The sequence below is a fragment of the Natator depressus genome, chromosome 11, assembly GCF_965152275.1.
Source record: "Natator depressus isolate rNatDep1 chromosome 11, rNatDep2.hap1, whole genome shotgun sequence".
Lineage (NCBI taxonomy): Eukaryota > Metazoa > Chordata > Testudines > Cheloniidae > Natator > Natator depressus.
In genome coordinates this window covers 51368876-51429823 of record NC_134244.1, presented here as the reverse complement: position 1 = coordinate 51429823, position 60948 = coordinate 51368876, and the positions used below count along the sequence as shown (strand labels likewise).

General features: G+C 45.6%; 1 long non-coding RNA gene across 1 annotated transcript; it reads left to right on the top strand.

The window, feature by feature from the left end:
• The first annotated feature begins 1473 nt into the window (after window positions 1-1473).
• LOC141995612 (uncharacterized) lies at window positions 1474-58978 on the top strand. Its single transcript, XR_012641373.1, has 3 exons — window positions 1474-1655; window positions 33255-33384; window positions 58922-58978. It is a non-coding gene; the product is annotated as an uncharacterized LOC141995612 (long non-coding RNA).
• The last annotated feature ends 1970 nt before the right edge of the window (window positions 58979-60948 follow it).

Below are 60948 nucleotides of genomic sequence, written 5' to 3'. Positions count from 1 at the left end.
AAGGGAAGGTTGGTAGGGGAAAGGACCGCAACAGTTAAATTAGGCATTTGCATTTATGTATTATTTAAAAAGAAAAGGAGTACTTGTGGCACCTTAGAGACTAACCAATTTATTTGAGCATGAGCTTTCGTGAGCTACAGCTCACTTCATCGGATGCGTATGCTGTAGCTCACGAAAGCTGATGCTCAAATAAATTGGTTAGTCTCTAAGGTGCCACAAGTACTCCTTTTCTTTTTGCGAATACAGACTAACACGGCTATTACTCTGAAACCTGTATTATTTTAAAAATTTAAATGGAACATTTTACTCTCCAACCCAGGGGTTATAATTTATTGGGGGTTCTTGTGAAATCAAAAGCCAGGAGAGTAAACCTGGAAATAGAAATACAGTCCCTACATTCATCTACCTATTTCTTCATTCCATATTTTAAACAATTTAATTATTCACACCAGCTCAGTAACAGCTGGGGGCCAGATCCTCAGCAAAAGTAAATCGGTTTGTCTCCATATACTTCCCTTTATTAATCTGACTGGATGATTGAGATTTCAAAGGAGCTATATCAATTTACACCAGTTGACGCTCTGACTCTGAATATCTAAGCTATGTAAACATAGGCTTCTATTTGTTTTCTTGGCTTCAAGGTTGATGAACAATTGCACACATACCAACTCCTCTACTTCACTCCCACGCCTGATAATTAAAAATAAAATCCACATTTATATGGGTTAATGAAAAAGATAAACATTTTTCAATCTCACTTCAAATGTAAAAGAAAAATGAAACAAAAAGACAGACAAATTTCACAAGCAGAGAACTGTAATTTTGACAAACAACAACAACAAAATGTTTTCTTTGTAAAACATTGACTTTTCTGCCAAGGTCAAACGTACACAACTCTTGATTTTTCCAACAGGGCAGAATTTCATCATTTTCTTGCGGAAGGCTGTTGAGCCACTGGTGAAAAATGGTTAAAATTTCACACAGGATCAAATCTGTGACTACTTCTGGCATCAGAAGTTTTATCTTCTTATTACTCCTTTTTATCAAGCAGCCCAGTTTCAGGTGTTTCCAAGACAGCCTTTCATTCTGCCAACATTCAGAAAAGAGCAGGTTTGTATTAAACAACTTTAGACATAGTTAATACATCATTTCCTATGGGTATTTCTGCTGGAATTCAATCCAACACACCAACATTTAAAATGGCTTCCACACCTTCCCACTCCAAATGCACTTTAGCTAAAGGCGCACTGGTTTTACAGCTTCCCAATGCCAGGAGCTCTACACTTTCTCCCTGCAGCCTGTCAGTCTTCCTGACCATGCTCTCGCTAACCAGAGAGATCTGGGCACCAATGTCTCTACACTCTAGGCATTCTTTGCCATTCACTGTGACTTTAATAAACTCAGCAGCAACCTCCAAAGGGCCGGACCTTACAAAGATTATCAGGAATGTTTCAGGCGCCTCTGTGGGTCCTGTGTTTACAACAGCTGCATTAATCTGGGCTGTGGCTGGATGGTTGTAGGCTTAGATTCCCTTTGTTTAGGGCAATTGTCCCTCAGGTGCTTGGTGGAATTACATGTGAAATACTTTCTGGGTCCGTTCTCCTACGACATAGGTCTGCAAATGTGATTTCCAGGAGGGCATCGGTTCTGTGGAGGTGAGTGCCTGGGCTCAACCTTCCCACTTTCCTCCCTCTGCCCTTCACTTGGAGGTTTGTGCTCACTGGAAACTCTGTCTTGTGCATAGGAATCAGCCAGATCAGCAGCCTCTTGCACAGACATTAGCGATTTATCTCAAAGAGCAGCTCTGATTTCATCAGAGCATACATACACTTAGAAAATGCTCTTATGCAAAAAGTTCAAATAACTGGTCGTAATTCTCTGCCCCTTTTCCTTCTGCCCATTTCCTCATCAAATCATACATATATTCTCTACAACTCATATTAACATCCTTTTTGAGTTTCTAAATCTAACCTTGTACACTTCAAGGGTGATCTGAAACCTTTGCAATACAGCCTTTTCAAATTCATTGTATTTCAAACCTGTTCAATTGGCATTTCATTAAATACAATCAATGCTTTATCCAAAAGCCTTTTCACCAGCGTGGGGAATTTCTTGTCTTCTGGGACCTTATGCAACACACAGAATCTTTCAAAAGTTGTAAGGTATTCCTCAATTCAATCTGATTTTTTGTATGCAGGACATAGCTTGTCCCATCAGGCTATTCCTGAGGAAGAGAGAGTACTTGTGGGTTGTGTCCATATTTATCCATCATATCCAGGTTATACAGTCTCTCTCTCTCTCCCCCTTTCTTGGGCTTCTTTCTCTTTTTATTTCCATGGTTCACTGGTGTGCTTCCTCCTATTGTTGCTTTTCTGCCTCCCTCTCCTCATCTCTCAGGTCAGCTTTATTGGCTCTCTGGTCTGCTTCTCTTATTTGGTTTTGTTTATCTTGCTATTTGGCTTCCCATTTTTGGTGATCATGAGCTGCTTTTGCAGCTTCGCATTCTTTCTCCTTCTGATCGGCCTCCAATCTGTCTAGTTCTAACTTTGTGGTTATTTTGCTGCTGCTCATTTTAAAATGCCTTTTGTTCTAGTTCCTTGCCCAAAATAAACAAACAAATAACAATTAATCTGTAAACTTTCTTTGACTCCATTCAGCCTTCTCACTTGAAAAATCGCTTAAAAATCTAGTAAATCAGTGGTTTGAGTCAGACATGCCAAACCCACGAAAAAAATTGCAGAAATTGGGCTTGTTTTTGGTTTAATTGGCTTGTGAGTTTCTTGTTGGCTAGTTTTTGGCTTGTTGCAGCTTGTTACTTCTTTTTTTTGATCTGCTCTGAGCAAGCAGAGACAAGGGGCAAGCAGGGGAAAGAGGGGGAAGAGAGTCAGGGGTGCACAGCAGGCCCACCACAGTCCCAGACTGTGGGGGGGGGATCTAGTCACATAGAGTGCTGGGGTTCTTAGGGATTGGCTTGCTTTGGCCTTGTTTTGAAATGGTATTAGCTTGATTTTTGGTTTATTGTGAAAGTCGGGGTGCTTATTTACCACATGAAAGTTGGCAACTGTGGTTTGAGTGTGAGCCAAATAGCAAGTAGTAAACAGTAAATCCTGTTGGACTATGCCAGTGTGACTCTTTGGGAGTTCACCACTGCCTGCCCTGTAACCCAGAGTGCTTCTACGCTGTGCAGCTTTGGCTCAGAGCCCTGATGCAAGTAGCTTTCATCAGCATAATGGCCTCATCCTAGGTTCCCCCAGCCTGGTTACTCCTTGCAGGATGACACCAACAGCTCTTCCAGTCCTGAGTCTCCCCAAAACCATCTCCCTCTGCAGTTTCCAGTCCCTCTCACAGAAGTTATCAAGTTTTCTGCTGCCAAAGAGACAGAGCATACACCAGCCTGTTAGTTTAGCTGAACACTTCACCCTTCCACTTAAGACACAGCACTACTCCTGGGGGAATTCTGGGCCAAAAAATTAAAAATTCTGCAAAATTCTGCATATTTTATTTTTCAGAATAACACTATAGATTCACGTCAGTTTTAATTAGTTTGGTAATTTATTTCAAAATATCTGTCAGCAACTATATCTGTAACAATGCAGACACACAAAAAATTCCCCCAGGTGTAGAGAGTTAAAGAAACCCCTACAACAACCCAGTTCCTGTTCCTCTGCCCTCTCCCCGCCAGAGCCCAGCTGTGGAGTCAGACACCCACACCCCCTTCCCCAGAGCCCAACTGCATGGTGCTCCCAAGCCCAGACACCCCTACCTCCCAGAGCCCAGCTGCTGGGTCCCCGGCAGCCCAAACACCCACACCCCCTACCTGCTAGAGCTCAGGGATTCAGAGGGACAAACAGCCTGATGCTTGGTCCTGGGCTTGTGTGGAGTTTCCTGCTTGCCACCTCCTTCCTTCAGGGCATGCCAGGAGTTGCAACTGCCCAGAATCCTCCAGCTCTGTCCCCCTTCTCTTCACAGTGTCTTCTATTTTGGAGCTGGGCTCTGCCAAATCTAGTGGCAGCCAGCAGCTTAGCAGCCCATTTCTGTGGTGGGAAAAGGAAATTCTGCACAGAACATTAATTTCTGTGCAAACTCTGCATTGCGCAGAATTCCCCCAAGAGTAACAGCACTGAGATGGTTTTGCAGTCAAACAAGAATAAGTTTATTAACAAAGAACAGAGTATAAGAGATAATAAGAAAGAATAGAAGACATAGATATGGCTACAAGTAAAACAAAAACAATTACACTTTCTAGTGACTAAAACTTAACTTCAGCAAGTTACGATCTTTATCTAAGCAATTTTCTCACCTACAGTCAGTTCCAGCTACTCTTGGTTTTCAGGCTAGGAGGATTCATTTTTCATGAACTCAAAGGGTGTTGCTCTCCCTTTATCCCCTAGTGATGCATACCAAATGGCTTTCTGCTTCTGCTTATATTTCCCAAAGTCTACTGTCTCTGTTTCAAAAGCCAGGAAGACTTCCTGGGAAGTGCAGACTCCATCCCCTGTCATGATAGTTAAATGGTCTTCCCTCCAGCCTCAGCCCTGCTCATTTAGCTTGATGGCTTTGTTTCCCTTGTATGTAGATGTACTTTTCATTGTCCTGAGGTGTTACCTGGCTCAGTTTACACTAGAGACACAGAAAAACAGGTGAAACAACATTCCTTTGACTAAGACAGGTTGGGGTTGTGCATTGCTTGCAAAACACCTTTTGAGAACATAGTTCCAGCAACACGTCTAAAACTGTTTATACATCATCTTTATATACAGCATACAATAATATTACTGACCAGTGTGTTACTGGCTAGCAGATGATACCTTACATAGCACCTTTTGGATACAGATGATGGCAACAGTGTGTTGGGACAATGAGTGTTAGGCCTGAAGTGAGTTACGGTATGATGTGCCCTCTGCCAGTTGGTATTGAGTGACTCCCTGGGTTGCAGATGAGTAAATAATATCATCTTCATTTTAAATAAGGGGAAACTGAGCCACAGAGTGGTTAAGTGACTTGGCTAAGATCCCACAGGCATTCATAGCTGAACTGAGAGTAGAACCCAAGTCTTCTGGCTCCCTGCCCATGCCCATTCACTAGTCCACACTGACTTTAATGGATGAGACTTATTTTTGCTTTATTCATTTATGACAAGCATTAGGAAACTACTGAGTTTGAACAAGTTCCCTTCACAGAACAGGAACAGCAAAATAAGCTGTTGCCCAACCAATGTTTTATCTAATTTTAGTTTTCACTCCCAATCTTTTTAAATGTCCAGTCAGCACTGAAGAGTCCGCCTGTTTTTCCCCACATTCTTATCTCCTCCCTCACTTAGCTCATGGATCTTCTCCAAAAAAATTTGATATGTAAGAAATATTAGTTCAGTATTATGGCTATCAGTGCCCTGTAAATAATCAAGTCCTATGACCAGTGATGATGGTTCCAGCAGCAGTAAAGAAAATATTCAGAGTAAGCACTTGAGGGAGGACAGCAAGGGGTTCCGCAGCAAGTAAGATGCTGAGTACAAGAGACCACACAGAGTGTGCACTGAGAGTTGGTCCGACACAGGATAAAAAAATCTGGTATTTTTTGCCCTGTCACCAACCCAGCAAAATGGCAAAATTCATTATATTTTTCTCTATTCACTACTAGTATTATCTTCTTGTTTTAAACCTATTCAGAAAGCCTTCACTGATTTCCAGTGCTGCCCTCTTGTGACACATTGTCAGTATGGCTTGAAGTTCTAATCATACTTGGCCAACTTTTACTACAACTTTTGGAGCCAACTACACTGATTTAGAGTGACAACTAACGAGGAACATACTAGTAGAAATAATGGAAGGCTATAAGCATTGTATATGATTTGGGTAGTATCCCTTTAAATAATCTGGGAGCCCTCTAATGAGCCTCTACGTGACCTCTTCTATGGCAGAAGCCACTAGAACCTAACACAGCAGCAGTGTATAGAAGTAGCTGTGTTTTCTATGTTTTATACAGATAGCAACATGGTTATTTGGAATCTAATTGTGTCACATACTTTCCACATATTCTTAATGTTGTGTAAAGAGCAAAGACAACACACACCCAGAAGGAAGAGAAATTGTTTATTATATAATTCTTATCATGTAATTTAGTACAGAGTTATTTAGCAAAACAGCTAAGATCTCTGAGACAGAACGGATGAAATTAGGAAATAGAAAACTTAATCTGAATAGAAGGGAGACTGGAAAAGGGCAAATATAGTGCCCATCTATAAAAAGGGAAATAAGGACAACCTGGGGAATTACAGACCAGTTATCTTAACTTTTGTACCTGGAAAGATAATGGAGCAAATAATTAAGCAATCAATTTGCAAACATCTAGAAGATAATAAGGTCATAAGTAACAGTCAGCATGGATTTGTCAAGAACAAATCATGTCAAAAGCAGTTGATAGCTTTCTTTGACAGGGTCACAAGCTTTGTGGATAGCAGGAAAGCAATAGACGTGGTATATCTTGACTTTAGTAAAGCTTTTGATACGGTCTCGCATGACCTTCTCATAAACAAACTAGGGAAATACAACCTAGACGGAACTAGGTGGGTGCATAACTGGTTGGAAAACCATTCCTAGAGAGCATGGGTGGCAGATATCAAAGGCCAGGGCAGGCTAAGTCTCCCCTGACCCAGGCTGTGGCCTTGCCCATGTTCCACCTCCAGGCCCCTCCTCTCTTCCCTGAAGCCAGTGGAGGCTCAGCTCCAGCCGGTTGCCTGGGGAGCTCAGGGAGGCCCGGTGAGGTACTGCAGCTGGCCTGGGGGTTGGGCCAGAGTCTTGGGCAGGCCTGGTGCTGGGGCTGGCTGGAGTGGGCCAACTGGCAGCTTAGGGTGGCTAGGCCGGGGCTCCTCCATCCGTAGGGGAGGGGGGGAGCCTCACGGCTCGGGCAGAAGGGGCAGGGCCGGCGGGTTACCCTCCCCAAAGGGGGAGTTCATCCACCACCCATGCCGGAGAGTAGTTAACAGTGGTTCACTGTCAAGCTGGAAGGGCATAATGAGTGGGATCCTGCAGGGATCAGTTCTGGGTCCAATTCTGTTCAATATCTTCATCAGTGATTTAGATAATGGCATAGAGAGTACACTTATAAAGTTTGCGGACGATACTGAGCTGGGAGGCATTGCAAGTACTTTGGAGAATAGGATTATAATTCAAAACGATCTCAACAAACTGGAGAAATGGTCTGAAGTAAACAGGATGAAATTCAATAAGGACAAATGCAAAGTATTCCACTTAGGAAGTAACAATCAGTGGCACACATACAAAATGGGAAATGACTGCCTAGGAAGGAGTACTGTGGAAAGGGATCTGGGGGTCACAGTAGACCACAAGCTAAATATGAGCCAACAGTGTAACACTATTGCAAAAAAAGCGAACATCATTCTGGGATGTATGAGCAGGAGTATTGTAAGCAAGACATGAGACGTAATTCTTCCGCTCTACTCCATGCTGCTTAGGCCTCAGCTGGAGTATTGTGTCCAGTTCTGGGCGTCACATTTCAGGAAAGATGTGGACAAATTGGAAAAAGTCCAGAGAAGAGCAACAAAAAATGATTAAAGGTCTAGAAAACATGACCTCTGAGGGAAGATTGAAAAAATTGGGTTTGTTTAGTCTGGAAAAGGAAGACTGAGAAGGGACATGATAACAGTTTTCAAATACATAAGAGGTTGTTACAAGGAGGAGGGAGAAAAATTGTTCTTCTTAACTGCTGAGGATAGGACTAGAAGCAATGGGCTTAAATTGCAGCAAGGGAGGTGTAGGTTGGACATTAGGAAAAACTTCCTAAGTGTCAGAGTAGTTAAGCACTGGAATAAATTGCCTAGGGAGGTTGTGGAATCTCCATCATTGGAGATTTTTAACAGCAGGTTGGACAAACACCTGTCAGGGACATGGTCCTGCCTTGAGTACAGGGGACTGGACTAGATGACCTCTCGAGGTCCCTTCCAGTCCTATGATTCTATGATTCTGTGATTCTTGACAGTGAGGTCCTTCAGAAGATTATTCCATATGCTATGTGAGTGATAGAGGCCTCATCACTTTGCAACATTCAAAATTAGACGGAACAGCAAACCACTTGTACATATATATTCATTACTTTAATGAGAGCCCCTGTGTGCTCAGCACCTTTGAAAGTCAGGCCACTTATTTAGGTGCCTAAATAACAAAGATGCCTAAAGTTAGGCTCCTATATGCTTAAAATCTCACTTTGTACATATTATGAGCTTAATTAGGAGAGTCAGGCCACACTTCTTGTTGTTTAAAGAGTACTAAGATATCCATATAACTTGGTTAATAGAGATATTTAGCAGCAGTGGCCTGACTCTCCCATTCACCAGTGGAAGTAACACCACCTAAGTTACACTGGCATAAAGCTGTGCTAAGTAGAAGAAGAATCAATCTGACTATGCCACATTCTGTTCACGGTGCTGTAAAAATGAAATAATGCCAATGATTTCAATGGTGTTACTCTCCCAATTTACACCAGTGTCAATGAAAGAAGAATTTATCCAAGTACTGACCCAGCATGTAGAACTAAGTTACAGACTGTGACCTACTGGTAAAACATAGAACAACTATTGTAGGGAGTTGAGAAACACGTGATGGAATTTGCTCTTCGCTGTACCAGCCCAGAGAACAGACATGGGAAACAAACTGTGATAGGTGAGCAGAAATCTCTAGCATTATTCCATTTCAAAGGGGCACCAAGGTCTCTCAAAAGAAGGCTGTGTTTGTATTAAAAGTGCTTGCCATATATGGCAGCTGTGTTTCTGCACCTCTATATCAATATCTCTCAGCAAATTCTGTCATGAATTTCTCAGCTCTCTACAACAGCTGTTCTGTGTTTTACCACCAGAAGGTCACAGTCCATAGCTTCGTCCTACATGCTTGGTCATTACTGGGTGAAATTTTGCTTTTATTTTCACTGGTGTAAGTTTGGAGTAACATCACTGAAATTATTCCATTTTGACAATCACTGATGTAAATGGGAGTTACTTTCAACACTTATTCGGGAAGCTGGGAGAGGTTTTTATTTGTCAAATGTGGCAGGATTTTCTAGTGTAGGTCACATTGTAGTAGTCCTAGAGCCTCCTTACACTTCCAACAAAAAGCAATCCATAATGGTGTTATCTCCATCATAAAACTATCTCAGTTAAATTTATAACTGAATTACCATACCATAAAATTCCGGTGACTCTAGTACACTTCACATGAAGAACAGAAATAAGTGTCCCTGTAATAGCAAACAAGAAGAATAAGCAAAATATTTTGTGTTTTTAAATGCTCAGGTATTTACCAAAATGTCTAAATATGACATGTGCTTTTTAACTTTGAAATCCCATTGGTTTCTTTAACAAGCTAGAGTGTTTTTTGTTTGTTTAGTTCATCATGTCGGCTACTGTTTTCCAGCTGCTGATAAAGAAGGAGGTGGGTGTGTACTTTTTTTCAGAGTGGAGAGTGCAAGTGTTGTTTGGAATCTGCCTTTGGAACTTGTTTCATGATTGTTACAAGCAGACGAGATGCACAGGAGAGGTTTTTTCTCAGGCATAACTGTTGCTTTAGTTTTATCCAGGTACTCCTGAACAAGAAATGCTAGTGTTTAATTTTAACTTGGCCCTTCTTATTATCATTAATTTAGTATTGCTGCAATTCTGTAACCCCAAGACATGCCAGAAAGGAAGCCACACTTTCCACTCAATACTTCCCTCAAGAGTTCAGTTATGCTCTGTAAAAAAGGTTCTTTTTGGAGGAAGTTCACCACTAATATTAATAATATGTATAGCACATTATATCTTCAGAGCATGGAATAAACTTTAACTAATTAACTCTCAGAACACCCCTGAGAGGCATGTAATTTAGTACTGTCCCCATTTTATAGAGGCTTAAACACAGACACAGAGTGGTTAACTGATTTGCACAAGGGCATATTGTTAATGCCAGAGTCAGGATTGGATATTGGCAGTTTCTAACTCCAAATCTAATGATCAGTCCACAAGACAATGCTGCTTCCCCTTCAATAATGCTATATTCCCTGCTCAAACTTTGGGTGCTGTGGGTTGTAATACAGGACAAATAACCTTCTTGATAGTTGCCAGCCAGGTGGCAACCATACATTTCAAACAATCCCTGGAAGTGGTGTGAAGGCAAATGAAGGGTAAGGTGAAGTTGGCATATTGACCCTGAACTTCAGTGAACTTCAGGCTCACTATCTGAAATGTCCAGTGATGTTTCAAATATCAGCTTCAGCCTCTGAGGATTCTCCAGCTATTTGTCCCAGACGAAAACAAACACACCCAAACCGCAAAAGAGCACAGTCACTGACTCAGGGGTTTATTGATGAACAGAATTACAGTAAAAAATGTGTCATGCTCCTTCTTGAAGAAGCTGAAGAGCATACAATAGGATTAATGGGAAAAATAACCACGTCTGACAAACAAATACCTCATGATATGTCTTGTGTTTGAAACTAACAGAAAGAACAAAAAAACCCCACAGCTATTGTTAACACAGCTATTAGTGAACAATTACTGCAGAAACTGCATAGAAGAGTTTGATTTTAGAAATAAATATCTTAAACAGAGGGCTTAATGATCCTTTCAAACTTCAAGTGGTGATGATCATTAACAAGTGGACTTTTATTGCAACTCAATTCATTGATCTCCAAAGTACTTTAAGTATCACAATATTCCATAAGCATATATTTATATGTGGATCATCCACTACCGAAATGCATCCACTTCTGTGGTGCAGTGCAACAGCTATTTAACAATAGCCAGCAATATTAAAAATAGTTTAGGATAAGAAGTGAAGAAGAATACTATATCCAATTTGTGCTGTATGTAACCTGTACCTATTGACTTGTCTCGTGTAGGATACCTTTAAATGGAGTGAAATCCCCTGCCTTGCTGCAGAGTCATTTAGTGTATATAGATGTAGTCTGCTAGACAAGAAACTCACATACTGTGTATTCTCTCTTGGAGGTCTTACTTTTGTTCTTTTACTACAAAAGAAAAGGTAATATAAAAAGTGTATCTGTGTATGGTTGCTCTTTGTGTATGGAAAAAACATAACATGCTCGGGAGAATTTAGGAAGGCAGAATGTAATCTCCTGAATTGGTATTTGGCCAGAATACCAGGGTTAACACTCCTACACTTGCACAAAGAGTCATGGAAACTTTATGGACTACAACTGAAAAGGAGTTTGATTTTATGTCTTATCCACCCCCGAAATCCAATTACCACAATAATGTATTGTAAGTGATATTAGAATGATTTCAGCACTTCTCTGAGAGGATGTTTTGTCGTTAGGAACTTATCATTGTGATTTATAGAAAGAAGGGAAATATGGAGTGGCAGCTTTCACAAAGGCAAGTGCTTATCCTGCATTCAAATATACAAAAACTTCAGAGGTGTCTAATCGTGATGTATAGGAGCTAAGGACTGCTAGGCAAATGAACATGAATTTGAGAGAAAGACACTACATACATGTATGATAGCTTGACACTTGAGTAATGATAATCCATTTCTGAAACTGGAATTAAAAAGTAAGGCCTAGGTAGGGCATGCTTTTCAAAAGTGTCTAGTAATTTTGGGTGCCTCATTTTTGGGTGTCCGAGTTGATACCCCTTAAAGTGGCTTGATTCTCAGTGGGTGGATGCTCAGTTCTTTCTGAAAAAATCAGTCCCCTTTAAGGGGTCTCAAATTGGACACCCAAAAATGAGGTACCCAAAATTAGTAGTCACTTTTGCAAATCTTCACTATCTGTATTCAGAAAAAACCCTTGGAAATGAAATTGGTCTGGATTATTTAGCTTCAGAGAGCAATTGACATAAAGTACAATATATTATTATAAAGCAATTCAAATCTAAGAATTAACCTTTCAGACATCTTGAAACTTCAGTTTATGCCTAAGGAACCAGTATTCCATTTTCCCATGAGATTTTTCTTGGTGTTAACTATGGACCAGATTTTGAGAAGCCTTACTCATCCTAGTAGTCCCATTGACTTCAGCGGGTCTATTGAATAAACAAGGACAGCAGCTGTCTTTGCTGTTTTGCCAGGCAGGGCAGAAAAAGGTTTTCGTGCTCCAGCCCCCATGAGCAACCGGGAGTGGGGGAAGGCTGGCCAATCAGCAGAGCAAAAATGGCCACCTGATCAGAGCAGTGCAACAAACAAACAAACTGAGAAGTGCAGCAATATGGCACCCCACAGAAGCGGGCACCCAGGGCCACTGCCGTGCTCACCCACTCCTAAAATTGGCCCTGTGTAAGGGCTACTCATATGAATCAGAGTTTGCAGGATCATGCTCTAACTGAGAATCTAAATCACAGTTTGTGTTCATTAGTTCTTTGGAAGCTCTGAAGGGGAGTGGACAAAATTAGTTTCAATGGCTGATTTAGAACAGGAGAGAAACATATGTCAGATTCATAAGAAACTTGCTGGCTGAGTTTGCAGTTGGCAGCAGACCCTCTGCAGTTTTGGTATATTAGTTCACAGTTAATAAAAGCTAAACACTTTAATGAACAACTGCACTTATTTTCCTCATACCAGAATTGTGAAAATTAAGACACTTCCCTGAATGTACTGAGAAATCAGTTTTATTTATCATTTGAAATCACATTTGGTATTTCTGAGCATAGTGGAAGCTGCTGCCTTCTTGTAAATTAAGGTCATTTGCAAGGCTAGCAATACAGTACAAGAACTCAGTGAGACCCTGGAAATCAATGTCCCATTTGCCTTGCTAATGATTAATAATCATCATGGTCCAAATTCTGCTATCCTTACTCATGCCAGTAATCCCATTGAAGTGTCTTTGGTGACTCCTGCTTACAAGAGCAAAGTGATTAAGATTTAGCTCTGAATTAACTTTTTGGTTTTAATGTATGATTTCCATAAGGATCATAGAGAGCCCCATCCTGCAAGCCTCATGCAGGCAGAACTCCTGATAGTTTCAACAGAATATAAGGGCAACTGTGGATCCCTGTTTTAGAACATAGTGCTGTATTCTACAGTAATTGTCCCAGACCATGCAGTAATACTATTTGAAGCTGTAGCATTTTGGATCTTTGTTGTAGAATACAGTGGAGTGGGGGTTTTGTTTGTTATAGAGTCAGGTGAGGAATCCACAGTTAAACTCCAAAGAAACAAGATCCATTTCCAAGTTAATATCACTCATACTAGTAAAGAGAAACACAGAGGAAGATAAATACCAGATATGTAGACTGCAGTGTTTCTGAGTAGGTTGTTTTTCAATCTTTTTCACAAGGCATCAACTGTTGTTTAACCTTACAGGGAAGCAGAAAAACAGGAATGAATTAGGGCTGAGCTCTGGTTTAGATGTATTCATTTTCCTTAAATCACTTGGGTGTTCCGCCCTATGAAATCATTAACGAACATCTAGCAGCAAGGACAACACAGAACATTGCACATTAAAGTGATTGAAGATAATGTGGGAGTTGTAAATGGTGCAATAAAATTATACATTAAGAAGAGCCCAGGAGAATCGTTAGGAACTAAAATATAGCTGATTATGTGATAGAGATACTGAGCTTGATTGTAGGGCAACATCTCTATTGTGACAAAGTTCCTCCTCTGCCTTGGTGGTCGTGCACTTATTGGCGGATTTTCCCACCTCAGAGGTTCACAATAGCCCTCAGTTTGGCCACATTCGTGGCTCAAATCTGCTGTTCACTCAGTTAGCCTCATCACTGGCCAGCATGGGGAAAGGAAGAAGAACAATCCCCACAGTCTCTGCTGATTCACCTAGTGGATTGGGGAACAGGCCAGAGACCTTCCCCTCTGGTGGAACCCACAGTCCAGTTCAACTCCTCCAGTATCAAGTAGGGAGTTGGGGGGATGGAGGGAACTCGGGCCCGCCCTCTACTCCGGGTTCCAGCCCAGGGGCCTGTGGATTGCAGCTGTCTACAGTGGCTCCTGTAACAGCTGCGTGACAGCTACAACTCCCTGGGCTACTTCCCCATGGCCTCCTCCCAACATCTTCTTTATTCGCACAACAGGACCTTCCTCCTGATGTCTGATAATGCTTGTACTTCTCAGTCTTCCAGTAGCACGCCTTCTCAATCTCAGATTCTTGAGCCTCTTGCTCCCAGCTCCTCACACGCACACCACAAACTGAAGTGAGCTCCTTTTTAAACCCAGGTGCCCTGATTAGCCTGCCTTAATTGATTCTAGCAGCTTCTTGATTGGCTGCAGGTGTTCTAATCAGCCTGTCTTCCTTAATTGTTTCCAGAAAGTTCCTGATTGTTCTGGAACCTTCCCTGTTATCTTACCCAGGAAAAAGGGACCTACTTAACCTGGGGCTAATTTATCTGACTTCGATCACTCTCCTCTAGCCATCTGGCCTGACCCTGTCACACTATTTACGTAATATTTAGATTAAGGATGGACAAACCTGCTCAGATAAAAATGAGAACAGATTAGAATCTCTGTTTCAAACTCAACCCTATTCCAAACATTTTGTGCTTTCAGTTAGGTCCTGATCCAGAGCAGTCAATAGAAATACACCTTCTGACTTGAATGGGCTGTGGTTCAAACCCTAACTAAATCTGTATTTGATATGAACAATCAACATGGATTCACCAAGGACAAGTCATGCCTGACCAATCTGATTGCCTTCTATAAGGAGGGAGTGATGGTGGCCAAGAAAGATGTTCACATACCTAAACACCCAGAGCTGGCAGACAAGAATGTGCCCAACCTCTATGTCATGAAAGCCATGCAGTCACTGAAATCACGTGGCTACGTGAAGGAGCAGTTTGCTTGGAGGAGCACTTTTACTGGTATCTGACCAATGAGGGTATCCAGTATTTGCGTGATTATCTTCATCTACCCCCTGAGATTGTGCCTGCCACCCTGCGCCGTAGCCGCCCTGAATCTGGCAGACCATGGCCCAAAGGTCTGGAAGGTGAACGCCCTGCTTGTCTTACTCGGGGAGAGGCTGACAGAGATACCTACAGACACAGTACCGCTCCACTTGGTGCTGACAAAAAGGCTGAGGCTGGTGCTGGAGCAGCTACTGAATTCCAGTTTGGAGGTTGATTCGGTTGTGGACGTGGTCAGCCTCTTCCATAGAATTCTCTGGTCATGTTTTTGTGTATAATAAAATAGGTGAAAATCTCAAAAAAAAAAAAAGATGAGATAACTGGCTGTGTGGATATGGGGAAAGCGGTGGACGTGCTATAACTTGACTTTACTCAACGGGTAGTGATCAATGGCTCAATGTCTAGTTGGCAGCCGGTATCAAGCAGAGTGCCCCAAGGATCGGTCCTGGGGCTGGTTTTGTTCAACATCTACATTAATGATCTGGATGATGGGATGGATTGCATTCTCAGCAAGTTCGAAGATGACACTAAGCTATGGGGGACAGGTAGATATGCTGGAGGGTAGGGATAGGATCCAGAGTGACCTGGATAAATTGGAGGATTGGGCTAAAAGAAATCTGATGGGGTTCAACAAGGACAAGTGCAGAGTCCTGTACTTAGGACAGAAGAATCCCATGCACTGCTACAAGCTGGGGACTGACTGGTTAAGCGGCAGTTCTGCAGAAAAGGACCTGGGGATTACAGTGGACAAGAAGCTGGATATGAGTCAACAGTGTGCCCTTGTTGCCAAGAAGGCTAACGGCATATTGGGCTGCATTAGTAGGAGCATTGCCAGCAGATCGAGGGAAGTGATTATTCCCCTGTATTTGGGACTGGTGAGGCCACATCTGGAGTATTGCATCCAGTTTTGGGCCCCCCACTACAGAAAGGATGTGGACAAACTGGAGAAAGTACAGTGGAGGGCAACGAAAATGATTAGGGGGCTGGGGCACATGACTTATGAGGAGAGGCTGAAGGAACTGGGGTTATTTAGTCTGCAGAAGAGAAGAGTGAGGGGGGATTTGACAGCAACCTTCAACTACCTGAAGGGGAGGTTCAAAAGAGGATGGAGCTCGGCTGTTCTCAGTGGTGGCAGATGACAGAACAAGGAGCAATATTCTCAAGTTGCGATGAGGGATGTCTAGGTTGGATATTAGGAAAAACTATTTCACTAGGAGAGTGGTGAAACACTGGAATGGGTTACCTAGGGAAGTGGTGGAATCTCCATCCTTAGATGTTTTTAAGGCCCAGCTTGACAAAGCCCTGGCTGGGATGATTTAATTGGGGTTGGTCCTGCTTTGAGCAGGGAGTTGGACTAGATGACCTCCTGAGGTCTCTTCTAACCCTAATCTTCTATGGGTACGTCTACACTATGAAATTAGGTCGAATTTATAGATGTCAATTTTTTAGAAAGCGATTTTATACAGTCGATTGTGTGTGTCCCCACTAAGCGCATTAAGTCGGCAGAGTGTGTCCACAGTACCATGGCTAGCGTCGACTTTCAGAGCATTGCACTGTGGGTAGCTATCCCACAGTTCCCGCAGTCTCTGCCACCCATTGGAATTCTGGGTTAAACTCTCAATGCCTGATGGGGCAAAAACATTGTTGCAGGTGGTTTTGGGTACATGTCGTCAGTTGCCTCTCCCTCCGTGAAAGCAACGGCAGACAATCATTTCACGCCTTTTTTCCATGTGGACGCCATACTGCTTTCAGCTGATGGTGCAATAGGACTACTAACCATTGTCATCGAACCACCGCTTCTGCTGCAACTTTGCTCTCCTGCTCTTGCCTTGATAGCGAATTTGTCCATGTTGGCTGTCATGGGCTCCCACTTCCGCTGCAACTCTGCTCTCATGAATCCACCTCGCAGGTCCTCTCGTTGTTCTCTATAAATATCTATTCTCATGGAATCCGTCGTCAGCCACTGCTTCCGCTGCAACTCTGTTCTCCTGCAGACGCCATACCACAGCAAGCATGGAGCCCGCTCAGATCACCGCAGCAGTTATGAGCATTGTAAACACCTCGTGCATTATCCTGCAGTATGTTCAGAACCAGAACCTGCAAAATCAGGTGAGGAGGCGACGGCAGCGCGGTGACAAGAGTGATGAGGACATGGACACAGACTTCTCTCAAAGTACTGGCCCCGACAATTTGGACATCCTGGTAGCAATGGGGCAGGCTCATGCTGTGGAATGCTGATTCTGGGCCCGGGAAACAAGCACAGACTGGTGGGACCGCAGAGTGTTGCAGGTCTGGGATGAATCCCTTTGGCTGCAAAACCTCTGCATGCATAAGGGCACTTTCATGGAACTTTGTGACTTGCCTTCCCCTGCCCTGAAGCGCAGGAATACCAAGATGAGAGCAGCCCTCACAGTTCACAACCGACTGGTGATAGCCCTCTGGGAACTTGCAATGCCAGACAGCTACCGGTCAGTCGGAAATCAATTTGGAGTGGGCAAATCTACTGTGGGGGCTGCTGTGATCCAAGTAGCCAACGCAATCACTGAGCTGCTGCTTTGAAGGGTAGTGACTCTGGGAAATGTGCAGGTCATCGTGGATGGCTTTGCTGCAATGGGATTCCCTAACTGTGGTGGGGCCATAGACGGAACGCATATCCCTATCTTGGGACCGGACCACCAAGGCAGCAAGTACATAAACCGAAAGGGGTACTTTTCAATGGTGCTGCAAGCACTGGTGGATCACAAGGGACATTTCACCAACATCAGTGTGGGATGGCCGGGAAAAGTACATGATGCTCGCATCTTCAGGAACTCTGGTCTGTTTGAACAGTTGTGGGAAAGGTACTTTCCAGACCAGAAAATAACCGTTGGGGATGTTGAAATGCCTATAGTTATCTTTGGGGACCCAGCCTACCCCTTAATGCCATGGCTCATGAAGCCATACACAGGCACCCTGGACAGTAGTCAAGAGCTGTTCAACTATAGGCTGAGCAAGTGCAGAATGGTGGTAGAATGTGCATTTGGACATTTAAAAGCACGCTGGCGCAGTTTACTGACTCAGTTAGACCTCAGCGAAACCAATATTCCTATTGTTATTACTGCTTGCGGTGTGCTCCACAATATCTGTGAGAGTAAGGGGGAGACGTTTATGGCGGGGTGGGAGGTTGAGGCAAATCACCTGGCCACTGATTACACACAGCCAGACACCAGGACAGTTAGAAGAGCACAGCAGGGCGTGCTGTGCATCAGAGAAGCTTTGAAAACCAGTTTCATGACTGGCCAGGGTACTGTGTGACACTTCTGTTTGTTTCTCCTTGATGAAAACTTGGTTCACTCTACTTCCCTGTAAGCCATCCGACCTCCCCTCCCCCCTTCGATCACCACTTGCAGAGGCAATAAAGTCATTGTTGTTTCAAACTTATGCATTCTTTATTAGTTTGTCACACAAATAGGAAGATAACTGCCAAGGTAGCCCAGGTGGGGTGGTGGAGGAGGGGAGGACAAAGCCACACTGCACTTCAAAACTAACTGAATGCCCGCCTTCTGTTGCTTGGGCAGTCGTCTGGGGTGGAGTGGTTGGGTGCCCGGAGCTGCCACCCCGCCCTCCGCTGCCGCATTCTTAAACATCTGGGCGAAGAGGCTATGGAACTTGGGGAGGAGGGTGGTTGGTTACATAGGGGCTACAGTGGCGGTCTGTGCTCCTGCTGCCTTTCCTGCAGCACAACCATACGCCGGAGCATATCACTTTGATCCTTCAGTAGCCTCCGTATTGCATCCTGCCTCCTCTCATCACGCTGCCGCCACCTATCATCTTGATCCCGCCACCTCTCCTCTTGCTCTTGCCACCTCTCCTCTAGTGCCTCGTGTTCATTTTGTGCTTTCCTGGATTCTGACATTGCTTGCCTCCATGCATTCTGCTGAGCTCTTTCAGTGCAGGAGGACTGCATGAGCTCAGAGAACATTTCATCGTGAGTGCATTTTTTTCACCTTCTTATCTGCGCTAGCCTCTGGAACAGAGATGATAGGGGGAGCGTTGAAACATTTGCAGCTGTGGGAGGAAAAAAAGGGAGAGTAGTATTTAAAAAGACACATTTTAGAGAACAATGGGTAGACTCTTTCACAGTGAACCAAGCTGTTAACATTACATAGCACATGTACTTTCGGTACAAGGTTGTCCCCCCCAATTCTCTGGTATGATCGCTTCACCCCTCCCCCCACTGTGTGGCTAACAGCGGGGATGATTTCTTTTCAGCCACAGGCAAACAGCCCAGCAGGAATGGCCACCTCTGAATGTCCCCTGAATAAAATTCCCCTATTTCAACCAGGTGACCATGAATGATATCACTCTCCTGAGGATAATACAGAGAGATAAAGAACGGATGTTGCTTGAATGCCAGCAAACACTGGGACCATACGCTGCCATGCTTTGTTATGCAATGATTCCAGACTACGTGCTACTGGCCTGGCCTGGTAAAGTGTCCTACCATGGAGGATGGAATAAGGCTGCCCTCCCCAGAAACTTTTGCAAAGGCTTTGGGAGTACCTCCAGGAGAGCTTAATTGAGATGTCCCTGGAGGATTTCCACTCCATCCCCAGGCACGTTAACAGACTTTTCCAATAGTTGTACTGGCTGCGAATGCATCCCAAGTCTTCAGGGCAAATTAATCATTAAACATGCTTGCTTTTAAACCATGTATTATATTTACAAAGGTACACTCACCAGAGGTGCCTTCTCCGCCTTCAAGGTCCGGGAGCCCACCTTGGGAGGGTTGGGAGGGTATTGGCTCCAGGGTGATAAACAGTTCCTGGCTGTCGGGGAGAATGGTTTCATCCTCCTCCTCATCTTCCTCATCCCCAAAATCATCATCCCTGTTGCGTGAGACTCCTCCCTACGTATAGGGGTGGGGTAGTGGTACGGGCACCACCTAGTATTGCATGCAGCTCATCATAGAAGTGGTATGTCTGGGGGTCTGACCCGGAGTGGCTGTTTGCCTCTTTTGATTTTTGGAAGGCTTGCCTGAGCTCCTTAAGTTTCACATGGCACTGCTGTGGGTCTCTGTTCTAGCCTCTGTCCTTCATGCCCTTGGAGATTTTTTCAAATATTTTGGCATTTCATCTTTTGGAACAGAGTTCTGATAGCACGGATTCATCTCCCCATACAGCGATCAGATCCAGTACCTCCCGTTTGGTCCATGCTGGAGCTCTTTTGCGATTCTGGGACTGCATGGTCACCTGTGCCGATGAGCTCTGCATGGTTACCTCTGCTGATGACCTCACCACGCTGGCCAAACAGGAAATTAAATTCAAAAGTTCCCGGTGCTTTCCTGTGTACCTGGCTAGTGCATCTGAGTTGAAAGTGCTGTCCAGAGCAGTCACAATGGAGCACTCTGGGATAGCTCCTGGAGGCCAATACTGTCGAATTGCATCCACAGTACCCCAAATTTGACCCGGCGATGTCGATTTCAGTGCTAATCCCCTCGTCGGGGAGGAGTACAGAAATCGATTTTAAGAGCCCTTTAAGTTGACAAAAATGGCTTCGTCGTGTGGACGGGTGCAGGGTTAAATTGATGTAACACCGCTAAGTTTGACCTAAACTCATAGCCCTGGTCTACACTAGGACTTTAGGTCGAATTTAGCAGCGTTAAATCAATGTAAACCTGCAACCGTCCACATGATGAAGCCCTTTATTTCGACTTAAAGGGCTCTTAAAATCGATTTCCTTACTCCACCCCTGACAAGTGGATTAGCGCTTAAATCGGCCTTGCTGGGTCGAATTTGGGGTACTGTGGACCCAATTCGATGGTATTGGCCTCCGGGAGCTATCCCAGAGTGCTCCATTGTGACCGCTCTGGACAGCACTCTCAACTCAGATGCACTGGCCAGGTAGACAGGAAAAGAACCACGAACTTTTGAATCTCATTTCCTGTTTGGCCAGCGTGGCAAGCTGCAGGTGACCATGCAGAGCTCATCAGCAGAGGTGACCATGATGGAGTCCCAGAATCGCAAAAGAGCTCCAGCATGGACTGAACGGGAGGTACGGGATCTGATCGCTGTATGGGGAGAGGAATCCATGCTATCAGAACTCCGTTCCAGTTTTCGAAATGCCAAAACCTTTGTCAAAATCTCCCAGGGCATGAAGGACAGAGGCCATAACAGGGATCGAAGCAGTGCCGCGTGAAACTTAAGGAGCTGAGGCAAGCCTACCAGAAAACCAGAGAGGTGAACGGCCACTCCGGGTCAGAGCCCCAAACATGCCGCTTCTATGATGAGCTGCATGCCATTTTTGGGGGTTCAGCCACCACTACCCCAGCCGTGTTGTTTGACTCCTTCAATGGAGATGGAGGCAACATGGAAGCAGGTTTTGGGGACGAAGAAGATGATGATGATGATGAGGTTGTAGATAGCTTACAGCAAGCAAGCGGAGAAACCGGTTTTCCTGACAGCCAGGAACTGTTTCTCACCCTGGACCTGGAGCCAGTACCCCCCGAACCAACCCAAGGCTGCCTCCTGGACCCGGCAGGCGGAGAAGGGACCTCCGGCGAGTGTACGTTTTAAAATACTATACATGGTTTAAAAGCAAGCATGTGAAAGGATTACTTTGCCCTGGCATTCGCGGCTCTCCTGGATGTACTCCCAAAGCCTTTGCAAAAGGTTTCTGGGGAGGGCAGCCTTATTCCGTCCACCATGGTAGGACACTTTACCACACCAGGCCAGTAACACGTACTCGGGAATCATTGTACAATAAAGCATTGCAGTGTATGTTTGCTGGCGTTCAAACAACATCCGTTCTTTATCTCTCTGTGTTATCCTCAGGAGAGTGAGATATCATTCATGGTCACCTGGTTGAAATAGGGTGCTTTTCTTCAGGGGACACTCAGAGGAGCCCGTTCCTGCTGGGCTGTTTGCCTGTGGCTGAACAGAAATGTTCCCCGCTGTTAGCCACGGGGAGGGGGTAGGGTTGAGGGGGTAGCCACGTGGTGGGGGGAGGCAAAATGCGACCTTGTAATGAAAGCACATGTGCTATGTATATAATGTTAACAGCAAGGTTTACCCTGAAAGAGTGTAGCCACTGTTTTATAAAATGTGTCTTTTTAAATACCTCTGTCCCTTTTTTTTTCTCCACCAGCTGCATGTGTTTCAATGATCACAGGATCTTCTCCTTCCCAGAGGCTAGAAGATTAGAAAGAAAAAAAAACACACTCGTGATGAAATGTTCTCTGAGCTCATGCTGTCCTCCCACACTTACAGAGCACAGTCGAATGCGTGGAGGCAAATAATGTCAGAGTGCAGGAAAGCACAAAATGACCGAGAGGAGAGGTGGCGGGTTGAAGAGAGTAAGTGGCGGGCTGAAGAGAGTAAGTGGCGGGCTGAAGACAGGGCTGAAGCTCAAATGTGACGGCAGCGTGATGAGAGGAGTCAGGATTCAATGCTGAGGCTGCTGGAGGATCAAACAATATGCTCCAGTGTATGGTTGAGCTGCAGCAAAGGCAGCTGGAGCACAGACTGCCACTACAGCCCCTGTGTATCCAACCGCCGTCCTCCCCAAGTTCCATAGCCTCCACACACAGACGCCCAAGAACGCGGTGAGGGGGGCCACCGGCCAACCAGCCACTCCACCACAGAGGACTGCCCAAAAAAAAAAAAGGCTGGCATTCAATAAATTTTAAGGTTGTAAACTTTTAAAGTGCTGTGTGGCATTTTCCTTCCCTCCTCCACCACCCCTCCTGGGATACCTTGGTAGTCATCCCCCTATTTGTGTGATGAATGAATAAAGAATGCATGAATGTGAAGCAACAATGACTTTATTGCCTCTGCAAGCGGTGATCGAAGGGAGGAGGGGAGGGTGCTTAGCTTACAGGGAAGTAGAGTGAACCAAGGGGCGGGGGGTTTCATCAAGGAGAAACAAACAGAACTTTCACACCATAGCCTGGCCAGTCATGAAACTGGTTTTCAAAGCTTCTCTGATGCGTACCACGCCCTCCTGTGCTCTTCTAACCGCCCTGGTGTCTGGCTGCGCGTAACCAGCAGCCAGACGCTTTGCCTCAACCTCCCACCCCGCCATAAATGTCTCCCCCTTACTCTCACAGATATTGTGGAGCACACAGCAAGCAGTAATAACCGTGGGAATATTGGTTTCGCTGAGGTCTAAGCAAGTCAGTAAACTGCGCCAGCGCGCCTTTAAACGTCCAAATGCACATTCTACCACCATTCTGCACTTGCTCAGCCTGTAGTTGAACAGCTCCTGACTACTGTCCAGGCTGCCTGTGTACGGCTTCATGAGCCATGGCATTAAGGGGTAGGCTGGGTCCCCAAGGATACATATAGGCATTTCAACATCCCCAACAGTTATTTTCTGGTCTGGGAATAAAGTCCCTTCCTGCAGCTTTTGAAACAAACCAGAGTTCCTGAAGATGCGAGCGTCATGTACCTTTCCCGGCCATCCCACGTTGATGTTGGTGAAACGTCCCTTGTGATCCACCAGAGCTTGCAGCACTATTGAAAAGTACCCCTTGCGGTTTATGTACTCGCAGGCTTGGTGCTCCGGTGCCAAGATAGGGATAGACGTTCCGTCTATGGCCCCACCACAGTTAGGGAATCCCATTGCAGCAAAGCCATCCACTATGACCTGCACATTTCCCAGGGTCACTACCCTTGATATCAGCAGATCTTTGATTGCGTGGGCTACTTGCATCACAGCAGCCCCCACAGTAGATTTGCCCACTCCAAATTGATTCCCAACTGACTGGTAGCTGTCTGGCGTTGCAAGCTTCCAGAAGGGCTATCGCCACTCGCTTCTCAACTGTGAGGGCTGCTCTCATCTTGGTATTCCTGCGCTTCAGGGCAGGGGAAAGCAAGTCACAAAGTTCCATGAAAGTGCCCTTACGCATGCGAAAGTTTCGCAGCCACTGGGAATCGTCCCAGACCTGCAACACTATGCGGTCCCACCAGTCTGTGCTTGTTTCCCGAGCCCAGAATTGGCGTTCCACAGCATGAACCTGCCCCATTAACACCATGATGCATGCACTGCCAGGGCCCATGCTTTCAGAGAAATCTTTGTCCATGTCCTGATCACTCACGTGACTGCGCTGACGTCGCCTCCTCGCCCATATCGCTCTGCCAGGTTCTGGTGCTGCATATACTGCTGGATAATGCGTGTGGTGTTTAATGTGCTCCTAATTGCCAAAGTGAGCTGAGCGGCCTCCATGCTTGCCTTGGTATGGCGTCCGCGCAGAAAAAAGGCGCGGAACGATGTCTGCCATTGCTCTGACGGAGGGAGGGGTGACTGACGACATGGCTTACAGGCTTGGCTTACAGGGAATTAAAGGGGGTGGCTTTACATCAAGGAGGATTTCAGGCAGGACTTCACGGAGGGTTCCAATAAGAAATGGTGCACCTAAGTAATTGTTCTTATTGGAACAAGCAGGTTGGTCTAGCCTCTGATTGATACATGGCTAGATTTACCTCACTGCACCTTCTATCTGAGTGACTGCAGTGTGACCTAGAGGAATGAGTCCCCTAGACGGGGGAGGGGGGAAGCAAATGAGTAGAAAACAAATCTGGTCTATTTCTTGTTTTGATACACTCCATATATCTTTTACATCTTTGGCTGGCAGCAGATGGTGCAGAAGGACTGCATGCCATCCACATCTCAGGGCTGCTCAGCAGAAGACGGTGCAGTAGGACTGCTAGCCATCTTCATCTCTTGCCTGCCTGGCAGAAGATGGTACAGTACGACTGCTAGCAATCCGTATCGCCTGCCTGCTCACCATAAGATGGTTCAATAGGACTGACTGCAGGACTAAAGAGAATGACCTGGTCAAGTCACTCCAAATTTAGTCCCTGCGCCCATGTCTGCCCAGGCGCTCCTGGCCGACGTGGCCAGGAGCACCTCGGACATGACGATGACGGCTACCAGTCGTATTGTACCATCTGCTGCCACAAGGCAATGGGTTCCTGCTACTGTGTAGCAATGCAGTACCACGTCTGCCAGCACCCAGGAGACATACGGTGAAGGTTACCTGAGCGGGCTCCATGCTTGCCATGGTATGGCGTCTGCACAGGTAACTCAGACTGGCAGAGTTAGCAGACGTGGTACGGCATTGCTACACAGTAGCAGCAACCCATTGCCTTGTGGCAGCAGATGGTGCAATAGGACTGGTAGCCATCATCGTCATGTCCGAGGTGCTCCTGGCCACGTCGGCCAGGAGCGCCTGGGCAGACATGGGCGCTGGCTAACCTAGTGAGGAGGGCTTTAAACTAGGTTCACTGGGGGAAGGAGACCAAAGCCCTGAGGTCAGTGGGAAAGCGGGATACCGGGAGGAAACACAGGCAGGAACGTCTGTGAGGGGAGGGCTCCTGCCTCATACTGAGAATGAGGGGCGATCAGCAGGTTCTCTCAAGTGCTTATATACGAATGCACAAAGCCTTGGAAACAAGCAGGGAGAACTGGAGGTCCTGGTGATGTCAATGAATTATGACGTGATTGGAATAACAGAGACTTGGTGGGATAACTCACATGACTGGAGTACTGTCATGGATAGTTATAAACTGTTCAGGAAGGACAGGCAGGGCAGAAAAGGTGGGGGAGTAGCACTGTATGTAAGGTAGCAGTATGACTGCTCAGAGCTCCGGTACGAAACTGCAGAAAAACCTGAGTGTCTCTGGATTAAGTTTAGAAGTGTGAGTAACAAGAGTGATGTAGTGGTGGGAGTCTGCTATAGACCACCGGACCAGGGGGATGAGGTGGATGAGGCTTTCTTCCGGCAACTCGCAGAAGCTACTAGATTGCACGCCCTGGTTCTCATGGGTGACTTTAATTTTCCTGATATTTGCTGGGAGAGCAATACAGCGGTGCATAGACAATCCAGGAAGTTTTTGGAAAGCGTAGGGGACAATTTACTGGTGCAAGTGCTAGACGAGCCAACTAGGGGGGGAGCTTTTCTTGACCTGCTGCTCACAAACAGGGAAGAATTAGTGGGGGAAGCAAAAGTGGACGGGAATCTGGGAGGCAGTGACCATGAGTTGGTTGAGTTCAGGATCCTGACACAGGGAAGAAAGGTAAGCAGCAGGATACGGACCCTGGACTTCAGGAAAGCAGACTTCGACTCCCTCAGGGAGCGGATGGGTAGGATCCCCTGGGGGACTAACATGAAGGGGAAAGGAGTCCAGGAGAGCTGGCTGTATTTCAAGGAATCCCTGTTGAGGTTACAGGGACAAACCATCCCGATGAGTCGAAAGAATAGTAAATATGGCAGGCGACCAGCTTGGCTTAACGGTGAAATCCTAGCGGATCTTAAACATAAAAAAGAAGCTTACAAGAAGTGGAAGGTTGGACATATGACCAGGGAAGAGTATAAAAATATTGCTCGGGCATGTAGGAATGAAATCAGGAGGGCCAAATCGCACCTGGAGCTGCAGCTAGCAAGAGATGTCAAGAGTAACGAGAAGGGTTTCTTCAGGTATGTTGGCAACAAGAAGAAAGCCAAGGAAAGTGTGGGCCCCTTACTGAATGAGGGAGGCAACCTAGTGACAGAGGATGTGGAAAAAGCTAATGTGCTCAATGCTTTTTTTGCCTCTGTCTTCACTAACAAGGACAGCTCCCAGACTGCTGCGCTGGGCATCACAACATGGGGAGTAGATGGCCAGCCCTCTGTGGAGAAAGAGGTGGTTAGGGACTATTTAGAAAAGCTGGACGTGCACAAGTCCATGGGGCCGGACGAGTTGCATCCGAGAGTGCTAAAGGAATTGGCGAATGTGATTGCAGAGCCATTGGCCATTATCTTTGAAAACTCGTGGCGAACGGGGGAAGTCCCAGATGACTGGAAAAAGGCTAATGTAGTGCCAATCTTTAAAAAAGGGAAGAAGGAGGATCCTGGGAACTACAGGCCAGTCAGCCTCACCTCAGTCCCCGGAAAAATCATGGAGCAGGTCCTCAAGGAATCAATCCTGAAGCACTTACACGAGAGGAAAGTGATCAGGAACAGTCAGCATGGATTCACCAAGGGTAGGTCATGCCTGACTAATCTAATCGCCTTCTATGATGAGATTACTGATTCTGTGGATGAAGGGAAAGCAGTGGATGTATTGTTTCTTGACTTTAGCAAAGCTTTTGACACGGTCTCCCACAGTATTCTTGTCAGCAAGTTAAAGAAGTATGGGCTGGATGAATGCACTATAAGGTGGGTAGAAAGTTGGCTAGATTGTCGGGCTCAACGGGTAGTGATCAATGGCTCCATGTCTAGTTGGCAGCCGGTGTCAAGTGGAGTGCCCCAGGGGTCGGTCCTGGGGCCGGTTTTGGTCAATATCTTCATAAATGATCTGGAGGATGGTGTGGATTGCACTCTCAGCAAATTTGCGGATGATACTAAACTGGGAGGAGTGGTAGATACGCTGGAGGGCAGGGATAGGATACAGAGGGACCTAGACAAATTGGAGGATTGGGCCAAAAGAAACCTGATGAGGTTCAATAAGGATAAGTGCAGGGTCCTGCACTTAGGACGGAAGAACCCAATGCACAGCTACAGACTAGGGACCGAATGGCTAGGCAGCAGTTCTGCGGAAAAGGACCTCGGGGTTACAGTGGACGAGAAGCTGGATATGAGTCAGCAGTGTGCCCTTGTTGCCAAGAAGGCCAATGGCATTTTGGGATGTATAAGTAGGGGCATAGCGAGCAGATCGAGGGACGTGATCGTTCCCCTCTATTCGACATTGGTGAGGCCTCATCTGGAGTACTGTGTCCAGTTTTGGGCCCCACACTACAAGAAGGACGTGGATAAATTGGAGAGAGTCCAGCGAAGGGCAACAAAAATGATTAGGGGTCTGGAACACATGACTTATGAGGAGAGGCTGAGGGAACTGGGATTGTTTAGTCTGCAGAAGAGAAGAATGAGGGGGGATTTGATAGCTGCTTTCAACTACCTGAGAGGTGGTTCCAGAGAGGATGGTTCTAGACTATTCTCAGTGGTAGAAGAGGACAGGACAAGGAGTAATGGTCTCAAGTTGCAGTGGGGGAGGTTTAGGTTGGATATTAGGAAAAACTTTTTCACTAGGAGGGTGGTGAAACACTGGAATGCGTTACCTAGGGAGGTGGTAGAATCTCCTTCCTTGGAAGTTTTTAAGGTCAGGCTTGACAAAGCCCTGGCTGGGATGATTTGATTGGGGATTGGTCCTGCTTTGAGCAGGGGGTTGGACTAGATGACCTCCTGAGGTCCCTTCCAACGCTGATATTCTATGATTCTATGATAAAGCTAGATTTAGATCATTTGCTAAAATCTAAAGAGCTGTTGCTGTACAAAACTGTTTCACAGAATCAAGTGGCACTACTACCAATATGGGCCTGGTGAAGAGCCAGACCGCCTAATGCAAGAGAGTAGGCAAAGAAGAAAAGTCTATCACCAGTTGGCATAATATTGCACTTTTCTTGGCATTCTGGTTATAAAGCATGATCTAATTTCCTGGGATTACTCTGGTCTGTTCCATGCATGGAGTTTGTTGGAGTATTTTTAATTTCCATAGGCAAAACATGCTAGAAGATGCTTTCTCTTACAAGCTTATGCTGAAATAAATTGGTTAGTCTCTAAGGTGCCACAAGTACTCCTCGTTCTTTTTTCTCTTCCAAGTGTAAATCATGAAATTAAGCAACAATTAATTGATCTTGTGGTATAAGAGTAATCAAATTTCTGCTTAGTAAGATGATACTCCACCCTTATTCAAAGAAGTAGGATATGTTTATTTCAGGCTGTACCACTCACAGCATTATGCTCAATGAAGTGCAGGACTCCCCCCATGTGGTATCGCTACTCATATATGGGAGGACATAGCCATGGACGAGTTTGTCATTAGAAATTTTTTGTTATAAGATTTATGATCTTCTATCAATGGCTCTGTTATGAGTCAGTCTTTCTATGGTGATTCTGACAATTCAAAATATTTAGTCACATATTTTCTATTGATTTCCATAAAGCTGCAGTTTTCTTGAGCTAGTGCTTCTGTGTAACTTCAATATGCGTATGCCTTGAGTTAATAGAATAAGAGGATAGCAGAGGTAAGTCATTCCAAGAATGTTTGGCTTAATGAGGTTGGTCATATAGCTGGTTAAAATTTTTCAAAACAAAGTCTTTTTAATCTCCAAACCTGCATAAGGCAGTGGTCCTGTGGTCATATAATTAAAAAACTATCATAACGCATATGAAGAAAGGGACTGAATTATGGTTGCACAGGCAACCTGAATTCTAACTTTTCCTAACTTTTGAGTGCTTGATTTTGCAATCTTAATAATGTTTGTTTAGCGCAGTGGTTTTGGATATAATATATAATATTGTAGACAGGTGCATATGAAAAATAGGTGTATAGCATATAGTACATATTTATTAATTCTATTAGTTCTTTTACCTATGGTATTATGTTCTCTTTAGTATCCTAGTAGCTGTGAAATTATTGCCAAGAATAACTTAGATTGAAAGATCTTTCTTAGTAAACGTGGTCACATGGCAATCAGTATTAGCTGTAACACAATGTACTGTACATACTTTTAAGCCCTAAGTAATAAAAATTCTTGAAGGAGCCAACCAAAGTCCTTAAGATTGACTTCCATGCCCTGAGATCAGCATCATTAAGTGTTGGTAAAACAGGATCATCCTCTTTCCTGACTCTTTTGATCGAGTTGGAATTAGAGCACGGTAATTTCTTAAAAATGAAAAACAAACAACATTTCTATCAAAGTGTGTGTTTTCAGAGTCTTCCTTTCAGTGGCCAGGCTCGCTACAGGAAATGCTCCTTGTTTTCTGTTGTCCCCTCTGGTTGAACAAATGAGGGTACCTACTGAATTTAAACACGATTTGGTGGTTTTTTCCTGAGCACAACTTCCTTGTGGTGGCTTCCACCTCAAGATAGGTGTGAAGGCAAGAAAGAAGGATGTGGACTGTCTGCCTTCAATACTCTTTTCTATTCACTGAAGGAGAACATATCTTGATGGCTGTCTTTGCTGAGTCCATCTACCTTCATACTATTTAAACCATTGGCAGAAGAGGGGGACAGCATGAATCTGCCTTTTTTGAACAGGACATACTCTGAAACTGCATTGAGAGCTCCTCTAAAATCAGTCATCCTCAGATCTAGTAATGCTGTATAATACAATGGTATGATATGATTATCATTCTCTTGCAGCTAATCTCACATTATAAAATGGTACCACAGCATTGCACCAAGATAGTATGTACCACTTCCAATATGTCCTGCCCGAGAGCTTGAAATCCTGGAAAAAGCAGTAAAAGTGAGTGTCACGGGGTCCACTCACTGCAGGTGGCACCTCCTCCTGGTCGGTCTGGGAATCAGCTCTCTTCACTTCCAACGCCCCCTTCTGCTTCTTGCTGTATGCTTTATTGCCGCTTTCTCTCACAGCAACTCCATCTTCGTGCCTTGGCCCTCCAGCCAGGTCATTCTACATGCTTCCTCCATCTGGGGTATCAAAGTCTTTCCTCACTATCAGTCTCTGGCTCCCATTTACTTCCCCCATGCCACTCCCTCAGTTGTTGGCAGGGGAACCCAGGCCCACCCTCTACTCCAGGTTTCAGCTCAGGGACCCTTTTGTCAGCAGCCAACATCTGTTCACTCCTTGACTTTACTACCTTTCCCTGAGCCCTTTCCTTACCTTCTAGCTCTCCCGCTACCTCTGGGTTTGCCAGCCTCACAACTCCCTCTTCCCAGGGAGTAATTGTAAGCTGGTGGTTCTCAACCAGTGGTATATGTAACCCTGGGGATATGCAGAGGTCTTCCAGGGAGGTACATCAGTTCATCTAGATATTAGCCTAGTTTTACAACAAGCTACATAAAAAGCATTAGCAAAATCAGTACAAACTAAAATTTCATACAATGATTTGTTTATACTGCTCTATATACTATACACTGAAATATAAGTACAATATTTATATTCCAATTGATTTATTTTATAATTATATGGTAAAATTGAGAAAAAAAGCAATTTTTCAGTAGTAGAGTGCTGTGACACTTTTGTATTTTTATGTCTGATTTTGTAAGCAAGTAGTTTTTAAGGGAGGTGAAACTTGGGGGTATGCAAGACAAATCAGACTCCTGAAAAGGTTGAGAGCCGCTGCCCTAAGCTATTTGTTTCTGTAGCCCCAACCACACCTCCCTTCTCCCAGGGAGTGACTGCAGCCTTTCTTCCAGCAGCTCTCAGCTACCAGGCTTTATATAGGCCCCCCTTCCGAATCCTGTCCATCTGAGCCTCATTTAATTTATCCCTGCTCCCTGGCTCCTCCTCCATGTGCACCCTGAGGAGTTAATTGGCTCAGCTAGCCACCTTAACCCCATTCAGGGCTTGTGTTGGGTGGATACCCCAACACAGTGAGCAATGGTGGCTGTACTAAATGTTTCCACAAAAGGGAAGATGGGGAGATTTAGGAGGAATGTGTTAGTGTTAAGGTCACCACTAAGTAAGTTGCTCGGTCTTTGTGTTCACCCTGTTGCATTACCTGCAAACAAACAGACCCTCAGTTAGCTGAAAGGTCACAAATTTGAAATTGATAAAAATAAATATTTTAATGCAATGTGCAACTCACTGATACATAAGATTATGGAGGCTAATAACTCAAAAAGACTAGATGGTACTCAAGTCTGACCCATTATGGCACTCCTTTGTTTCCTGCACTGGGTCTTTTATATGTGCTGCTGTGAAGAGAACCAACACAGAGCACCATTTCTTTGCATGCAGGAGTGTAGAGTCCCCCGTGAGGCTTTTCCATGGCCTGTCATCTTTTCCAACACAGCAGAACTGCTGTGTCTATACTGTGTAACCCTTCTGCAGGCCGAATTGATAGCAGCAAGGGCCGGGTTCAGTACACAGAGTTCCCTCTCATCAAAGCAAATGCAAAACTGGCTCAAGCCCCCACCCAGTGACCTGAGAAAATCTTACACACACCCCTGGGCACCTCAAAGAGGCAATACTTCCCCTCTCGCAAGCACAGAGTCTCGGTGTAGCAGAGAATCTTTAATAACATGAGGTAAACAACATCAGCATTAAATTGGGAAAACACCACAACTAGGGTTCATCAACCAAACCATGAGCAAAGCCCCACCCCAGCAAATTGGGCCACGTCCTTTCCCTCGGGTTCCTGGATCCCACAACCCAAATGCCTCTTGAGTCCAGCAATCCAAAAATCACCCAAAGTCCAAAAAGTCCAACAACCCAAAAGTCCAGCCCCAGAGTTCAAAAGTTCATCTGCAGAGTGTTACTCCCCAGTCTGGGTGAAAATGTATGTGTGTGTGGGGGGGGGGAAGAGGTAAGGGGCACCTTACGTGATCTGAAGCTGACTGCCCCACAGCTCCATAGGGCTTCACTCTGCTCCGCTCCACCAGCCGCTCTGCTCCGCTCCACCAGCCGTCCCACGAACTGCTCCGCATCCCACAAGCAGCTCCCGCTGTCCCATGAACTGCTCCACCAGCCAGTCCACAAACTGCTCCGCTCCGCTCTAGATCTTCAGGCTCCCCACTACTTAACACAGTGCTCAGCTCTTAGTAATTTTAGCTCTTTAGTGATTTCAGCTTGTAGTAGTGGGAGCCTCAGTGCTGGCGCACCATAAGGCCAAAGTGAATTCAGCTCAGCACCTGTAGCTAGACTCCTAATAGACCCAAAATTAGCTCTGATGTTCCACAGCGGAGAGAGACAGAGGTGCAGTTGATGTTCAGGCCCTCACAAAGGGGCCCACACCACCAGGTACTAATACCTGTCTCCAGCCTCTCTCCAGTCACAGAGTTTTGGAACCCATATACCTTGCCTAGCAAGTGCTACTTAGTTAATGGCAAGTCCCTCCATCATAACAAAAGGCCAAGTACAGTTCCACTGTCCTTGATTCCCATAATCAGGGTAATAATAATTTATTCTTCCTGCCCCACTAACAGAGACACTGGGGATCCCACAGAAGCCAAAGTGACCATTTGGGCAGCTATGGCCTCATTCTAGGTGGGGTGGGTGTGCCTATGCAAATGAGATCGGCCCATGAAGTTCTTTTCCACAACTTGCCACACCTCACCACCAGATGTCAAGGTGGAGCTCATCCTGACTCTGCTTACAACTGTATCTAAACCTTGCACATCTGGGCAAGGATATTAGCTGGGCAGGATTTCCCTCTCACTGTATAAGAACAGCATCTGCCATTACTAGTCTTTCTAGAAAACAAATGACAAAGTTTTTGATTCTACACAGTGCTGAGCATTCTGGCCACAATCGAGAAAATACTTGGGCAGTTTTTAACTTTAAGCATTTGAATTATTTCATTAAAGGCTATGTAAATTATACTACGGGGAAAAGTTTGTCTTCATTTAATTAAAATACACATGGTATAGTACCTTATAGTCCTTATATATTTCCCCAACTCTTTCCCCAGCTGCTGTTCCTGTTTTATTCAGTTTCTCCTGCTGCTCAGAAAGCAAAATGCATGACTGTAGGCGCGTTCGGCCAGGGGTCATCACTCTCCGAGGCGGCGGGGAACCAGACCACCTCACTACTTCTGTCAGGTATGTCGGGGAATTAGCCTGCCTGAGCAAAGAGTTCAATAGCAAGGCCCAGGCTCCTGGCTCCGAGCAGCCTGGGAGAGGGGGAGACTGCCACCTGTGAGATGGGTGGCAGGGGGGACGCAGGCCCACACACTCCACTGCATCCCAGCCTGGGGCCCTAGCCGTGGCAGAAGACCCACTGCTGCGTCAGTGGGGTTCCTGGCCTCAACACACTGACATTGGCTCTGGCAGTGTTGCAGCCTGACTAGGGCCAGCTGCCCCTGGGCTACTTCCTACCTCCCCCTCTAAGGTACATGGGTCTGGCCGGCATCCTCCAAGGGGTTACACACCATGGGCTCCTCGGGGTAACTGGCGCTCGGTTGGCTTGGCGGCTCCTCGGGGTAACTGGCGAACGACAAGCTTGGCAGCATCTCTAGGCTCAGGCTAGCATCAGGCATTGGCTGGTCTGGCCAGTCCTCGGGTCGGCCGCCGATTGCCATAGTCTCCCATCTGGGAGCTCCGCCACATGCATCTGGCCTCTCCGATAGCTGTGTTTCAACTGAGCCCTGGGGTCAGGCTTTTATACTTCTGGTCCTGTGCCTTGACCTCTGAGGGGCGGGCGCAGGGTTCGCTGGCTCCACCCACTTTGGCATCCAGAGAGGCTCGTCACTCTCTGGGGTGGCGGGGAATCAGACCGCCTCGCTACAATGACATAAAAACCTAAGAATGGCCATACTAGGTCAGACCAACGGTCCATCTAGCCCAGTATCCTGTCTTCCAACAGTGACCAGTGCCAGGTGCTTCAGAGTGAATAAATATAACAGATAATCAAGTGATCCATCCCCTGTTGCACAATCCCAACTTCTGGCAACAGAGGCTAAGGACACTTCAGAGCATGGTTTTGCATCCCTGCCATGCTGGCTAATAGCCAATGATGGACCTATCCTCCATGAACTTATCTAGTTCTTTTTGAACCCTGTTATAGTCTTGGCCTTCACAACATCCTCTGGCAAAGAGTTCCACAGGTTAACTGTGTGAAGAAATACTTCCTTTGGTTTATTTTAAACCTGCTGCCTATTAATTTCATTTGGTGACCCCTAGTTCTTGCGTTATGAGGAATAATAACACTTCCTATTTACTTTTGCCACACAAGTCATAATTTTATAGACCTCTGTCAATCCCCCCTTAGTCGTCTCTTTTCCAAGCTGAAAAGTCCCAGTCTTATTAAGCTCTCCTCATATGGAAGCTGCTCCATACCCCTAATCATTTTTGTTGCCCTTTTTTGTACCCTTTCCAATTCCAATATATCTTTTTTGAGATGGGGCGATCAGAATCTGCATGCAGTATTCAAGATGTGGGCATACCATGGATTTATAGAGAGGCAATATGATATTTGCTCTCATATTCCCTTTCTTAATGATCCCCAACATTCTGTTCACTTTTTTGACTGCTGCTGCCCACTGAGTGGATGTTTTCCGAGAGCTATCCACAATGACTCCAAGATCTCTTTCTTGAGTGGTAACAGTTAATTTAGACTCCACCATTTTATATATATAGTTGAGATTATGTTTTCCAATGTGCGTTACTTTACATGACCTCTTATTCCAGAGTTCCTGTTAATGCTTATTATTCTGGCAGGAATGCCCCCACAACTGCTTCCCCTTCTTCCATCAAATGACCCTGGAGACCAAAGTACTGATTCTTCAAGAGGATCAGAATACTTTTGATTCCTACTAAGTGGAGTCGGGGGAGCTGAGGGTGATGAGCTCAACCCCCACCCAGGGGACTGGTAGTCAAGAGACCTGAAGAGTCATGTACACCACAGAAATGGTTTAGCTTTGCGGGACAGCAGTATTATATGCTATTGCTTTACAATTTCAAGAACAAAGGTTTTTAAAAGTCACTTTAAAATGTTGCTGCTTCATACTTTCATTTTGTTCTTATTATGTGTCACATTGCTATATCCCATACCATCTATCACATGCAGAATTTGAACACTCAACCAATCTCAGCCAATTATAGCCCACTGACAGGACAGAAAAGCAAGCACAGCCTACTAACATGACTGTGAGTGGGTGGAGGAGCAGACATTGCCACTGGCTTCCAAGTTAAAAAAATGGTTACTCACCTTCTCATAACTGTTGTTCTTCGAGATGTGTTGTTCATATCCATTCCAATTAGGTGTGTGTGTGCCGCGTGCACAGTCATCAGAATGTTTTTCCCTTAGCAGCCTCCATCATGTCAGCTGTGGAGCCCCCTGGAGTGGCGCCTCCATGGCAGTGAATATAGGTACCTGCCAACCTGCTGCCTCCCCCAGTTCCTTCCTGCCGGCTACTCCGACAGAGGGGAAGGTGGGGGGTTTGGAATAGATATGAGCGACACATCTCGAAGAACAGCAGTTACGAGAAGGTGAGTAACCAGTTTTTCTTCTTTGAGTGTTTGCTCATATTGATTTCAATTAGGTGACTCCCAAGCCCTACCCCAGAGGTGGGGTCGGAGTTATGGAATCGCTGACTGAAGCACCGCTCTGCCGAATGCTGCATCATTTCTGGCATGCTGGTGATGGTGTAAAGAGAGGTGAATGAATGAACCAAGGACCATGTCGCCGTCCTTCAGATCTCTTGAATAGGGACCTGGGCAAGGAATGCTGCCAATGAGGCCTGCACCCTTGTGGAATGCACCGTTAGTGCCGGGGCTGGAACCTGGGCTAACTCGTAACAAGTCTGGATCCAGGCCCTCCTGTCCTTCCAGCTCTCTGGTGTCGTCCTGAGATCCTCTGTGATGAGGCTGGGAGTCCTTTCATCCAGTCTGCCACTGCTACGAACAGCTGGTTTGACTTCCAAAATGGGTTCGTGTGCTTGATGTAAAAAGCCAGCGCTCAATGAACATCCCGTGTGTGGAGCCTCTGTTCTAGGCTACTGTTGTGAGGCTTAGGATAGAATACTGGTAGAAAAATGTCCTGTGTGGTGTGGAATTGGGACACCACCTTTGGAAGAAAGGCCAGGTGAGGTCTGAATTGCACCTTGTCCTTAAAGAAAACCATGTGGGGGGTGTCGGAGGTGAGGGCCTTTAGCTCAGACACCTTCCTTGCTGAGGTAATGGCAACCAGGAAATCTACCTTCCATGATAGGTAGAGGAGCAAACAAGTTGCCACAGGTTCAAATGGGGGCCCCATTAGTCTGGAGAGGAGCAGGTTAAGGTCCCATGCTGGAACCGGTTGTCTAACTTGTGGGTACAGACGTTCCAGACCCTTAAGGAGACGGCCGACCATGGGGTTGGCGAAGGAATGCCCGGCTGCTCCTGGGTGGAAGGCCAAAATGGCTGCCAGGTGCATGTTGATGGATGACGGTGCTAGACCCTGCTATTTCAGGTGCTCCAGTATGAGCGGTATGGGCGTCTGTATTGGGGGTGTACGGCCCTGAGTACACCAGAATGTAAACCTCTTCCACTTAGCCAGGTAGGTAGCCCTAGTGGAGGGTTTTCTGCTACAAAGTAAGACCTCCCTCACTGACTCCAAGCACATGAGCTCTATGGGGTTTAGCCATGAAGCTTCCAGGCTGTGAGATGGAAGAACTGGAGGTTGGGGTGGTGAAGGCGATCAAGTCCGGGAACAGTGGCAATGTGATCAGGGCATCCACTGACAGGTCCAGGAGCATGGTGTACCAGTGTTGGCGAGGCCACACTGGTACCACCAGTATAGCGGCTGCCTTGTCTCTGCAAATCTTGAGCAGGACCTTGTGTATGAGTGGGAATGGTAGGAATGCATACAGAAGACATCCCATCCAGGGGAGGAGGAACGTGTCCGCAAACGAGCAAGGGTTGTGCTTCTGAAAGGAGCAGAATTACAGGCACTTTCTGTTGCCTCGTGTGGTGAATAGATCAGCCTAGGGAGCTCCCCACCTCTGGAAAACATTGTGTATGATGTCCAGGCAGATAGACAATTCATGGTTGTGGAAGAATCTGCTGAGGTAGTCCACTAGCTCGTTCTGGGCATCTGGGAGGTAGGATACTTCCAGGTGAATGGAGTGGGCAATGCAGAACTCCCACAACAGGAGGGCTTCCCAGCATAGGGCAGAGGAATGGGCACCACCCTGCTTGTTGATGTAAAACACTGCAGTTGTAGTGTCTGTCATAACTGCCACACACTAGCCTTGAAGCTGGGCCTGGAAGGTTTGGCACACTAGTCGGACCGCCCTCAACTCTTTGATGTTGATATGAAGTGAGGGCCTGTCCTGAGACGAGAGGCCTATATCTGAATGTCTCCGAGGTGTGAGCCCCATCCCAGCACTGATGCGTCCATTACCAGGGACAAAGAGGGCTGGGGTCTGTTGAAGGGGACTCCCTGGTACACCTTTTGAGGGTCGAGCCACCATCGGAGGAACTCGAGGAATTGCACCGGAATGGTGACCACAGAGTCTAGGCTGTCGCACCTCGGACGGTAGACCAATGTAAGGCAAGCTTGGAGAGGTCTGAGCCTCAGTCTGGCATGCTGTACCATGTACATGCATGCTGCCATGTGACCGAGAAGACTCAGGTACCCCCTTGTTGTAGTGGTAGGGTATTGTCTGAGGCCTTGTATGATGTCAGTCATTGCTGGAAGCGAGCTTCCGGCAGGAACGCCCCAGCCCAGATCAAGTCCAACACCGTACCGATAAACTCTATTCTTTGGGTCAGTAGCAGGGTTGACTTGTTCACATTGAGCAGGAGACCCAACCTGCTGAAGGTGGATCCGACGAAGGATAGCTAAGACTCCACCTCTTCCTTGGAATGCCCCCTGAGCAGCCAGTCATGCTTGCGCCTGCCATTCCTTCCCTGCTTTCTGTAGGAATCCTGCCTCAGATGAGGGGGACAGGAGCACTGTTGCAGCTGGGGCTTAAAATGTTTACGCTGGGTTGCCAGTGTGTGCATGCCCAATGACTTCATAGTAGCCTGGGAGTCTGTAAGGCTGTGCAGTCTGGAGTCCATTTGCTCCATAAAAAGGCCTGTACCGTCAAACAGTAGGTCCCGTAGTGTCTGCTGCACTGCCGGGGGAAGCCCAGATGCCTGAAGCCATGAGCTTCTTCTCATAGTGGTGCCTGAGGACAGGGTTTGCGCGGACTCAGTGAGGCCTGTAAAGAGGTACATGCCACTGCCTTGCCCTCTTCCACTATTGCCACAAACTCTGCTCTCGAGTCCGGTGATACCAATTCTTTAAACTTCAACATGGAGGTCCATGAATTGAAGTTGTACCTGCTGAGGATAGCTTGCTGGTTAGCTATCCTCAACTGTGGCCTCCCAATCGAATGGACCTTTTGGCCAAAAAGGTCCATCTTTTTCGACTCCTTAGACTTTGGAGTCAGTCTCTGTTTCCCCTGTCTCTCCTTCTTGTTCACCGCAGACACAACCAACGAGCAGGCCTGCTGGTGCGAGAAGAGGTACTCGTACCCCTTCGAGGGTACAAAGTATTTCCTCCCCAACCCCTTGACTGTCGGGGGAATGGATGCAGGCGTTTGCCACAGAGTTTTAATGTTATTTTTGATTGTTTTTATGATGGGCAGAGCAACCCTGGATGGCCCTTCTGGTGTCAAAATGTTGACCATGGGGTCCTCATACTCAACCACCTCCCCTGCCTCCAATCCCATGTTGCGGGCAATCCTGCATAGCAGGTCCTGATGGGCACTGCTATCAATGGGGGGCGGTCCCAAGGCTGAAGCCCTTGCCAACGCTTCATCTGGCGACGAAGCCGACGAAGCCAGAGGTGGCGCCAGGCCCTCCTGTCATTCCAGCTCTCTGGTGTCATCCTCTTTGGCACTGTGGCTCTCGGTGCCAATCCTCTTAGCAGGTGCTGGGGATGAGTGCTGTTCGGCCGGTGCTGGGGACCGGTGCCGCTCAGCCGGAGCCAGAGACCGGTGCCACTCCATCTGTGCTGGGAACCAGTGTCTCGGTGCCAGTGATGGGGAGCAATGCCTAAATAGAACTGAGAAACCCCATCTGGAAACTGGTGCTGGAGAACAGTGCCACGATGGTGGTGTCAAACAGCAGTGCCATGGGGGGGTGGTGCCGTGTTGGTGAAGGTCACTGCCTCATCATGGCAGGTTTTCTTCTAGACTGTGCCACTCATTGTGGCACCGGAGGCCTGTCTCTGCCAGCCAGAGACTGAGGAGCCATCATGGCAATCAGATCCCTCATGGCCTCAAAAATATCTGGGGTGGAGGGGAGCTCCAATTCCTCCACCTGGCACTCCCAGTCAGGAGAGTCTATGGGCACCGGACTCCTTTGAGGGACCAAAGTCCACGGTGCCGTCTCCTGTAACTCTGGCACCGGGTGCTCCTGCATTGGATGCACTCCGGTCACGCCAGCTGGCACTGCTGTCTTTGGCACAGGGGAGCGGCCCCTGTCCGTCTTCCTGTGCCGCTTGTGCAGCACTGGGGAGTGGGAGCGGTGCCAAGTTGCCTCCATGGACTTTGGTGCTGGGGAGCACCGGTGTTGAGGGTCTCTTTGGCTATAGGCCTACCTTGACACTGTGTTACACATGGAGGCTGGAGCATTCCGCATGGATGTGTTCAGGGCCAGAGGCTGTCGGCCTGGGGCTGTCTGAGGATGAAGAGCTGCCTCCATCAGGTTCTGCTTGAGCCTGAAGTCTTGCTCTTTCTTCATCCTTGGGTGGAACGCCCTGCAAACTTTGCACCTCTCTGTCTGGTGCGCCTCTCCCAGACACTTAAGGCAAGAGTTGTGGGGGTCACCTGTTGGCATGGGCTTGTGGCAGATTCCGCGGGACTTAAACCCGTGGGACTGAGGCATGCCCCGGAGCCCAGGGGAAGGGTATGGGGTGGGGGGTACACAACACTCCAGCTATTCCTATCACTAACTAACTTAACTGACTACTTAACAACTATAAACTAAGAACTATGAGCTATAACAAGTAACAAGATAAGGGAAGCACTTGTAAAGCAAGCAAGCGCAGTTCCAACGACCGCCACTGGCGGAAAGAAGGAACTGAGGAGGCGGCAGGTCAGCAAGGACCTATATTCACCGCCATGGAGGCACCACTCCAGGGGGCTCCACAGCTGACCCGATGGGTGCTGCTAAGGGAAAACTTTCCAACAACTGTGCACGAGGCATGCACACACCTAATTGGTATGGATATGAGCAAACACTTGAGGAAGAACACGCACTTATTTGCAGGTGAGACAGATGAAGAAACAGCATGGCTAATACTGCTCAGCGCTGCTCTTGACTGTGACCTTTCTGGAAGTTTAGTGTAGGGAAATTCACACACATCAAATATTAACACAACTGAGACCATTATACTTTTGTTTTGGTTGCAGATGGAGATGATGGGGGTTGTTAGATGGGTCAGCTTACAGGTTTTTTCTAGCACATTGGAAGGCTTGATTCTGCAAGGTTAAATGGGATTTGAGTGTACCCTGCACCTCACAGGAGATGCTCAGAACCTGCTAGCATCTGGCCCAGAACTTCACCTGGCTGATTCACCTGAAACATAACTCTGTGGGGTCCCTGGATTACCCCTGCCTCCTGCAGGACTGCTCAATCCCCACAATGCCCTGTGGAATCTCTGCCCTACCTCCCACTCTGATCTGAATACTGTATGAATCACACTCCACCCACAGGATATGTCTTTACTTTTCCAAATTTACCCAAGGATCTGTACAAAGTTAAATGTAGGGTTATTTTTACGTGTTTCCGTTACGTTTTACTCTTAGTGTTCTTGTGTGTTGCCCATTATTGAATCTAGCCTCCTATCACATCATTCCTGCCCACTCCAGTCTGATAATTATGCCATGAAACCTCGTTTGTCTGCTTCTCCCACAGTCATGGCCGTGCTTTTGTCCATGCTTTCCCCTCTGGATTGCTCTCTCTAAGTTGGTCTGCCTGGACCTTTTAAATTCAAACCTTTCCTTATTGCTCACATTTGTCTGTTAGAAATCAGTCAGCGACGACATTTCAATCTTTATTCATGCTAATCCTCCCCTCCTCCACACACACACTTTTTGTTTCCTGGTGATGCGCACTAATCTTTGCTGAGTAACCATGTAATTGTATTGTTTTCACTCTGTCCTTCCTCTTGCAACTCTTCCCTCAGTTTTGTAACTCCCTATCTTGTGTCATGTCTGAAATTAGATTGCAGCAAACTCCTTGGAGAACACACCATGACTTGTTTATACTGTGAGCTCTCTGGTGCTGAAAAATAATAAATAGCCATTAGAAATGTTGGTACTTAAATACCCAATATTAATAAATATTTCTGAATAGCTTAGGCTAAATATAGAGGGCCAGATATTCCACACCCAACCTAGATACTTTGTGGATAGGATAGCTCCCTGTTCTATGGGCAGTGTGTAAACAGCAATGTTAGTAGCTCTTCTCTATAAGGGACAAAACATGAGAGTGTGCACCGGTTTAGATGGGGACTTTAAAAAGAGCTCAGCCTTTGCCTGACTCTGCTCCTATTGAAATCAACAGTAAAACTCCTTTTGACATAAATGGGGACAAAGTTAAGCCAACATTGAACACAAGAACAGCCATACTGGGTCAGACCAAAGGTCCATCTAGCCCAGTAGCCTGTCTTCCAATAGTGGCCAATGCCAGGTGCCCGAGAGGGAATGAACAGAACAGGTAATCATCAAGTGATCCATCCCATTGCCATTCCCAGCTTCTGGCAAACAGAAACTAGGGACACCATCCCTGTCCAACATTGAGCACTTCAAAATTCCCAGGCTTAGCACACTCCATTTTTAAGCAGAACTGCCCATTGACCTGGATGGAGAATTCTCAAACAAACACAGGCAAACAAAGAGACAACAACCTTAACAACCTAATGGCACAATCTGCCTTTTAATTAGGAAAGGGTACCAAGTGACTGTATCTCTCGGAGCTTATGCTGAAAGTAAACATTTGAACTAGCCCAGAATCTAACCTCATTTTAACATCCCTGGTTTATAGTCACTGTTTACACAGTATTCTATGATGCAGAGTTTCAACTGTTGATCTATTTGGTTATTACACTTGTGCCTGGTTATGATGCTGTTGTTCTAACATCTCTCACGGATACAATAACATCACTATTTTCCTTTTTCCTTCTGCTTTGTGGCCACCCTTTACATATGAGCTTTATGTGACAGGCATGTGATAAAATTAATCATAAATCATTCTCTGCATATTTATAGTGCCTGCCTTCCCAGGGTCTCAAAGCACTTTACAGACATTAATTAATCTAACCTCTGAAAAGCCCTGTAGTTATTCACAAGTAATTATTATTCCCATTTTACAGATGAGAACACTGAAATAAATATAAGTAAGCAGAGTCAGGATGAGCGCTACCCTGACATCTGGTGGCGAGTCATGGTGGGTTGTGGAAAAGAACTTCAGGGGCTGATCTCATTTGCATAGGCACACCCACCCTGCCTAGATGGTCACTTTGGCTGCTGTAGAAGCCCAAGTTTCTCTGTTATTGGGGCAGGAATAAACTGTTATTATACTGATTATGTGAATCAAGGACAGTGGAACTGTATTTGGACTTTTGTTATGATGGAGGGACTCACCATCAACTAAGCAGCACTCGCTAGGCAAGGGTCATGGGTTCCAAAACCCAGTGAAGGGAGAGAGGCTGGGGATAGGTATTAATACATGGTGTTATGGCTTTACATGCTAATTGCACTTCCTCCTCTCTCCACTATGGAATATCAGAGCTAATTTTGATTCCATTAGGAATCTAGTTACAGACTGCTAAGCTGAATTCATTTTGGACCAATGGTGCACTAGCACTGAGGCTCCCCTACTACAAGCTGAAATCACAAAAGAGCTAAATTTACTAAGAGCTGACATCACTGAGTGTTGGGTTAAGTAGTGGGGGAGCCTGAAGATAGTTTGCGGGATGGCTGGCAGAGCAGAGCGGCTGGTGGAGCGGAGCAGTTTGTGAGATGCCTGGAGCAGCTCGTGGGGGCGGCTGGCAGAGCGGAGTGATTCGTGGGACAGCTGGTGGAGCGGAGCAGAGCCCCATGGAGAGGTGGGGCAATTAGCTTTGGACCATGTAAGGTGCCCCTTAGGTCCCCCATCTGCACCCAGGTTGGGAGGTAAAACTCTGCAGATAAACTTTGGAACTCTGGGGCTGCACTGACCAGGGACAGAGACTTTTGGGGTGTTTGACTTTGGGGACTTTGGGGACTTTGGGTGATTTTGGGGTTGCTGGACTCAAGAACCAAAGGGAAAGGACACACCCCAATTTGCTTGGGGTGGGTTTTTTGCTCATGGGTTGTGTTAGGAATCCTGTTGGTGGTGTTTCCCCAACATAATGCCACATTGTTTCTCTCTGTTATTAAAAGGCTTTGCTACACTCAGACTCTGTGCTTGCGAGAGGGGAAGTGTTGCCTCTTGGAGGCGCCCAGCAGGGGTGGTATATATTTGTCCCAGGTCACTGGGTGGGGGCTCGAGCCGGTTTTGCATTGGGTTATTGGAATGGAACCCCTAGATACTGAGCCCGGCCCTTGTTGCTGCCAACTCTGACAGGCAGAAGGGTTACATATAAATAATACTAATGACTATAAAACGACAATAATACTGTGAACACGCTTTACATGACACTTCTCACTTGCAGATTGTAAAAGGCATAAAAAGTCAATATCTTCCTGTTACAGAGAGAAAAACTGAGGCACACAGGTTCAGTGACTTGCTCAAGATCACACAAAAATGTGCGGCAGAGCCAAAAATAGACTTCAGGTATCCAGATTTCCAGTCCAGCATGATCCAGTGAATCAAAGGTGCTTATGAAACACAGAGGGTAAAGTAACATAGGAGTGTCAGTGGCAGAACCAGGGGCAAAGCCCAGGACTCTTACGTACCAAACTACTAAACTCTAAATCACCCTCCCTTTTGGCATCCATGAGGCAGAAAGAAAGAGGGAATTATCAGCAGCCACAATTCAAAATTCAAACCATGAAAACCAGCAAAATGTTATTTTATTTTGTCAAATATATAAAAATAAAACAGCAGTGCATAAACAGAGAAGGGTTTTTGTTTAAGAAAACAAGTTCTGAAAATTAAAATAATTTGCAATATGCCATCCTTTTGTAAGAACTGTGTACATTCTGTGCGAAGAAAAAAATCACTCAGTTGTTTACTTCCTGGCTTGGAAATGGGCTCAATAAACACAGGTATGCTTTCCGATTGATCAGCCTCTTGGCCATATTTAATAATGCTCACCACAGGCCTCTCGGCTTGTAGAGACGGGCAAGCTGTTTTCTTTCAGAACAAAACAAATCTTGGTTCTTTGCATTCGCTAATATTTTTGGTCTTTAATTATGGCCATTCTTGATGCTATGATTCATAAGGTAGTGTTGTTTGTTTTCCTTTGAAATGAAAATTAATTAGATGGAGAGGCTAAAAGAAGCAGAAATTAGGCTAATTCTTTGAAGACTACTGTAGCATGTTGGATTATTAATAAATTCATCTGTGAGTATAGCTCACCAAATCAATTCCCTGCCATTTCAAAGGCTATGCGGGCACTGGTGCACCTCAGTTGCTTCTATTCTCTGCTTGTGGCACACAATTGTTTAGTCTCCTGAGGGCTGTAATATTTTCATCTAATCTGGGTTACTGGGCTCAGTACAAGGATAACTGTGTGGGGTTTAGTGTCCTGTAATGTGCAGGAGGTGATCTTGTTGTCCCATCTGGACTTAAACTCTAAGATTCTGTGATTTTATGTATACAAGCATATTTTATTGACTATCAGAGCTTGTGAAATTATTAACCCTTTTTTCTCTTCGTCTACAAACAGTTCATAGCTTTTACAAACTTGTTTGCTATTCAGAGTTTTTTGCCAAGGGGATTGTGCACAAATTTCAGCCTACAGACAATTGTGAACTGCTTGCAGTGAGTACTGTATTGATTCAGAATTATGGACTCGCTATCAAGTTGTATGATTGCTCAGTTATATGGGTAAATCCTGATATATCAAGATGAGAATATGTTCTTACAATTAGTCGTCTTGTTAAACTGGGTGTAACCCAAGGCTGACATGCTCTAGCTATCTACAGGACACAGATGGTGTAGCTAACTACACTATTTTGCCTTCCTGAATTACCTCCGCCTAGAATAGAAGCATCACAAGGGAAGATAAGTAATTCCATACTAGCTCAACTCTGGCCTAATTCTAAGCAAGTAAACAACACTGCCATACTGTGCCACAATGCACGAGGCTTCTGATATGATCTAAAATAATAAATGCATAAGTACAAAAACATTATAAATAAAATAGTAATAATAATAATACTGCAGTACCACACAAAAGTCCCAGTCATTAAGCAGGACCTCACTTTGCCGTGCAAACACAGAACAAAAAGATGGTCCATGTCCCAAAGAGTTTACAACAAAATACATTTATATAGCACTTTCTTACTCATTCATTCACTCAATCACTCACTCATTATTATTTGTATTAGAGTAATATGTAGAAGCTCCAACCAAGAGGAGGCTCCATTTTTTTAAGCTCTGTACAGACATACAGTAAACAATTATACCTTCTCCATAGAGTTTACCATGTTAGGTCTGATCATACAGACAGTTATGCATGTGATTAACTTTAAGCATATAAATAGTCTTATATACATAAGTATGAGCAGGATTGGGGCTTAGTTAAAGACAAGACAGGAAGGTGAAACAAGGCAGTGGAGAAAAGGGATAATAGTAATAGGACCATGTTTTGACATAGATTAGTTGCACATTTTATAAGTATACAGTATTTATTGTTTGATGGACAGAAATAAGCAAATCTACTTGGCACCTGCCTAGACATTATCATGAAATTAGTCCATCTTCAAAGCACTTAGCAAATATTAATTAATATTTACAACACCCTATGAGATTGAGAAACTGAGGGAGAGAGATTAAATGATTTGCTCAAGGCTACACAGTGAGTCAGTGACAGATCTAACCTTAGAATTCAAGACTGCCTGACTCCCAGCTCTCTGCTAAGTCACTAAACCACACCTCTTTCTCAGAAGTGTTGTGGTGTTTAGATGTTGCTTGTAATTATTAGAATTGGGAACACTGGCTGTTGGGTGTCTGAAAGGACAGGAAACAGGAAGGACGGGGGAGGAGTTGAAGAGGCTGAGGGAGAGCTACTGAGGGTGCAGCAGCAGCTTGGAAAAGAGGTTTCCACTTTAAAAAATAAAGTCCTGTTGAAGTTTGTTAGTACCTTGCCTGGCTACTACAACAAGTGTCTTAACTTTCTCTTCTCCAACTCCCTCCTCATTTCCTTCCAATTCGATTTCTGCCTACTCCACTCTACTGAAATCGCCCTGGCAAAAACTTCTAATTGTATCTTCCTTCCCAGATGTAAAGGTCTTGTCTCCATGTTCATTCTCTGTTTTTCTACTGCCTTTGTGACCATAAACATTACCACTTCTCATTGAGACTGTATGTTCCTTGAGGGTTCTGTGACTCTAACTTTGCTGATCGCTCCTTAAACATTTTCTTCCTTCTCCTCTTCCAGGTTTCTGCTCCCCATGGTTCTGTCCTTGGCCAGTGTATTTCAGTATTAGTAATAAATCAACTGTAATGCATAATGTATTGTTTATGTTGCTATATCAGAGTATAATTAAATGATTTACTAATTAAACTGAAGTTCTTGACCAAACACACAGAAGACTGAATTCAACAACATGAATTCGTGAGTGAAACACTCAAAACACTTTCCTTTTTGAGATTCAGAGTGTTACACCAAGCAAACCAATTGTGAAACAATTGAATCCCTTTCAACCCAGACTTAGAATGGCTTGCACAGCCTCATGTGCTCTTGGGCAAGTCACTTAATTCCTCTGAACCTCAATTTCCCCACCTGCAGCATAGGTATAATGCCTAGCTCAAAAGCGTGTTGTGAAGCTTAGAATACTAATGTTTGCAAAGTGCTCTGAGGTTCTTGGGTAATGGTGCTATAGAAACACAACCCTACATATTAAATATGTAGTGACATATAACAACTTTAATATCTGTAAAATATAAGAGATATTTCTTTAGCAGACTCTGTATGATTTGCAGCCACTAAGCAACATACTGAAAACATCATTTTGAAATCAGTGATAGGTAGTGGAGTAAACTAAATATTTCTTTCAAGCCAGCAGGTACAGAATCTATCACTGATGGTAATAAACCTGATGGAACTGGAAGAGAAAGTGGGAATTGATGAATAATAAAGTTTCATTCCTCACAGTGGGTTTTAGTAGTCTTTAAATAGGAATTAAATTTAAGAGAATCAGTTGTGTAAATATTTTCCTTTATAATTATATGTTGCTTTGAACCTTTAGTTTGCTTAAGGTTAAATACCTCACAACAATGCCTGTGACCTGTCTGACATATCTGGTTGCGATTTCATCTGATAAACATTCTGTACTTGTTTATCCTATATAATGTCACATTTTTTGGCTTTCTCACATCTATTTAGCATAGGCATAGACTCTGAGCCTGCAAACACTTGGGCACACACATAATTTCAACACAAGACTATTCCCAATGTAAAATTATGCATGTGCAAAAGTGTTTGCAGGATTGGAATCATAATTAGTAAACAGCCCATAGATGTAGAGGAGTCTTTATTTTAAAAACTCATTCAAAAAAGCAACGGAAATAAATTACACTTACAGCAAAGCAAGGTCCTGCTTCAGCCCCAATTAAAGTCAGTAGCAAACCAACCATTTAATAGGAACAGGACTGGGTCTCAATGTAAAGTCCATTGACCTGATTCTGATCTTACACCAGGGTAGAACCATGGATGCATTCTGTAAGAATGTTGCTAATACACAGCTACTCATTCCAACTTGTGTGTGACACAGAACCCTTAGAATTTTAGATCATATGATTTTCCTCCTATATCATGCCAGGCAAGATGTTACAAGTAAAAATGTTGCTGATATTTCCTCACACTGACAACATAGGATTCTCCAGAAATAAACAAACAAACAAATGTAACTTGTCATCTGTATCTGGACTTTTGCCCAGATTTTTAAAGGTATTTATGTGTTGCTTTGCTCAGCATTGCAATGTTTATGTAATTTAGATGGCTAAATCCCGTTTTCAAAAGGTCTTCAGAATGGCCTAAATCTGATTGAAAGTCAAGTATCCATCTCATTAAATGCTAAGTCTCTCAGAACACATTGTCATACTAGTTTGGGAAGTTTCACGAAAATCCAGGACCAAAGAAAAGAATTCAGGTATTCTGATTGACAAAACTAGCTATTTTAATCCCTGGGCCATGTGCCAATTCAAAAATCCAGCTCACTGAGGGGTGAAAGTGGCCAGGCCATTTTTAAAGGATGGTCCAGGAAATATTCCAACCCTGATAATCTATGGGTATGTCTACACTACGAAATTAGGTCAAATTTATAGAAGTCGGTTTTTTAGAAATCGTTTTTATATAGTCGATTGTGTATGTCCCCACACAAAATGCTCTAAGTGCATTAACTCGGCGGAGTGCTTCCACAATACCAAGGCTAGCATCGACTTCCGGAGTGTTGCACTGTGGGTAGCTATCCCACAGTTCTCGCAGTCTCCGCTGCCCATTGGAATTCTGGGTTGAGATCCCAATGCCTGATGGGGCAAAAAACATTGTCGCGGGTGGTTCTGGGTACATGTCATCAGGCCCTCCTTCCCTCCCTCTCTGTGAAAGCAATGGCAGACAATCGTTTCGCGCTTTTTTTCCTGAGTTACCTGTGCAGACGCCATACCATGGCAAGCATGGAGCCCGCTCAGCTCACTGTCACCGTATGTCTCCTGGGTGCTAGCAGACGCGGTACTGCATTGCTACACAGCAGCAGCAACCTATTGTCTTGTGGCAGCAGATGGTACAATAGGACTGGTAGCCATCATCGTCATGTCCGAGGTGCTCCTGGCCGCGTCGGTCAGGAATGCCTGGGCAGACATGGGTGCAGGGACTAAATTAGGAGTGACTTGACCAGGTCATTCCCTTTAGACCTTCAGGCAGTCCTATTGTACCATCTTATGGTGAGCAGGCAGGAAATATGGATGGCTAGCAGTCCTATTGTACCATCTTCTGCCGAGCAGCCAAGAGTTGTGGATGGCTTGCAGTCCTTCTGCACCGTCTGCTGCCAGCCAAAGATGTAAAAGATAGATGAGTGGATCAAAACAAGAAATAGACCAGATTTGTTTTCTATTCATTTGCTCCCCCCTTCCTCCCTCCCTCCATGAAGTCCTGCCTGAAATACGAGAGGGAGGGATAGCTTAGTGGGTTGAGCATTGGCCTGCTAAACCCAGGGTTTTGAGTTCAATCCTTGAGGGGGCCATTCTGTGTGACAGTTGTTTTTGTTTCTCCTTGATGTAAAGCCACCCCCTTTGTTGATTTTAATTCCCTATAAGCCAGCCCTGTAAGCCATGTCATCAGTCGCCGCCCCTCCATCAGAGCAACAGCAGACAATCGTTCCACGCCTTTTTTCTGTGTAGACGCCACACCACAGCAAGCATGGAGCCCGCTCAGATCACTTTGGCAATTAGGAGCACATTAAACACCACACGCATTATACAGCAGTATATGCAGCACCAGAACCTGGCAAAGCGCAACCAGGCGAGTAGGCGGTCAGCGCGATGACAAGTGATGAGGACATGGACACAGACTTCTCTCAAAGCATGGGTCCTGGCAATGCAGGCATCATGGTGCTAATGGGGCAGGTTCATGCTGTGGAACGCCGATTCTGGGCTCAGGAAACAAGCACAGACTGGTGGGATCGCATAGTGTTGCAGGTCTGGGACGATTCCCAGTGGCTGCGAAACTTTCGCATGCATAAGGGCACTGTCATGGAACTTTGTGACTTGCTTTCCCCTGCCCTGAAGCGCAGGAATACCAAGATGAGAGCAGCCCTCACAGTTGAGAAGCAAGTGGCAATAGCCCTGTGGAAGCTTGCAACGCCAGACAGCTACCGGTCAGTTGGGAATCAATTTGGAGTGGGCAAATCTACTGTGCGGGCTGCTGTGATCCAAGTAGCCAACGCAATCAAAGATCTGCTGATATCAAGGGTAGTGATCCTGGGAAATGTGCAGGTCATAGTGGATGGCTTTGCTGCAATGGGATTCCCTAACTGTATTGGGGCCATAGACGGAACCCATATCCCTATTTTGGCACCGGAGCACCAAGCCGGCGAGTACATAAACCGCAAGGGGTACTTTTCAATAGTGCTGCAAGCACTGGTGGATCACAAGGGACATTTCACCAACATCAACGTGGGATGGCCGGGAAAGGTACATGACGCTCGCATCTTCAGGAACTCTGGTCTGTTTCAAAAGCTGCAGGAAGGGACTTTATTCCCAGACCAGAAATTAACAGTTGGGGACGTTGAAATGCCTATAGTTATCTTTGGGGACCCAGCCTACCCCTTAATGCCCTGGCTCATGAAGCCATACACAGGCAGCCTGGACAGTAGTCAGGAGCTGTTCAACTATAGGCTGAGCAAGTACGGAATGGTGGTAGAATGTGCATTTGGACGTTTAAAAGCACGCTGGCGCAGTTTACTGACTCGGTTGGACCACAGCGAAACCAATATTCCCACTGTTATTACTGCTTGCTGTGCGCTCCACAATATCTGTGAGAGTAAGGGGGAGACGTTTATGGTGGGGTGGGAGGTTGAGGCAAATCGCCTGGCCACTGGTTACGCGCAGCCAGACACCAGGGCAGTTAGAAGAGCACAGGAGGGCGTGGTGCGCATCAGAGAAGCTTTGAAGACCAGTTTCATGACTGGCCAGGCTACGGTGTGAAAGTTCTGTTTGTTTCTCCTTGATGAAACCCCCCGCCCCTTGGTTCACTCTACTTCCCTGTAAGCTAAGCACCCTCCCCTCCTCCCTTCGATCACCGCTTGCAGAGGCAATAAAGTCATTGTTGGTTCAAATTCATGCATTCATGCATGTGGATTTATGAATTTATTAATTCATCACACAAATAGGGGGATAACTGCCAAGGTAGCCTGGGAGGGGTGGTGGAGGAGAGAAGCACCGGGGGGGGGGGTGGTGGAGGAGGGAAGGGCAAGGACAGACAGCACTTTAAAAGTTTAAAACTTTAAAACTTATTGAATGCCAGCCTTTTGTTGCTTGGGCAATCCTCTGGGGTGGAGTGGCTGGGTGGCCGGAGGACCCCCAACGCGTTCTTGGGCGTCTGGGTGAGGAGGCTGTGGAAGTTGGGGAGGAGGGCAGTTGGTTACACAGGGGCTGTAGCGGTGGTCTGTGCTCCTGCTGCCTTTCCTGCAGCTCAACCATACACTGGAGCGCATAAGTTTGATCCTCCAGCAGCCTCAGCATTGAATCCTGCCTCCTCTCATCACGCTGCCGCCACCTTTCAGCTTCAGCCCTTTCTTCAGCCCGCCACTTACTCTCCTCAGCCCACCACCTCTCCTCCTGGTCATTTTGTGCTTTCCTGCACTCTGACATTGTCTGCCTCCACGCATTCGTCTGTGCTCTGTCAGTGTGAGAGGACAGCATGAGCTCAGAGAACATTTCATCACGAGTGCGTTTTTTTCGCCTTCTAATCTTCACTAGTCTCTGGGAAGGAGAAGATCCTATGATCCTTGAAACACATGCAGCTGGTGGAGGAAAAAAAAAGGAACAGTGGTATTTAAAAAGACACATTTTATAGAACAATGGGTACACTCTTTCACGGTAAACCTTGCTGTTTACATTACGTACACAGCATATGTGCTTTCGTTCCAAGGTCGCATTTTGCCTCCCCCCACCATGTGGCTAGCCCCTCACCCCTCCCTGTGGCTAACAGCGGGGAACATTTCTGTTCAGCCACAGGAAACAGCCCAGCAGGAACGGGCACCTCTGAATATCCCCTTAAGAAAAGCACCCTATTTCAACCAGAAAAGGAGTACTTGTGGCACCTTAGAGACTAACCAATTTATTTGAGCATGACCTTTCGTGAGCTACAGCTCACTTCATCGGATGCATACTGTGGAAACTGCAGAAGACAAGACAGAAGAAGAAGGACTGGCCTGTCTTCCAAGATTTGTGAGAGTGTTGGGTCATCCTTCAGGATAGGTTGTAGATCCGTAATAATGCGTTGGAGGGGTTTTAGTTGGGGGGTGAAGGTGACGGCTAGTGGCGTTCTGTTATTTTCTTTGTTAGGCCTGTCCTTGCCTACAGACAGCCCCCCAACCTGAAGCAAATACTCACCAACAACCACATACCACACAACAGAACCACTAACCCAGGAACCTATCCTTGCAACAAAGCCCGTTGCCAACTGTGCCCACATATCTATTCAGGGGACACCATCACGGGGCCTAATAACATCAGCCACACTATCAGAGGCTCGTTCACCTGCACATCCACCAATGTGATATATGCCATCATGTGCCAGCAATGCCCCTCTGCCATGTACATTGGTCAAACTGGACAGTCTCTACGTAAAAGAATAAATGGACACAAATCAGATGTCAAGAATTATAACATTCATAAACCAGTCGGAGAACACTTCAATCTCTCTGGTCACGCAATTACAGACATGAAGGTCGCTATCTTACAACAAAAAAACTTCAAATCCAGACTCCAGCGAGAAACTGCTGAATTGGAATTCATTTGCAAATTGGATACTCTTAATTTAGGCTTAAATAGAGACTGGGAGTGGCTAAGTCATTATGCAAGGTAGCCTATTTCCCCTTGTTTTTTCCTACCCCCCCCCCAGACGTTCTGGTTAAACTTGGATTTATGCTGGAAATGGCCCACCTTGATTATCATACACATTGTAAGGAGAGTGGTCAGTTTGAATGAGCTATTACCAGCAGGAGAGTGAGTTTGTGTGTGTGGTTGTTGGAAAGGGGGGGGGGGCGAGAAAACCTAGATTTGTGCTGGAAATGGCCCACCTTGATTATCATACACATTGTAAAGAGAGTGGTCACTTTGGATGGCCTATTACCAGCAGGAGAGTGAGTTTGTGTGTGGGGGGGCGGAGGGTGAGAAAACCTGGATTTGTGCTGGAAATGGCCCACCTTGATTATCATACACACTGTAAGGAGAGTGATCACTTTAGATAAGCTATTACCAGCAGGAGAGTGGAGTGGGAGGAGGTATTGTTTCATGGTCTCTGTGTACATAATGTCTTCTGCAGTTTCCACAGTATGCATCCGATGAAGTGAGCTGTAGCTCACGAAAGCTTATGCTCAAATAAATTGGTTAGTCTCTAAGGTGCCACAAGTACTCCTTTTCTTTTTGCGAATACAGACTAACACGGCTGTTACTCTGAAATATTTCAACCAGGTGACCATGAATGATATCACTCTCCTGAGGATAACACAGAGAGATAAAGAACGGATGTTGTTTGAATGCCAGCAAACATACACTGCAATGCTTTGTTCTACAGTGATTCCTGAGTACGTGCTACTGGCCTGGTGTGGTAAAGTGTCCTACCATGGTGGACGGAATAAGGCTGCCCTCCCCAGAAACCTTTTGCAAAGGCTTTGGGAGTACATCCAGGAGAGCCGCAAATGCCAGGGCAAATTAATCATTAAACGTGCTTGCTTTTAAACCATGTATAGTATTTTAAAAGGTACACTCACCAGAGGTCCCTTCTCCACCTGGCTGGTCCGGGAGGCAGTCTTGGGTGGGTTCGGGGGGTACTGGCTCCAGGTCCAGGGTGAGAAACAGTTCCTGGTTGTCGGGAAAACCGGTTTCTCCGCTTGCTTGCTGTGAGCTATCTACAACTTCATCATCATCATCTTCCTCGTCCCCAAAACCTGCTTCTGTGTTGCCTCCATCTCCATTGAAGGAGTCAAACAACACGGCTGGGGTAGTGGTGGCTGAACCCCCTAAAATGGCTCATCATAGAAGCGGCATGTTTGGGACTCTGAGCCGGAGCGGCCGTTTGCCTCTCTGGTTTTCTGGTAGGCTTGCCTCAGCTCCTTAAGTTTCACGTGGCACTGCTTCGGTCCCTGTTATGGCCTCTGTCCTTCATGCCCTGAGAGCTTTTGACAAATGTTTTGGCATTTCGAAAACTGGAACGGAGTTCTGATAGCACAGATTCCTCTCCCCATACAGTGAGCAGATCCCGTACCTCCCATTCGGTCCATGCTGGAGTTCTTTTGCGATTCTGGGACTCCATCATGGTAACTTCTGCTGATGAGCTCTGGCCAGCATGGCAAGCTGCAGGTGACCATGCAAACAGGAAACTGAAATTCAAAAGAGTGCGGGCCTTTTCCTGTCTACCTGGCCAGTGCATCTGAGTTGAGAGTGCTGTCCAGAGTGGTCATAATAGAGCACTCTGGGATAGCTCCCGGAGGCCAATACCGTCTAATTGCGTCTACAGTACCCCAAATTTGACCCGGCAAGGCCGATTTCAGGGCTAATCCCCTTGTCGGGGGTGGAGTAAGGAAATCGATTTTAAGAGCCCTTTAAGTCGAAAAAAAGGGCTTCATCATGTGGACGGGTGCAGGGTTAAATCGATTTAACGCTGCTAAATTCAACCTCAACTCCTAGTGTAGACCAGGGCTAAGATATTAAATCAGCCTTGTCCTGATGTAGAGACTTGAAAGATGGACTAGATAATTTGCTAGATTTTCTTTTGCAAGACTATCTAGTCTATAATCATAAAACACTGCAAACAGGTGCTTTTTCATTGTATGGCCCTCTCCATGAAAGAAAGATAATTATCATAGACCATTTCCTCTTCAAGCACCCCAATTCTTTACTGCGTGGCTCTCAAAACCATTTTGCAGCTCACCAGGAAGGGCTGGTCCATAGACCACAGATTAAGAAAGATCCAGTGCCATAAATTACAAAGCTTTCACTGTCACCTCTTCTTTTGGAATCCTTGGTGGGTACTTGTGATTAAATGAAGTCTTTCTAAATGAATGATTAAACAGCATCACAAACATTAATTATTCCATCAAAAGTTTTCTTGTTTAGCTATTCAGGTTAGGATCACAGCTCAGGCCTCCTATTAGCATTTACCCTAATGACAGGGTGGATATGTATTATGGCAAGGAAGCAGGAAGCCATTAGTCATATTTGTGATTTTTTGGACTATAGCTAGTGAGTAGGTTTGTACATAATACATTGAATCACTGAAAACTATAAGCCAGATTCTCTATTTTGCAGAACTGTGCTTGGCACAGTGCTGAAGGGGAAAGCAAATGTGGCGTTAGGCCACCTTTGTGACTCCCTGATTTTTAGCCAGCAAGGCTGATCTCCTGGTACAGAATGGAGCGGCTCAGAGGCGGGTCTAAATTATGCCAGCTGCCAAAAGACTCTAGAGCCATTCTGGCAGCTGGAGATCACCAGCACACAGGGACACTCCAGCCAACTCCCCAGGATGCCTCTGCTATGCACTGCCTTTTAATATGGACTGTCTTCATGGCACTATCTAGGCCACAGATGTCACTAACTGACAAGTAATTAGAATGGGAAAGGAATGGCCATAGCTTCCCTCTTTACAGTAATTTTATTATTCTTTTTTTAGATTAATTGCAATAGTAACACGAAAGTATTAACTTGCATTCTTTTGTAGAAGAAGCTTATAAACAAAGCTCCTTCCTAAATATACAACCTATTAGTTATCTTCCTAAATCTAATGAAAATAGCCTAAAGACAGACAACATATTTGATAGCAGCAGTATTGATAATTTCCATGGTATTTTTTATTTTTAAGAGTGAGAAATTCAAAGTCAGAAAGATAAAGACTGAAACAACAAATAGTCATTTATCGTCTGCTAGCTTTAATGAAGTCAGCCACATTCAGAGCAGGAAGAGTGGCAGGCAGATACTGATGTGCAAAACTGTAAAGTGCTCTTTGAAGACTTAGGCAGCTAAGTATGAGAATTGAGAACTCAGTAATATAGGGAAAGAGCTAATGAGTAGATTGACTATATTAGTGGAAGAACCATCCCTGTCTTTAAAGGATAACAAATAATGATGCCCCAAGCAAAGGAAGGAGTGGAGTGTGGGGAGGGGGTTTGTTAATTCTTGAGATGACATGACTGACTAGACCCTAGAAAAAAGCAAGCAGAGATAACATGACTGAGCAGACCTGAAGCAAGACTGACAGCCACAGCCCAGTCCAGAGGAAGATGAGAACAGCACAGATGATCACCAGGCACCATCGAATACAGAACATGGTCTGGTCTCTTACAAAGTCAGAGACTAGAAAGAGGCTATTTCTGACACACTCACACACATAAACTAACATAACATCAAGCAGCTCCAGAACCTGCCTTGCTGAAGTTGTATGCTGTGAAGACCTGAAGCCTTGATCTTGCAAGCTGCACTTCTGGGGAGCCCCATCACCTTCAGTGGGGCTCTGCATGAACACAAGGGTTCATCCACACTGAGCAGCTTGCAAAATCAGTGAAAATGGTACCAGCACTGAAGCTGCTGTTGTCTGACTCCTGTGAGAGAATCCTCCCAGCAAAATGAGGTTAACATTGTTACCTTCACAGGCACAGAAAGTGATTTCTTAATTTAAATTAAGATGAATATTTGCTGACATATCACTGTTTCCTTTAGTAATTCTATACAAGCTTATTTACTTCTCTGCTGCTTTATGCTGTGCTTGAATCATTGGTGAAATTTTTTACTGCTCCTGATTAAACCTGTAAAAAGGGATGTGACTGGTTACCATGGAATGCAGGGTATGGAGCTGCTATTCAACCACAAACATTAATGGTGGGTTATGTGTTGTCTCTCACTATTTAGCTAGTACTAAGAAAAAGGAACTTGGTTTACAAACAGCACTTGTGAAATCAAATTCTTTTTCATAAAAGTGCACGAGTACAAATCGGCTTTAAACAGTAGCAGATTTAGAGTTAGTGGGGCCCTGTGTTCAGCTTCATTTCGGGGGCCCCTCCTTGGGACCCAGCCAAGAAAAAGAACATTCTCTCTTATTTCCCCCCACCCCCCGTTTTTCATTTTTTTTTCTTCATCCTCCTCCTATAAGTAATAGGAAGTAAATAAATAAAGTGAGGTACCTTGATTGTTTTTGTAGTCTAACTTATTTTTTCACCGACCACTTAAAAATCGCTGAGGGTTTCGGCAGACCACTTAATGATCTTTCCAAATATTGTTAGTACCGTTACCTAACTATTGTAAAGCGCTTTGGATAAGAGAGCTTTATTAAAAAAAATGTAAAAACACTTCGGGGTGCAGGGTCTGGCCAGGACTTAGGGTGTCGGAGGGGGCTCAGGGTTGGGGCAGGAGGTTGGGGTGTGGAGCGCTTACCTGGGACAGCTCCCATCTAGTGTGAGGGGTGCAGGTGGAGATGTGGGGGGGATGCAGGAGCTCCTGTTTGGTGCTTAGGGTGGGGATGAGGATGTGTGGGGGTGCAGGAGCCAGGGAGGGCTGTGTGTGTGTGTGTGGGGGTGCAGGAGTCAGGGCAGGGGACTGGGGGTGTGGGCTGGGGTCATGAGGGTGCTCCCAGCCCCCTGCCCCACCCCAGCCCCCTACCCTGAGTGGCTCACAGTAGGGGGTTGGGGGGGTATGTGTAGGGGGAGTGCGGGGGCCCCGCCTTTGCTCCACCCTTCCCCGATTCCACCCCCTTCCCCAAGGCCACACCCCTGCCTCTTCTCCGCCTCCTCCCCCGACCGCGCTGCGGCCTTGCTTCTCCTCCTCCCTCCCTCCTTCCTGGAGCAACCTGAGCACTGGCAAACAGCTGTTTGGAGGTGGGGGAAGCGCTGGGGGGGAGGGGCAGCGGAGGGAGGAGCTTGGCTGCCGGTGGGTGTGGAGCTTGCAGCAGGAGCCCCAGGAGCTGGCAGGACCAAGCTTCTGCCCCTGCAGCTGCCTGACCCTGGGGCCCCCTGTCGTTGGAGCCTGTATTTTACTGTAAATCTGCCTCTGGCTTTAAATGTAGCAAGACACTATTCTGAGAAATTCCTTTAAAATTTTATTTAATTTAAATTTATTGGACTTTTAGTCCCTAAATCAACCTTATAGATAAAAAGCATGCCTTGAATTAGACCCAGAAACAAACTGATAGCCAGTGCAGTCTAAAGACTACAGCTGAATTATGCCCCAAACAGGAGCCACCTCTAAAGGCTAGATTTTACTCCATTGTTCCTGTTGAGTAATCCCTTACAGTACAAGAAGTTCCATTCAAACCAATGGGGCTAAGTACAGAGGCCCCAAATCAGCAGTCCATCTCTATTAAGAAAAACCCTTTAGCACGTGCTTAACTTCAGGCATGTGCCTAAGCCTCAACGAAGTCAGTGGGATTTGTCATGAGCCTAAAGTTAAGAGCCTTTAGTGTTTTCCTGAATCAAGGTAAGAATAAGGTAATACTGGAGGTTAAGTGGGAACATCAGAATCTAGCTGAGTAAGCAGGGAGCCATGATCTGCACCAGTTTAAACTTCTGAGTGATCTTCAAGCATGTAGAATGCATTATTTGCAAGAAAGGCATTTTCCAAAAGCGATAAAAACCTTGTCTGGTTTGTACTTGTACTTGATGTTATCATTTGCAGTAAAACTCCCAAAGAACTGTTTAAGACACAAATGTAGAAAAAATTATTTTTGGAGGCAGGGGGAGGGGAGGGGAAAATTGTGGGGAGAAAATGAGTGATAAATCCCAATCTTTTCTTTTTGCAGATTAAAATATAGCCAGCCAATAAAATCCTGATCATTAAACATTTTGCATTGCTTAGTCATAGAGAACAGTGATGCCCTGGAGGGGACAAATTGCTGTAAGCTGTAATGAAGAAAACTTTAAAAAATGAGCTTGAATTGCAGCTAGTCTGTCATCAAATGCTCAAGAGAGATTTTAGTTGCTTCTTCCAGACATAGTGTTCCAAGTCAAACAATCACTTTCAGACTCTGGAGAGTAAATGTTTACAGTGTGATGTGGAGCTGTTTGCAGACATATCGTTGTTGTTTGTGTATGACACGTCCACGCATTATTGTTAACAAAATGTGACATTTTACTTTCTTTGTAATCACTCGTTTACACTTGGTACAAGAGTCTTAAATTGCAGCTGTTTAATGCACAGTGCCTTCTTTTTTTATGACTGAATATATGGTCAGTAGTCAAATTGCAACCAAATACTTTTTGCTGCAATAATTTTATCCTCAGAGAAGCATCCTCCATTGTCACACGCTGTCATGGACACAGATTTATGTCACTGATGCCACCATTTGTATATACCATTTTTTAATTTTGTGAAATTTCAAAGAAAAACCTTGTTCATTACATTATACTGTTCACACTAGTGTGTTCTTTTTATTCACAATGTGTATTTTAAAATTAATAAGCAGTATCTTATATGCTTTATATCATTCCAGAATACTCTGTACCTTCTTTTTTTTGTACCATCTGCTACTTCTGTCCCTTCTGTTATTTATTTCTTTTCATGGTTTCTAGAGCCTGTTGCCAGCACAACTAGTCACTTATTTACAACATTTTCAAACACATTAACTAAAGCTACTCATGGTGGTAGCATTCACATAGACCCTGCTTCAACAGTCAGAATAGTAGCAACCATATTTTAATGGAAAGGAAAAGCAACCCAAAGCTATACCAGATAAATGCAACTTGCCTGATATTCTGAAGACTGCTAGTACTGTGCTCTGGCAGACTACCAAAGGGAGTGAATTCCAAGTCAAAGATTTTTAACTGAGAAAGCCCTGCTGGAGAAGCTGGAAGGTACAGTATCCGGAGCTGACAGCAAGAGCCTTCCAGCTGATACGAACAGCCACAAAGAGTATAGGGCTTAGAGACAGTCTCAGGTAATCAAATTTCACACTAATCTGAGTATTAAACACTTTTCACCCACCAACACCTTGAACTGCACACAGAAGCAAACAGGGAGCCAGTGCAGACACATGAGTACAGAGTTAATAGGTGCTTGGAGAGGTCTACTCAATTCAGGCAAACCATTGTGTTTTGCACTGGTTGGAGCTTCTGAATGGTCTTCCTATTGAGTGTATCACAGTAATCTATCTTGGTGGTGACAAACTTGAATATGCCCATTATAAGGTCTGTTTTAGACAGGAATAATTGCAGCCTACGATCTAACTATAAATGAAAGGTCCTATGGGTCATCACTGCCATCTAAGAATCCAGGAGGAGCAACAGATCCAGTAAGAACACACAGTTTTGACTAATTGTAGAAAAAGGTGGGAATATACCATGGGTGGCCAAACTTATTGACCCTCCGAGCCGCATATGATAATCTTCAGAAGTTTGAGGGCCGGGGCACACCTGCCAGAGCTCGGGGCTTCTGCCCCACAGGAGGCACTTGCTGGGGCTCGGGGCTTCTTCAGTCCCACTCCTGATGAAGCCCCAAGTTGTGGCAGACACGCCTGGTGGGGATGAAGCCCTGAGAGCCCCTGTCCCTGTTGGGCAGAAGCCCCTCCCCCGCCTGCTGCAAGGGAACGGGGCCGGATGTGGGGGGCTCAGCAAGCCACACTTTAACTGTAAAAGAACCGCATATGGCTCACAAGCCACAGTTTGGCCACCCCTGGAATATATGCTCAGCTGATGGTACAAGCATTACCTCTACTAATCTTACTGCTGGATTCTAATTTAATTCTGCAACTGAATCCATGTGAGTCTGTACCTGCACAGAGCCCCATTGATTTCAGTGGAGATTTGCACAGGTTTAGGGGTCTACCCATGC